This window comes from Lactuca sativa, chromosome 4 (assembly GCF_002870075.4).
Source record: "Lactuca sativa cultivar Salinas chromosome 4, Lsat_Salinas_v11, whole genome shotgun sequence".
In the NCBI taxonomy this organism is placed as follows: domain Eukaryota; kingdom Viridiplantae; phylum Streptophyta; class Magnoliopsida; order Asterales; family Asteraceae; genus Lactuca; species Lactuca sativa.
The window spans coordinates 191,239,277-191,309,747 of record NC_056626.2 but is presented as its reverse complement, the minus strand read 5'-3'; the positions used below and the strand labels follow the sequence as shown (position 1 = coordinate 191,309,747).

General features: G+C 36.3%; 5 protein-coding genes and 1 non-coding gene across 7 annotated transcripts; 5 read left to right on the top strand and 1 right to left on the bottom strand.

The window, feature by feature from the left end:
- Positions 1-22,249: 22,249 nt before the first annotated feature.
- Positions 22,250-28,549, top strand: LOC111882107 (transportin MOS14). Its single transcript, XM_023878473.3, has 27 exons — positions 22,250-22,629; positions 23,151-23,228; positions 23,370-23,432; positions 23,525-23,572; positions 23,663-23,809; positions 23,907-24,038; positions 24,163-24,203; positions 24,294-24,385; positions 24,487-24,614; positions 24,720-24,795; positions 24,873-24,993; positions 25,070-25,169; positions 25,254-25,335; positions 25,505-25,587; positions 25,690-25,809; positions 25,881-25,932; positions 26,007-26,162; positions 26,249-26,372; positions 26,450-26,531; positions 26,625-26,713; positions 26,794-26,868; positions 27,001-27,055; positions 27,154-27,273; positions 27,356-27,448; positions 27,543-27,688; positions 27,770-27,947; positions 28,027-28,549. Exons 1-27 carry the CDS (start codon positions 22,507-22,509, stop codon positions 28,306-28,308), a joined length of 2,886 nt encoding a protein of 961 aa, XP_023734241.1. The 5' UTR covers positions 22,250-22,506; the 3' UTR covers positions 28,309-28,549.
- A 5,977-nt stretch (positions 28,550-34,526) lies between these two features.
- LOC111882108 (uncharacterized) lies at positions 34,527-43,850 on the top strand. Of its 2 annotated transcripts, none has more exons than XM_023878475.3 (19): positions 34,527-34,908; positions 35,440-35,824; positions 35,900-36,016; positions 36,093-36,175; positions 36,242-36,388; positions 36,518-36,666; positions 36,752-36,882; positions 36,964-37,086; positions 37,158-37,231; positions 37,320-37,904; positions 37,979-38,090; positions 38,196-38,333; positions 38,419-38,730; positions 38,836-39,106; positions 39,207-41,731; positions 41,817-42,008; positions 42,091-42,329; positions 42,401-43,281; positions 43,435-43,850. In XM_023878475.3, the coding sequence occupies exons 1-19, from the start codon at positions 34,781-34,783 to the stop codon at positions 43,437-43,439; spliced, it is 6,597 nt and encodes a 2,198-aa protein (XP_023734243.1). In that variant the 5' UTR covers positions 34,527-34,780; the 3' UTR covers positions 43,440-43,850. The 2 variants fall into 2 exon arrangements, with proteins under 2 accessions (XP_023734243.1, XP_023734242.1); XM_023878474.3 differs by having other exon boundaries at positions 34,529-34,908; positions 39,204-41,731.
- A 4,238-nt stretch (positions 43,851-48,088) lies between these two features.
- On the top strand, positions 48,089-49,217 carry LOC111882127 (auxin-responsive protein SAUR63). Its single transcript, XM_023878491.3, has one exon. It carries the CDS (start codon positions 48,302-48,304, stop codon positions 48,995-48,997), a length of 696 nt encoding a protein of 231 aa, XP_023734259.1. The 5' UTR covers positions 48,089-48,301; the 3' UTR covers positions 48,998-49,217.
- An 8,423-nt stretch (positions 49,218-57,640) lies between these two features.
- LOC111882149 (uncharacterized) lies at positions 57,641-58,282 on the top strand. Its single transcript, XM_023878510.3, has one exon. The coding sequence runs from the start codon at positions 57,757-57,759 to the stop codon at positions 58,219-58,221; it is 465 nt and encodes a 154-aa protein (XP_023734278.1). The 5' UTR covers positions 57,641-57,756; the 3' UTR covers positions 58,222-58,282.
- A 608-nt stretch (positions 58,283-58,890) lies between these two features.
- On the bottom strand, positions 58,891-61,655 carry LOC111882118 (transcription termination factor MTERF4, chloroplastic). Its single transcript, XM_023878484.3, has 6 exons — positions 60,923-61,655; positions 60,669-60,806; positions 60,338-60,583; positions 60,147-60,260; positions 59,652-60,052; positions 58,891-59,576 (listed from the first exon to the last, which is right to left on the bottom strand). Exons 1-6 carry the CDS (start codon positions 61,565-61,567, stop codon positions 59,261-59,263), a joined length of 1,860 nt encoding a protein of 619 aa, XP_023734252.1. The 5' UTR covers positions 61,568-61,655; the 3' UTR covers positions 58,891-59,260.
- Positions 61,656-62,341: 686 nt separating this feature from the next.
- On the top strand, positions 62,342-62,444 carry LOC111882163 (U6 spliceosomal RNA). Its single transcript, XR_002847069.1, has one exon. It is a non-coding gene; the product is annotated as a U6 spliceosomal RNA (small nuclear RNA).
- Positions 62,445-70,471: the final 8,027 nt, after the last annotated feature.

Here is a 70,471-nt window from a genome sequence, read left to right as displayed (position 1 = left end):
AGAGTTAAGATTGTGAAATTGAGTGACAAGTCTTAAGAAGGTTTATAACATTCATCAAATGTGGAAAGTTGTGATTTCTTAGGTAAGACAAAGACCAACTAGGACCAATTTTGTGTAATGTTTAGTCTTGATAAAAGCTACACTAACTATTGAATATTTATTTGTCGAGAAATGTTTATTGACAAGAGAATCTTATATGTCAAGGAGTCAGTGGGAGTCTTAATGGTCTTGAAAAGTTTCAAGAACTAATCAAGAATAAACCTTATCGATCATCACTAGCACACGACTTGAGGTTTACAACCTATCGTGTTGACACTATCTTGTTTCTGTGTCGTTCCAATTGAGTTAATTATGCATGTGAGTTCTATGAGTTCTCATTTGATCGCATAAAAAGGCAAGCACTTTGATCAATGAAAAGTACATTGATAGGAAAGGGTGAGCTGCTTAACTACTTGGAAGACATGGTGGGCAGCCGTGTTACCATAAGGCAAGAAATCAAGATTGAGAAGGTTCGGTCCATATGAGTTTGGGTTTGTCGCAAACTTTGGTTTTAACAAATTCGCATGGATAGGAACACATACACCATTAAAATCTAAGTGTCATAAGATTCCCTCCTTCATGAAAATGATTGTAAGGAAATGCTTTCACTAAGAGAGATTTTAAGAAGATATTGATTGTGAAAATTGTATTCTCGAATTTGATTATGGTTACGGTATACCTTTCCATAATTAGAATTGTGAGATTTGGCAATTAGTCTGAATTTTTTAAGACACACATATGAGCTATCTAAGGCAAAGGTGTATAAATTAAGAATCTTTGATAAAAGATTATCAAAGCATTAGGTAATAGAAATATAAACTTAAGAATTTCAATAGGTATTGTTTTCTGGAAGTTTAGTTGTTTTCTGAATATATGTCAAAGCTAGTGGGAGCATAAGTGTTATGCTTATATGATAATAATCATCATAATAGTGGGAGCATAAATGTTGTGCTTGTATGATTATTAAGGCAAGTATTTCAAGTTAGCAATATTAATTATAGAAAACAAGAGTTATACTTTGCAAAGTCGTAAGCGTTAAATAGTTGTTTTGCTATAATTAAGGGAGAGAATACTATGCTTCATTTCAAATCTAAAGGCTTAGGTTGTGGAATGTTAATAAATTTAGTCAAGGATACATAGTGTGTTCTCAAATTTCGACTATGATTATGGCATAGTTCGAATTGTGAGAACATGGAACATAAAATATTATGACCGAAGATTGATAAAGTATCAGATCTTTATGTAAGACATTATGCATCATGTCCCATACGCTTCGGGTATAGGATCGATTGCAAATGCTATAATATTTGACCATTCTAAAATTTTCCAAATGTCTAGCGCATTTTGAGGGAAAAATGACAACATCGGTTTTGACTAAAATAATTAAACAACTATCAAAGGACGATCCAAAGCTCGTTGAGGATTGGTTGTTTGTGAGTAGTTGAAAGTATGGTATTGGATACACCATATCGACATTATTATGAATAGATAAGATTCTATTAATAATAAGTTGTCATATGGAAAAATATGGAAATGTTTCCATATTAGGAGTTGGATATTGAGAATCTATATCTAGATTAGAAACTATTATGCAAGAAGGATGTTCAAATGAATGTACATTGAGTGAGAGACATCATATCTATAGAATTGTTTCTAATAGAGATTAGCCAAGTCTTGATGATTTTGAGCTATGACTTCACGAAAGAATCATTGCATAAAATGTTAGAATCTAGCATAAGTAACAAGAATTTGATATTCTTATACTTATGATAAGGATTGGGAGTTGTGAAATGAGTATGATTGGAAATGTGTTCATTTGATCTATTTCACAAAGTAAGGACCGTAGATAAACATTGTGTGCATGTTGAGAGCATGGGACAAGTGTAGTAATAATTCAAGTAAGAAGTTGATTACCCGAAACAACAAATAATGAGTAATCAATATGGTAATTAAATAAAATGTTTTATGTATACCAAGAGTTTGGGGCCATAAGGGATTAGTATTATTCTTGTGTTTCACTTTGCATGTTTTGACTTCCTGAATAATTAAATTGGTTCAGAACAATCAAATTATTCAAACGGACCACAGTCGTTCATATGTTGGAAGTAGGTATGAATGAAGTCTGTCGTGAATTGGTGTGTGGACTGTCTAAAGTGTATTAGACATAAGCAAATGTTTGCTGCAACGGTCATGAGTGCTTATGAATATGAGTTTGAGCATTGGATTAAACCCACACTCACTTGGATCACTTCATGGATTTTATCACGAGTGATTGGTGAGACGCTAATATCTTATATTCTTGAAACCGAGATGTGTGAGTTGTATCTTGCGAGTCGGTTACACATTGATAATATGTAAACGCACCAATAACTTGGTGTCATAAAACATATTGTTGTGTGTGATTCGGTGAGTGAGTGCAAGCAAGCATTGAATCAAAGTTTATCCGTTCCTTTTATCCAAAGTATGATGAAAGTGATATCTGTGGGCCCCTCGATGATTTAGCGATGGCACCTAAGTGTTTAGCCAAGCCGAGACTAATTTGATGTGTTCAAATTGTAACGTCCCAAAAATACCGGTTAAAAATTTCATTTTTAATTTAGGTTAATACATAGAAACATCATTACAAAACATTTATAACAATAATCCATGTCTGAAAACCGGTAATATCATAGTAATAATTCCGAGTACATCCCAGAAATCCATAGTGCGGAAAACAAGCGTGTGTGTGTGACATGCCGCTACCGTGCCGACTCCTTTCCCCTAGTTGAAGAGGTACCTGAAATAACAACTAAAAACGTAAGCACAAAGCTTAGTGAGTTCCCCATCGTACCACATACCATACAAACACATAACATACATACTGCCAGGCTATTCTGGGGTGCCTGACTACCCAGTACGGCCATTCTGGGGTACCGACTACTCGTGCGACCATTCTGGGGTGCCGTCTACTCGTGTCAAGCTATTCTGGGGTGCTGACTACCCATCGGTCCTGACAACCGATCCTCGGGGACTATTTCACCCCCTACTGCTACTTACACATATATCATAACATAACAAATTATCAGACATATTTGGGGTGTCTGAACTACCCTTCGGTCCTAACAACCGAACACATCATGCTAGCATATAACATATAGTGTAGTAGCAAACCTAGATGATATCACAAAGACATTCATCTAACGTACAACTCCTACTGGTGGGCCGGCATTATGGCCGTAGACCCACCGCTACTGGAAGCTAACTCACCTCAAAGTAGTTGCTGATCTGATCGGGAACTGACTGTCTACTGCTGCTGCTGCTGCTCCGGACGTCCTCCGGCTATAATTCCCACAAAACGATCAGTCAAACACTGCTAGATGTACTTAGGGTAAAATGACCCTTTTACCCTTGACCAAGTCGAAATCCAAGTCAAAGTCAACTTCCAGTTGACTGGACTCGCCGAGTCCTTCCCTTACTAATCCGGTCCTACTCGCCAAGTCCCTCTCCCCACTCACTAAGTCACCCTTGACTCACCACTCGGGACTATGGGGCCGACTCGAGTCCCGACTCGCCGAGTCCGCGAGCAACTCACTGAGTTCCTCGAGTGGATCCCCTACTCGCTTCCAATCCACACCAGAACACCCCATACGAGGGTTTGGGGTTTTGGGACTACATTACACGGTTAATTCCGCATGCAGGTACGAAGTGTTGAACCTTCAACGCTAAAACCCCTCTTGCTCTGTGAAAGTTCATATGACTCGCCGAGTTTGAAGAACAACTCGGCGAGCTCCAGAAAATCTTCATAGGACTCGCCGAGTTGTTCATCCAACTCGCCGAGTCTAGGACCATCTTCATAGAACTCGCCGAGTTCCCCTTTGGGACTCACCGAGTCCCTCGACCCATTCCCGAGTAGGCCAGATCTGAGACATGCAACGCTTCAAAACCATAGATCTATGGTCCTAGGGCATGTTTACCACCTAAAGTTGCAAACTTTACGTGCATGCATGGCCCTATAAGCTCAAACATGCAATTCCAAGCTCTTTAAGAGGTCCTACACTCAATAGGGACATCAATCACCTCAACCACAAAGACTTTATGCTACTAGGATGTCCAAAAGGTCCAAATCTGAAGTCCTTGCAGAACATTAACGATAAACACATAGAGATTTAGGTTCTTAGGGCTTAAAACCACTTTTTAGGGACAAAAAGGGGATTTAATGAACTAAAGATCAAGGTAGGAACTTTTCTACCTGAATAGAAGCCCTTCACAGAGTAGATTCTGGATCTTCTTCCCTTCTTGCATTCTTCAACCTTCTCCTTCTTCTCCCAAGCTCCAAACGACCTTCACAAAGCTAAAAATCACCCACAAGGACACAAAGGGGGCTAGGGTTTCGTTCTACTGATCTCTGGGAGTGCTAGGGGAAATGGAGGCTGGGTTAGATCGTTTAAATAGGGTGCAAACACCCGGGTTAGGGTTTTAGTCCAGACAGGGTCTACTCGTCGAGTCCCACGAGCCTACTCGCCGAGTAGACAGAGTAGATCCCGCGTCTAGTCCCGCTTCTACTCGGCGAGTTAATCCTTCAACTCGCCGAGTCCAAGGTTAAAATGCAATATATAGGGAGAGTTAATAACCAAGAATACATACCAGGAACCAGGTGCTACAAATCTCCCCCCACTTATTTTAGACTTCGTCCTCGAAGTCTGTTGCTTGATCCAAAAATAGCTCGGGGTAATGCTCCATCATCTCTTCCACCGGCTCCCAAGTCCACTCTGATCCCTTCCGGTGCTGCCATTGCACCTTCACGAGTTCCACTCGCTTGTTCCTCAAATCCTTTGACTTCCGGTCGATGATTGCTACTGGTCTCTCAACATAATTCAGGCCGCCATCGACCTGAATGTCCTCTAACGGAACCACTGCAGAGTCGTCTACCATGCACTTCCGCAGCTAAGAAACATGGAAAGTGTTGTGTATCTGACTGAGTTCGGCTGGCAAATCTAGCCTATACGCCACCTTGCCCACCCGGGCTACAACCCTGAACGGCCCAATATACCTCGGGCCCAACTTGCCCCGCTTCCTGAATCGAATGACGCCCTTCCAAGGCGACACCTTCAGAAGAACCATATCCCCAACCTGGAACTCCAGGTCGGATCGGCGCTTGTCGACGTAGCTTTTTTGTCGACTCTGCGCGGTCTGAAGCCTGCTCCGAACCTGCTGAATCCTCTCGGTAGTCTTGAGCACCACTTCGGTGCTCCCTATGACCCTCTGACCAACCTCTCCCTAGCATATCGGGGTCCTGCACCTCCGTCCGTACAACATCTCAAATGGAGGGCGGTCGATACTCGCGTGGTAGCTGTTGTTGTACGAGAACTCAGCCAAGGGAAGATAAGTATCCCAGCTACCACTGAAGTCTAGCACGCACGCCCACAACATATCCTCCAGAGTCTGGATGGTCCATTCGCTCTAACCATCTGTCTGCGGGTGAAAGGCGGTGCTAAAATGCAAACGAGTGCCCAACTCGTCATGAAACCTCTTCCAAAACCTGGAAGTAAAACGCACATCCCTGTCCGAGATAACCGATACCGGCACCCCATGCCTCGCCACAATCTCCCTAATATAGATGTCGGCCAATTTCTTGGCCGATATGCTCTCCTGAATCGGAATAAAATGAGCACTCTTGGTAAATCGATCCATAATGACCCAAATCGAATCTACTCCACGCGCGGTCGTGGGAAGCTTCGTGATAAAATCCATCATGATATCTTCCCATTTCCACAACCGGATGTCCAACAGCTGCATCTTGCCATGCGGTCTCTGATGTTCTGCCTTGACCTTCCTGCAGGTTAAGCACCGCTCGACGTACCAAGCCACATCCCGCTTCATGCAGGGCCACCAATAATCTAGACGAAGATCCCTATACATCTTCGTAGCCCTGGATGAATAGAGAATTGGGATTTATGCGCCTCCTCCATCAAGATTTGGTGCACGCCTCCATGATACGGCACCCACACCCTACGGTGTAGTGTCAATAGTCATCGGCTATCATAATCGAAGGAGGAAACCTGACCCACCACACGCTCGCTCTTCTGATGCTCCTCCTTGATAGCCTCCTGTTGAGCCTCCCAGATTTGCTCCAACAGGGGAGTCACTACGGTCATCCTCATGCAAATATCCCTGATCGGCGCCGCCTTGCGGCTAAGCGCATCGGCCACCACATTGGCCTTCCCCGGGTGGTAGAGGATCTCGCAATCATAATCCTTCACCACGTCCAACCACCGACACTGCCTCATGTTCAGATTCGGCTGATCCATGAGGTACCTCAAACTCTTGTGGTCCGTGTAGATGGTACATCGAACCCCGTAGAGGTAATGCCGCCAAATCTTGAGGGCAAAAACCACCGCCCCCAACTCCAAATCATGTGTCGGGTAGTTCGCCTCGTAGGGCTTGAGCTGCCTCGAAGCGTAGGCAATGACATGGCCCCTCTGCATCAGTACCGTGCCCAACCCTGAAATGGACGCATCACAGTAAACCAAAAAATCCTCTACGCCCTCTGGCAGGGCTAAGATTGGCGCCTCGCACAATCTCTGTCTCAGCGTCTCAAACGCAGCCTGCTGCTCGGGTCCCCACCGAAAGACTACGACTTTCTTCGTCAGCCGCGTCAGGGGTACGACTATCTTGGAGAAATCCTGAATGAATCTCCGATAGTAGCCTGCTAATCCCAGGAAGCTCCGAATCTCGGATGGAGACTTAGGAACCTCCCATCTCATCACGGCCTCGACCTTGGCCGGGTCGACTAGAATCCCGTTCTGGTTGACAAGGTGTCCGAGAAATTGCACCTCACGCAACCAAAACTCGCACTTGGAGAACTTGGCATACAAGCTCTCCCTCCTCAGGGTCTCCAAAACCTCTCTCAGATGCTCCTCATGCTCCTCCCGTGTCTTGGAATAAACCAAGATGTCGTCAATGAAAACTATCACAGACCGATCCAGTATCGGTTTGCATACGCGGTTCATGAGGTCCATGAACGCGGCAGGAGCATTGGTGAGCCCAAACGGCATCACCACGAACTCATAATGGCCATAGCGCGTCCGAAACGCGGTCTTCTGCGCATCCTCCTCTCTGACCCTCATCTGATGATAACCCGAACGCAAATCGATCTTGGAAAACCGAGACGCTCCCTGAAGCTGGTCAAAGAGATCATCAATCCTCGGGAGTGGGTAACGGTTCTTCACCGTTACCTTCTTTAGCTCCCGGTAATCTATACACATCCGATGCGACCTGTCCTTCTTTCTCACGAATAGAATCGGGGCTCCCCAGGGTGAACTGCTCGGTCGAATGAATCCCTTGTCTAACAGCTCCTGCAGCTGTGTAGACAACTCCTGCATCTCTGGAGGAGCCAACCGATACGGTGCCTTGGCTATCGGAGCCGCACCAGGAACGAGGTCAATCCTGAACTCCACCTGTCGCTCCAGAGGTATCCCAGGAAGCTCCTCTAGAAAAACATCTGGAAAATCCCGCACCACCGGAACCTCGCTCACCGTCGCCTTACCTGCCTCCCGGGTATCCATCACGTACGCGACATAACCTGTGCATCCCTGCTGAAGGTATCGTCTAGCCCTCACTGCTAAACAGACTGTGGGTCCACACTGTGGCCTCTCTCCATGAATCACTAACTCTCCCCCACCTGGGGTCCTAAATCGCACTAGCTGCTGCGCACAATCTATCACCGCCCCATTAGGGCTCAACCAATCCATGCCTATAATCACCTTGTTCCCACGCAACGGAATGGGAACCAAGTCTACCAGGTAGCGCTCCTCAAACAAATGCAATACGCAATCCCGAAACACCATCGATGCTCGCACCGATTGATCATCAGCAATTTTTACCTCTAAAGGGCAATCTAACACGCCCGAAGACTCAGGAAACTTCTTGCTAAGCGCAAGGGAAACAAATGATCGGGAGGCACCCGAGTCGAACAACACCTGAACTGGGATGTCGTTCACATGGAACGATCTTAATGCATACACATACACACATAGCACATATCAATATCATAACATCATAAAAATAAAATAGAGGGAAAGAATCATACCCATCACCACATCGGGTACGACGCGTGCCTCCTCGGTAGTCAGCTGAAATGCCCGACTCCTCACCACTGGAGCCTCTGCCTTGCCCTGCTGGCCATCAGTAATCCGCAGGGTCGTTGGTGTTGGCGCCTTCACTGACGTTGTAGCTGTCAACTGGGGACAATTTGATGGGTTTTGGTCCTAAGAACATCCTATGTGCTCATACAAACCCTAATGCTTGGATCTAGGTTTCTCTATTGTACATGCAAGTTATCCAAGACTATAAACACTAATTCTAGCATTCAAGTAATCATATTAACATGAGAATAGGTTTAAGATGTTACCTTGATTGTTATGTAGCAATAACAATCCCAAATCTCCTTGTATTGACTTTGGAAGGCTTAGAGTCATAAGTGTCACTCCTCTAATGGTTCACAAACACCATAAGCAAGAGGATGAAGAGGAGAGAGGATGGAGGCTGCCCTAAAACGTGTGAAACCCTAGGAGAAGTCTTGTCCACGTTTTTGAGGCATAAGGGATCTATATATAGTGAGGCTATTAGGGTTATCTAACAAGGAAACCCTAATTTGGATGCTTAAGCCCTAAGCAACCCATGGAGCCCTTTCCTTAAGGCCTTGGACGATTTCATATGGGCTTCCCCCATAGAATTCGTCCACCTTATAATAAAAGGCAATCCATGGCCCAAATTGCAATTATCTTATAATTACAATTCCAGTCCTTTAAGTTTAATTAATCTCTTTTAGTCACAAAACTAATTACCAATTAATTATTGACTAATATTAATTAAACAATATGATTTCTCCTTTAATATATTATTCTCATAATATATTAATAAATCATATTTAATCCTTTCTCTCCATAAATCATCCTATCAAGTTGCTTTGGTGAAGGCAACTCAAAAGGACCATGCACCATCGGGTCAAGTACATACCAAAATAGTTATGGACTTAGACACTAATCCAACAGTCTCCCACTTGGATAAGTCTAATAACTATTTTGCGTATGACTTCAGATCCTGATATGCAATCGTAGCTTTCCAAAGCCGCTGTCAACTCTGATCCTATCAGATGCACGTATCCTTAGATAAGGGATCATATATTCCTCCATTCTAGATATCTTATGAGATATGATTTCAAATCATTCTCTTTGTACTATTTCTCGACTTCCGATTCATGATGACTGACTAATTGAACAAATCAAATTAGCCCTAGCCCGGCCGAGCATTTACGTTTGTCATCACTAAATCATCGAGAGGCCCAAAGATATCACTTTTATCCTACTTTGGATAAAAGGAACGGATAAACTTTGATACAATGCTCGCTTGCACTTACTAACCGAATCACACACAATAATATGTTTTAAAACACCAAGTTACTAGTGCGTTTACATATTATCAATGTGCAACCGATTCGCAAGATACAACTCACACATCTCGGTTTCAAGAATATAAGATGTTATCGTCTCACTAATCACTCGTGATACAATTTGTGGAGCGATCCAAGTGAGCGTGGGTTTAATCCAATGCTCAAATCATATTCATAAGCACTCAAGAACATTGCAGCAAACATTTGATTATGTCTAATACTCCTCTAGACAATCCACACACTAATTCACGACAGTCTTCATTCATATCTACTTCCAACATATGAACGACTGTGGCCCGTTTGAATAATTCGATTATTCTTAATAAACTCATTTATTCTGGAAGTCAAAACATGCAAAGTGAAACACAAGAATAATACTAATCCCATATGGCCTCAAACATTTGAGTATAAATAAAACTCCTTTTATTTATCACCATACCGATTACTCATTATTTGTCGTTTCGGGTAATCAACTTCTTACTTGAATTATTACACTTGTCCCATGCTCTTAGCATGCACACAATGTTTACCTATGGTTCTTACTTTTGTGAAATAGATCAAATTGAACACATTTCCAACCATTCTCATTTCACAACTCCAAATCCTTTTTCATAAGTGTAAGAATATCAAATACTTGCCACTTATAGAATATGCTAGATTCTAACACTTTATGCAATGATCCTTTTTGTAATGTCACTGCACCAACGTCACAAAGACTATTGCCAATGATATTAAAAAGTTCTCTATCAGAGATTGTTACAAGACAATTCCTTAGATATTATGTCTCTCACTCAAAGTACATTCCTTTGAACAACCTTTTGCATAAAAGTTTCTAAACTAGACATAGATTTTTCAATATTCAATTCCCAATATGGATACACTTCCATATTTTCCATATGACAACTTATTCTTAATAGAATCTTATCTATTCGTAATAATGTCGATATTGTCCATCCAATATGGAAACATTTCCATATTTTCCATATGACAACTTATTCTTAATAGAATCTTTTCTATTCATAATAATGTCGATATGGTCCATCCAATATCATGCTTCCAACTACTCACAAGCGACCAATCCTCGTCGAACTTTGGATTTTCCTTTGATAGTTGTTTAATTATTTTAGTCAAAACCGATTCTAGTCCCTTTTCCCTCTAAATGCGCTAGACATTTGGAAAATTTTAGAATGGTCAAACATTAAAGCATTTGCAATCGATCCTATACCCGAAGCGTATGGGACACGACGCATAATGTTTTATTTGCTATGTTCTCAAAATTCGAATTGTGAAGAGGAATGTCGTAATCATAATCGAAATTTTAAGAACACACTATGTACCCTTGACTAAATTTATTAACATTTCTCAACCTAATCCTTTAGATTTGAAATGAAGCATAATATTCTCTCCCTTAATTATAGCAAAACAACTTTACAACCCTTACGACTTTGCAAGGTATAACTCTTGTTTTCTATAATTAATATTGCCAACTTGCAATACGTGCCTTAATAATCATACAATCATAACATTTATGCTCCCACTATCATGATGATTATTATAAACATAACACTTATGCTCCCACTAGCTTCGACATGTATTCATCAACATCTTAACTTTCAGAAAAACAATACCTATTGAATTTCTTAAGTCCATGTTTCTAATACTTAATGCTTTGATAACCTTTTATCAAGGCTTTTTGAACATATACACCTTTGCCTTAGATAGTTCATATGTGTGTCTAAACAATTAAGACTAATTGCCAAACCTCACAATTCAAATCATGGAAAGGGATACCGTAACCATAATCGAATTCGAGAATGCAATTTTACAATCATTATCTTCTTAAAATCTTTCTTAGTGAAAGCATTTCCTCACACTCATTTTCATGAAGGAGGAAATCTTATGACACTTAGATTTAAACGGTGTATGTGTTTCTATCCATGTGAATTTGTCAAAACCAAAGTTCACGACAAATTCAAACTCATATGGATCGAACTTTCTTAATCTCGATTTCTTGCCTTATGGTAGCACAACTGCCCACCACGTCTTCCAAGTAGTTAAGCAGCTTCACCTTTTCTTATCAATGTACTTTTCATTGATTAAGGTCCTTGCATTTTATGCATTCAATTGAGAACTCATAGGACTCACATGCATAATTAACTCAATTGGAATGGCACAGAAACAAAATAATGTCAACACAATTGGTTGTAAACCTCAACTCGTGTGCTAGTGATGATCGATAAGATTTATTTGATTTGTTCTTGAAACTTTTCAATACCATTAAGACTCCCACTGACTCTTTGACATATAAGATTCTTTTGTCAATAAACATTTCTTGACATCCAAATATTCAAGAGTTAGTGTAGCTTTTATCAAAACACTTCATAAATTGGTCCTAGTTGGTCTTTGTCTTATTCAAGACATCACAACTTTCCACATTTGATGAATGTTATAAACCTTCTTAATACTTATCACTCAAGTTCACAATCTTAACTCTAAGACTTGTTTTTGGAACGAAGTATGATTGACTTCTTGATTTAACCATTTCTTCAATTCTTGATTCCTCTTATTAGACATACAGTTGTACTAAGACTCACTTAGAGGATCAATTGAGATATGGTTCTTAATCATTAAGACCTGTCATAAAGCATAAAAGGTACTCTCCATTCTTCTTAGAATGGAGAAACTTTTATCTTTCTGCCTACTTGATTCTTCTTATTCGTTTTGCTATTGATTTAAACCTTTTAAATCAATTCCGACTTACACTTAATCTTATAAGTATAATCATATTTACTAAACCTTTAGTAAATCATTACGAATATCATTGTTACTCTTATGGTGGACTTGATCAACACGCAACTTTGTGTACTCGATCTCCTAGTCCTTCACTTGACACTTTGTCAATGAATTTGTCTAATTTCCAAATATGAAATTTCTCATTCATCGTGCAACCAAGTTGCATGATTCCAAGTTTCTGTCCAATTGAAACTTGGGTGATGAGAAACTCTCTCTATTTGGTAAATTCTCGACTTTCCATAAATAACATAATAAGAACCAAATCCATTATTGCTAATAATAGAAACATTCAAACATCAATTTTTCATATACGCCATTGCAAGGATAAATAAATAATATAAAATCAAAATTTATTTTAGTGCTGAAAAATTTGTCCTTACAATGCAATTCATTGAAAAACTATGCTAATACATTTTTCTTAGCAATCTAATTCTAACTCTAAGTAGTAGCTCAAAAATCTAATCTTCGAGAAATGCGATCGAAATCCATTCCTTCACGGTTAGATTCTGCTCACTTCTTCCCTTAAGCTTCCTTTCTTTTCTTCGATCCTACAAAACATCAATTGTAATCTTATCACATTATGTATTAAGAATCTAGAATGGGAGCTTAAAAGAGTTAGTCAATGGATTTTACCTATATTAGAGCCATACGTTTCGACTTTCCCATCTCTTAGATCTCTTAGGTAAATGGGGCAGCTTCGTCTCCAATGCCCTTTCTCTTGGCAATAAAATCAAATTGACTCTTTTGGAACATGACATGGAACTACTTCAGACATTGCCTTTCTCTTATGATCAAACTTTTCGATCATAGCATGTCTTTCGTTGCCATTGTCTATATCCATAGAGGTCTTGAAGGCAGATTCACCAATCAACTTTGCTTTTCTATTGCGCCAAACCATTGCTGATTCAGCTACAATAAGCATATAGGTGAGATCTATAAGGGTCACGTCGCGGTTCATCATATAGTACTCTCTTACAAACTCACTATTTGAGTTAGGAAGTGACTGAAGAACCCAATCAATAGCCATTTCCTCACAGACAACGGATCCCAACATTCTTAACCTATCAATGTGTGACTTCATCCCTAGGACGTGTGCACACACCGACTTTCCTTCTTTATGTTTACTTGCCAAAAGGGCTTGAGTGATCTTGAACTTTTCAAGCCTTTGAACTTGTGGGTTAGGGAGAATAATTGGAGGAGGTGGAGGAAGTGAAGCATGATCTCTTGTTCCTCGATCGAATCGTGGAATATCATCTTCATGTGGAAAGCTTGTTCCACGGGATTTGGGAGGACCATAGTTGTCGAACTTTGACATCTATAAAACGGGAGAAAACGAATTCAAGTTAGTTGATTGATTGAGTCCTTAGTAAATCACCCAAATGAGATACTAAGGCTAGGACCCAACACACTATTCTACAACTCGGGAGAGGGATGCCGTAACCCAAATTGTAGAACATTTGAAGGTAAGTGAATGACGATTCACTAATTTCCACCATGAAAAACGGAAAAGAAATTTAAGTTTTAAATCTATGAAAACTCTTAGATCCTATGAGATTCATTGAACATTTCAATGGCATGTTTAAATCTCGATATGCTCCTCTTGTTTGTGACTGGGATGCCGAGGATCACAAAGCGGGTGTGAATAACCATGCAAACTTACATGATGCCCTCACATGTTACAGTCACCTATTCGATGTGCCGGTAAACCACACACGCTCCACCGAACTATGACAAACATTGAGTCACCCTTTGCTACCTTCGCTTAGACCCATTTAGTGTGCCGGTAAACCACACACGCTCCACTAACGTCTTCGCAAGGGCACAAAGTGTAATTTCATGGAATTGCATCAATTCACTTTGCCTAAGTAACGGAGATTGGGAATTTGAAAAACATTTAGTTACTTTAGTAATTCATTATACTTATAATGGAAGGTTTCGTCCTATCCTACCCGTTCGGCTAACGACCCTCCACTAGTCAAGAGTGCGGTGGGTAAGAGTGGATACCCATTCAATCGCCATTTTATAGGCAATTTCCTTAAACACCCCTTATAGACTAGCTTCGTGAATGAGGCCTACTAACGGTAAGACTGACTTTTACTCATACATATATATAATGTTAGACTTTTAATGTTATATATAGTATAGGATGTATTTTACACTTTTAAAATATTAGGTGGTCAAATTTAACAATTATACTTTTAATTCAATTAAATTTTAAACCAAAAACTTTATGGATTTATTAAACCTCTTTTAATTATACACCTTAATTAATTAATAAAACCATAAGGGTGTGATTTGAACTTTTTCAAAACAATACTAGGGTTTTAGAATTTAACAATCCTAATTAAACTTTTAATCAACTTTTAAATTCAAAACTTGAGGGCAAGTTTTGAAACATTTCAAAACATTAAGGTTTAGAATTTAAATATACATCAAAATTAAACAATTAATCAAAATTTAAATTCCAAAACTTGAGGGCAAGTTTTGAAACCTTTTTCAAAACATTAGGGTTTAACTATTTAAATTTCAAAACAACAAAACTTTTGGGTTAAAATTTAAACTATAAAACCTAAAGGGGAAAATATGAAACTTTTCAAAGCACAAGTATCAAATAACAAATAATCTAAATTAACATTTAATCACATAATTATCCATATTTGATTTATTTAATGATTTCTTGCAAAACAATTTATCAATTTAATCAAAATAATTAATCAATTATCACATAAGGAAACAAATATTTTATTAATTGATAAATATCTTCAATTAGATCATGAATATAGTCAAATATATCACAAAATCGAATTTATATTGATCTAATATGATAAGGTAACTATCCATAAGCAAAAACAGCAAGAAATCGTGAAATATGCTCCATCTGACGAGTTGACTCGTCGAGTCAAGCTTAGACTCGTCGAGTCTGCATGGACTCGGTGAGTTCAGCTATGGACTCGGCGAGTCTAGCCTCCAGAAACCAAAAAATCAAAATTTTCAAACATATCAAGCATCAATACAATAGAAACCAATCTAGGCTTTGATACCACTGATGGGTTTTGGTCCTAAGAACATCCTATGTGCTCATACAAACCCTAATGCTTGGATCTAGGTTTCTCTATTGTACATGCAAGTTATCCAAGACTATAAACACTAATTCTAGCATTCAAGTAATCATATTAACATGAGAATAGGTTTAAGATGTTACCTTGATTGTTATGTAGCAATAACAATCCCAAATCTCCTTGTATTGACTTTGGAAGGCTTAGAGACACAAGCGTCACTCCTCTAATGGTTCACAAACACCATAAGCAAGAGGATGAAGAGGAGAGAGGATGGAGGCTGCCCTAAAACGTGTGAAACCCTAGGAGAAGTCTTGTCCACGTTTTTGAGGCATAAGGGATCTATATATAGTGAGGCTATTAGGGTTATCTAACAAGGAAACCCTAATTTGGATGCTTAAGCCCTAAGCAACCCATGGAGCCCTTTCCTTAAGGCCTTGGACGATTTCATATGGGCTTCCCCCATAGAATTCGTCCACCTTATAATAAAAGGCAATCCATGGCCCAAATTACAATTATCTTATAATTACAATTCCAGTCCCTTAAGTTTAATTAATCTCTTTTAGTCACAAAACTAATTACCAATTAATTATTGACTAATATTAATTAAACAATATGATTTCTCCTTTAATATATTATTCCCATAATATATTAATAAATCATATTTAATCCTTTTTCTCCATAATTCATCCTATCAAGTTGCTTTGGTGAAGGCAACCTACAAGGACCATGCACCATCGGGTCAAGTACATACCAAAATATTTATGGACTTAGACACTAATCTAACACAATTGGCCTTCTTGTGGCCTCTCTGGTTGCAGTGGAAACACATCAACTCCGATGTCTGTAACACAGGTGCAGGGGCGGTACAATCCCTGCTAAAATGCCTCGTCTTGCCGCACTTATAGCAGCCTGACGATCCTAGTCTACATGCCCCCTCATGAGGCCTGCTGCATTTCCTGCAGCGACCCGATCCTGACTGGCCTTTCGACCTACCATCTGATCCCTTGGGCTTCTTCCCCGAAGCCCCTCCCGTCTGTCCCTCCTCTGACTTCCGTTTCCGGATATGCTCCAAATCTATCTCCCTCTCCCTCGCCTTGGAAATCATAGAGTCCAAGGTGGGGCAAGTTGAAAAACTAACGTGCTCCCGAATGTCAGCTCGGAGCATGTCATGATAGCGGGTCCTCCTCATGTCCTCATCACCCGCATACTGGGGCACCAACAGTGCCCTCTCCCGTAACTTGGGGGTGATCTCCGCCACAGTCTCCGTCGTCTGTCTCATATCCAAAAACTCCCTGGCCAGCTGCTGAAGCTTGACAGCCAGCGCAAACTCCGCCCTGAATTTGATCACAAAGTCCGACCAGGTCATAGTCTCGACCGCTGAGGCTCCCAACGAGTCACCGACTGACTCCCACCAATCTCATGCTCGATCTCGTAAACACCCTGCTGCATACCTCACCTTCGACCCCTCGGGGCAGAAGCTGTCAACTGTGCAGACTCGATGTCTGCAATCCATCGCCTGGCAGCAATGGGGTCTTTCACCCCGTGGAAATCTGGCGCACCACTACCCCTGAAGTCCTTGAAGGACAGCGTGCGAGATCCCGACTGGCCAGATGCCATGTCGCTCCTGAACGCCCTGAGGCGATCCTCCATCAGCTCAACTATCCCTTCCTTGATTGACCCGAAGATGATGGGGGTCGACTCAAGGATACCCCTGGTGATCTCTGACGCGATGAACTCGCGTAGTCCCTCATCTACCGGCTTGGAACCTGATCCCGAACCTGACCTCTCTCCTGAACCGCCATTTATCGGCCTCGATCGAAGTACCACCATTCTGCAATACATAAATAACAATTATTAGTGATACTGCTACTTCTTGAGGGATCACAATTACTACAAGTTCCCCGGTCTTATCTCAGCCTTCCTTAGTTCGGGTACGGATACTCTGATTTCAGTAGTACGGGCCCATACTACATTCCACATCTATCCGTACCTTCTTCAAGGACTGCCTTGACTCCACCGGACCCCTTTCACTATTGTTGTTCACTGCTATACTCATCCTAGGCTCGCCCTAGGGAAATCTCTGACTCTACTCTACCTAGTCCTCAGCTGCTGCAGGCCTCCTTGTAATGCCAATTAGCCATCACCTAAATGCCATCACATGTGATGAAGCTCAGATAATCCTTCGAGTAACAGACTCGTCCCTACCACAGTTGGACTCAAACAAGAGCTGTGCAATAGGATCAAATCCAACACTCTAAGATTATTCAACCCTGATCACATGTGACGTGACGTATTCACCTAATGGCTAACTCCCATTATTCAGAGTCCCACAAAGCACGAAGCAAGTAGCATTCAGACAAGGGTAACAATCTCAATCAACTCTATCTGCTTACAGGAACTGTACTAGCATACAATGCTAAGTTCATACTATCAGGCATAACCTAATCAGACTATCCTACTTGCTGTCCACTCAATACTAGCATGCAATTCTCATACAACTGAAACATATAAAGCAGGCACATAAGGCATCACTCCTAGATCCTTAGTCATATTCTAGCATGCTGTTCTACAAAAGCTGATAAACATAACATAAACTTGTATGGGTACTTTGGGAAATACTTACTTGAGCTCGGCTGGTCGCACTCATCACACACTTTGTTCTTTCTCAAAACTCTTTTCTCAATTTTTAGAAAATATTTTCTTTTTGGAAAATCTTTTAATCCCTCGATTTGAGTTCAAACACCCCCGAAGGTGTGTCCAAATCCCTCAAACCAGGGCTCTGATACCAACTTGTAACGTCCCAAAAATACCGGTTAAAAATTTCATTTTTAATTTAGGTTAATACATAGAAACATCATTACAAAACATTCATAACAATAATCCATGTCTGAAAACCGGTAATATCATAGTAATAATTCAGAGTGCATCCCAGAAATCCATAGTGCGGAAAACAAGAGTGTGTGTGTGACATGCCGCTACCGTGCCGGCTCCTTTCCCCTAGTTGAAGAGGTACCTGAAACAACAACTAAAAACGTAAGCACAAAGCTTAGTGAGTTCCCCCATCGTACCACATACCATACAAACACATAACATACATACTGTCAGGCTATTCTGGGGTGCCTGACTACCCGGTACGGGCATTCTGGGGTGCCGACTACCCGTGCGACCATTCTGGGGTGCCGTCTACCCGTGTCAAGCTATTCTGGGGTGCTGACTACCCATCAGTCCTGACAACCGATCCTCGGGGACTATTTCACCCCCTACTGCTACTCACACATATATCATAACATAACAAATTATCAGACATATCTGGGGTGTCTGAACTACCCTTCGGTCCTAACAACCGAACACATCATGCTAGCATATAACATATAGTGTAGTAGCAAACCTAGATGATATCACAAAGACATTCATCTAACGTACAACTCCTACTGGTGGGCCGACATTGTGGCCGTAGACCCACCGCTACTAGAAGCTAACTGACCTCAAAGTAGCTGCTGATCTGATCGGGAACTGACTGTCTACTGCTGCTGCTGCTGCTCCGGACGTTCCCCGGCTATAATTCCCACAAAACGATCAGTCAAACACTGCTAGATGTACTTAGGGTAAAATGACCCTTTTACCCTTGACCAAGTCGAAATCCAAGTCAAAGTCAACTTCCAGTTGACTGGACTCGCCGAGTCCGCGAGCAACTCGCCGAGTCCTTCACTTACTAATCCGGTCCTACTCGCCAAGTCCCTCTCCCCACTCACTAAGTCACCCTTGACTCACCACTCGGGACTATGGGGCCGACTCGAGTCCCGACTCGCCGAGTCCGCGAGCAACTCGCCGAGTTCCTCGAGCGGATCCCCTACCCGCTTCCAATCCACACCAGAACACCCTATACGAGGGTTTGGGGTTTTGGGACTACGTTACACAGTTAATTCCGCGTGCAGGTACGAAGGGTTGAACCTTCAACGCTAAAACCCCTCTTGCTCTGTGAAAGTTCATATGACTCGCCGAGTTTGAAGAACAACTCGGTGAGCTCCAGGCAATCTTTATAGGACTCGCCGAGTTGTTCATCCAACCTGTCGAGTCTAGGACCATCTTCATAGAACTCGCTGAGTCCCTCGACCCATTTCCCGAGTAGGCCAGATCTGAGACATGCAACGCTTCAAAACCATAGATCTATGGTCCTAGGGCATGTTTACCATGTAAAGTTGCAAACTTTACGTGCATGCATGGCCCTATGAGCTCAAACATGCAATTCCAAGCTCTTTAAGAGGTCCTACACTCAATAGGGACCTCAATCACCTCAACCACAGAGACTTTATGCTACTAGGATGTCCAAAAGGTCCAAATCCAAAGTCCTTGCAGAATATTAACCATAAACACATAGAGATTTAGGTTCTCAGGGCTTAAAACCACTTTTTAGGGACAAAAGGGGATTTAATGAACTAAAGATCAAGGTAGGAACTTTTCTACCTGAATAGAAGCCCTTCACAGAGTAGATTTCGGATCTTCTTCCCTTCTTGCACTCTTCAACCTTCTCCTTCTTCTCCCAAGCTCCAAACCACCTTCACAAAGCTAAAAATCACCCACAAGGACAAAAAGGGGGCTAGGGTTTCGTTCTACTGATCTCTGGGAGTGCTAGGGGAAATGGAGGCTGGGTTAGATCATTTAAATAGGGTGCAAACACCCGGGTTAGGGTTTTAGTCCAGATAGGGTCTACTCGCCGAGTAGACAGAGTAGATCCCGCGTCTAGTCCCGCTTCTACTCGGCGAGTTAATCCTTCAACTCGTCGAGTCCAAGGTCAAAATGCAATATATAGGGAGAGTTAATAACTAAGAATACATACCAGGAACCAGGTGCTACACAAATGTAGTCTATTGTCAGTCGTCATAAATCGGAAACCGAGAAACAACACATAGACAGAGAGAATGATTTAAATCCATGTCTCAGTCTATACGATATCTAGAATGGAGGAATATATGATCCCTTATCTAAAGGACGCAGATCTGATAAGATCAGAGTTGACAGCGGCTTTTGAAAGCTACGATTGCAGATCAGGATCTGAAGTCATACGCAAAATAGTTATTAGACTTAAGTGGGAGACTGTTGGATTAGTGTCTAAGTCCATAACTATTTTTGGTATGTACTTGACCCGATGGTGCATGGTCCTTTTGGGTTGCCTTCACCAAAACAACTTGATGGGATGAATTATGGAGAGAGAAGATTAATTATGATTTATTAATATATTATGAGAATAATATATTAAAGGAGAAATCATATTGTTTATTTAATATTAGTCAAGAATTAATTGATAATTAATTTTGTGACTAAAAGAGATTAATTAAACTTAAGTGGCTGGAACTGTAATTATAAGATAATTGCATTTGGGCTATGGATCACCTTGGGATAATAGGTTGGATGAATTCTATGGGGAAACCCATTAGAAATCGTCCAAGGGATATTCTAAAAGGGTCCATGGGCTGCTTAGGGCTTAAGCAGTCAAATTAGGGTTTCCTAGTTGAAAACCCTAATAGCCTACATGCATATATAGTACCCTTAAGCCCCAAAAACATAGCTAAGGGTTCCACTAGGGTTTCCACACGTTTTGGGCAGCCTTCTCTCTCCTTATTCTTCATCCTTTTGCTCTTGGTGTTTGTGAACCATTAGAGGAGTGACAATTGTGACTCTAAGCTTTCTAAAGTCATTACAAGGAGGATTTGAGATTGTTATTGCTGCATAACAATCAAGGTACGATCTAACAACCCTTTCACATGTTAATATGATTAATTGTATGCTAGAACTAGGGTTTAAAGTCTTGGATGAATTGCATGTAAAATAGAGAAACCTAGATCCAAACATTAGGGTTGCATGAGCACATAAGATGTTCTTATGGCTAAAACCCATCAACCTCACATAGTGATCGATAAATCTCAACCTTGGAATCCTAACCCCCCCCCCCCTCAATTGGAATTGCATGATATGGTTTGGAGTGTAAAAGCTATACATGACCTCGTACCTTCACATCCAATGAATGCTTCAAATAATGATACATAAATTTGCATTTGATGATAGTATTTTTGAATCTTATATCAACAAAACACTTTATAAAAAACAAGAAATAGTTAAATATTTGATTTTGAAAAGATGGAATGAATCCTTTTTAGTTTATATATATATGTGCTAAAAAATAATAAATATATATCATGATATACCAAAGCACAATCGGAATTATGGCTCATTTGGTTTACTATATACGAAAGACGTAATTGTTGGAAATAGATGTGGTCGTGTTGACGATGTAGGTGACAGAAAAGTTGGTCCTAATGATAGTGAAGGATGACGAGTAGTACATTAGGGTTTTGGGGTAAATTAAAGAGGATGTGAGAAATAGATCGATGGGACTAGGGCTTATAAGACTTATTTCTATTTTTTCAAAAATCATCCCTAAAAGATAGAATAGTCATAATACCTGATAACAAGGGTATTTTTGTCATTTTACAAATGTTTAACAAAAAATGATTGACAATAATAACTCCAAAAACAACGTGTGAAATTTTGGAAACCATAAAGATAAATCATGTTAAAAATTAAAAAGTTATATTAAAAGTGCATATATGTAAATCCTAGGACTAACTTTATAGTTTACTCTATTAAAAACTAAAACACAATTTTTTTTTTTAAAAAAATTAATGCAAGTTAAAAACTATAGAATCCAAATCTATAATTATTTGTATTTACTGCAAATTAAAAGGGATACATCATAACATTAATTTACAAAGACCATAACTCAAAGTCATAAAAAATCAATTTACATTTATTTAAGGATTTGGGTTAGTTTTAAGGTTGGTTTTTTTTTTTTTCCAAATTCTTATGGAAAGGGAAGGACCGGAAGTGTAAGAAAATTTGAACTTGACGATTGACCGATTGTCAAAGACGGAATGAAAGAAACACAGAGATGATGAGATCTATCAGACGGCTGATAATTACTCATTTCTTCCAATACGAACCACCCCAAATCGCAAGAACCCTTGAAAGCTCGACCCACGGGCGCCAAAAACCTCCAAAACATCATCACAAAAATATACATTACACACGCATACACATCTCCAAATCATTACTATTAAGATACACAAATAAAACCCTGCATCTGGATTTCAATTTCTTGGAACGCCCACACCCTCGATTTCGCGATTCATGGCCCTCGAAAATATTGTCAAAGAAGCATTGAACGCACTCTATCATCACCCAGATGATGCCGTTCGCTCTCAAGCCGATCAATGGCTTCAAGAGTTCCAACGGACAATCGATGCTTGGCAGGTTCGTTATTTAACTACTGATTGAGTTCAAATCATTTTACTTCAATCCGTACTCATATAGTCCGCGTAATCAGTTCGATATTTGAACTCCCTAAATCGGTAGTAAATTGTATTGGGTAATCAGTTTTTGCTCTTTCTAAATAATCATGTAGGTTTTGTTCATCCATCGGAGTGAAAGTGTAGTTAATTTGCAAGTTTCTCGATTTAATTGTGAATAGGTTTTGATTCGCCTAGGATTCTAGACAAATCATCCAGCATAACCAAATATGGGTGCTAGAACTTGGCAATTCCTTATCTTTATGGAATTCAACCCATATAAAGGAGAATCTGTAACTTGCAAGCTTTATGCTGTTGCTAAAAAAAATTATGTCTATGGAATCAGCTATCTCATACTATCAATAAATGAGGATTGATTAGCGTACATCACCCACTTGGGCTGTTATCAAAATTTGTTTTTATCTGATTCTAATGTATTTATTAAAGATCAATTAAATAAGTTAACATATGTTAAATTTTCTCTAGGTGTCTGATAATTTGCTTCACGATGCTAGTAGCAATGTGGAGACTCTAATTTTCTGCTCGCAAACTCTCAGAAGCAAGGTAATTTCATTCATCCTTCTTTACCTTTCAATCAAGCAAGGTATTCTTTAAACTTTGTGCTTCACAACATATCAGTTTCAGTTAACTTAACAATAACATCATATGACATAGTTATTTACTTTAATCCATATCATGTAACAGGTGCAAAGAGATTTTGAAGAGTTGCCTTCTGAAGCATTTCGTTCACTACGCGATTCTTTAAATGTGAGTGAATATCATCAAACACTTGTACTCTTTTATATCTATCGAATCTGGTGTTTGAGTTTGACAGCTGGAGTTTTAACTTTTAACTGCAGAACTTGTTGAAAACATTTCACAAGGGCCCACCAAAAGTTAGAACTCAGGTACTATTTAAAACTTGTTTGATAAACAGATGTGTTTAAGTTGTAAACAAATGGATTTTGTGAATATGAAAAGGATTTTGTTATATATAGATTAGTCTTGCTGTTGCTGCATTGGCTGTTCAAGTTCCTGCTGAAGATTGGGGAGATGGTGGCATAATGAATTGGCTTAGAGATGAGATGAATTCAAATCCTGATATTGTTCCAAGTTTCCTAGAGCTACTCAGAGTCTTACCTGAGGTTTTAAAATTCACCATTATTGTTATTATTATTATTATTAAATTGGTATTTGGAGTTGTTAATGTGTATATAAATAATCTATTATGCTCCAAAACAGGAAGTTTTTAATTACAAAATAGCTGCACGTCCTGAAAGGCGAAGAAAATTTGAAAATGAACTTGCCTCTACCATGGATGTTGCTCTTGGGATTTTGACTGCATGTTTAAATATTCCAGAATTAAAAGAACAGGTGAGTTTTTTTCTTTTTCTTTTTCTTTTTCTTTTTAGCAATAACAAATTAATTCTGTTTTGTTGTAAGATATAAAGTTTTCTTCTCAATATTCCACTTTCTTCTATGACTTTCCAACATTCAGGCTCTTGAGGCTTTTGCATCTTGGCTTCGACTAAGACATAGGTATATTTCCTTATCTATTTTCTTTTTTCTTTTTTTAAATCTTTGGTGCTATTGAATGAATTACTACATGATATTTTTTGTTGCTTATAGGATACCTGCATCTGTTCTTGCTACACATCCATTGGTGTTAACAGCTCTCTCTAGCTTAACTTCTGATGTGCTTTCAGAGGCAGCTGTAAATGGTAATATACTAATATATATTATATATTATTTATTGTGAATTGTGATCAGTTATTAATTTAGTATGTAATAAATATCATTGTTCACTGTTGCCTATATGCAGTGATTTCTGAATTGATACATTACACATCTGCAAGAAACATAGAGGGGTTTTCTGTTCATATGCCCTTAATTCAAGTTATTGTGCCACAAGTTATGAATCTGAAGCCACAACTTAGAGATTCTTCAAAGGTAATTTTTTCCAAACCCTTTTCAGTTTCAATTTAAGACACAAGTTGATGGATCTTTTCAAAAGCTTCCTGCTTTTATAATCAAAAGAGATACATCTGATTTCAGGATGAGGAAGATGTTAAGGCCATTGCTCGATTATTTGCTGATATGGGTGATTCCTATGTTGAATTAATAGCAACTGGTATGCAAATTCACAGTTTTTTTGTTGCAAAAAATATTAAATAATTTTCTACTTCTAAACTATTAGTTTTTCTACAGGTTCTGATGAATCAATGATGATTGTTCATGCATTACTTGAAGTTGCTGCACATCCAGAATATGATATTGCTTCCATGACATTTAACTTTTGGCACAATCTTCAAATTTGCTTGATAGAGAGGTGAGTGTTTTAGTTCTTTTAGTTTATATTTTATAAAAACCAATTATTTGATACAATAATTGTTATTATTTTGCAGAGAATCCTATTTATCACTTGGCAATGAATCATTAATTGAAGCAGAGAGAAATAGACGTGTGCAGGTTTTTCGTTCATCATATGAATCACTTGTATCCATGGTGAGTTATTGGAGTGAAATCTTTGTTTTTGATGCATTTACACAACCAAGGACATAAATGTCATTTATATTTTGTTGCTCACAGGTTAGTTGCAAAGTTCAGTATCCTCAGGATTATTCTCAGCTTTCAAAAGAAGACCAAAAGGATTTCAAACAGACAAGATATGGTATTTAGTTTCCTTCTAATTATTTGTTCTTTCTTTCCATATCATCATTTATAATACACTCTAACTTATTATAATACTTTTGCCTTTTTAGAAAAAAAAGAACTTTTGAAGAATACCCTTTTAAATTTTTGTTATTGTAATGTGCTGACATACTATATTATATTTCTAGCTGTTGCGGATGTCTTAATTGATGCAGCATTAGTTTTAGGAGGTGAAGCCACACTTAGAATTCTATACATGAAGCTTGTTGAGGTACATAATTACTTCATTTTATCAACTTTATCATGTTATATTATTTATAAACATAAGTTATATTAAATCATTAAATCTGTCATTTCATTTCACAAATTTCAGGCTCTAAGTGGACACCAAAATGGTGATATGATGGATTGGAGGCCTTCAGAGGCTGCATTATATTGCATCAGAGCCATATCAGATCTTGTCCCCTTCATTGAAGCAGAAGTTATGCCTCAGGTATAAGTTACAGCTTCTTTGACCTTCCGTTGACTTTGACTTTGACCTTTTAATTTTATTGGTTTAAACAGATTATGTCATTGCTTCCGAAACTTCCTCATCAATCACTATTACTTCAAACAGGTTATATACATTTTCTTTTTTCATAAATTAATATTTCATTATTTTTAAAAATAAAACAACCCTTTGTTTTCCAGTATGTTTGACAGTTGGAGCTTATTCTAAGTGGATTGATGCTTCACCAAATGGATTGTCTTTTTTGCCCTCAGTCATTGATATTCTTGTCAGTGGCATGAGTATGTCTGAAGAGTCTGCAGCAGCTGCTGCATTGGCTTTCAGACACATATGTGATGGTATTGTAAATTTGTAATCTTTCTTCATTTTATAGGAATGTTGTTTTAAATTAAAGATTTAAAAGATTCATATCATTATTTTTTAGATTGTGGGAAAAAGCTGTGTGGATCTTTAGATGGTCTTTTCCAGATATACCAAAGGGCAATGACTGGTGAAGGATCTTTTAAAGTTGCAGCTCAAGATTCATTGCATTTGGTTGAAGCCTTAAGGTCTCACTACAATACAAAATCTTAATTAATTTAAATGGAAAAGAAAAAAAAAAATTCTCATAAATCTTTAATTGCAGTATAGTTATTACAGAGCTTCCTCCTGATCAGGCTAAGAAAGCCCTTGAGGCTCTTTGCATACCTGCAGTTGCATCTTTACAGGTTTGACTAGTCAATGGCTAATTAATGAACATAAAAAGAAAAGAAAGATAATTACGATTATGCCATTACTGAATTATTTTCTATGATGAGTAGGAAGTGATCAATCAGGGTCCTCTGGTTTTGGGTCAAAAACCTGCTCGTGAAATCACTGTTCATATTGATCGGCTTGCAAATATATTTAGGTATCAAAAACAATTTTTTTTATTCCTTTTATGATTAAAGTTCATCTTTTTTTTTTTTTAAATAATGAATTTCTGTGCAGATATGTAAATAATCCGGAAGCTGTTGCGGATGCAATTCAAAGACTTTGGCCACTTTTCAAAGCCATCTTTGATATGTAAGTGTAAAGAAAATTTCATTGCTATAAATTTATAATTTAGTAAATTTTTTAAAGTATACCAATAAATAAATAAATAAAAGTAGGTTGCTATTTCTGCATCTAAGTCTTTTTATCTGAAATATAATGCAGTCGTGCTTGGGATATGAGGACAATGGAATCACTCTGCAGGGCATGTAAACATGCTGTAAGCTCAAAGCCTATATGTTTTTTTTATAAATTATATATACTTTTGTTGTGTTGCTAATTAATTATTTGCAAAATTAAATGTTTGTTTTTTTTAAGGTGAGAACATCCAAGAGGTTTATGGGAGTGACAATTGGAGCAATGCTTGAGGAAATACAAGGGCTATACAAACAACACCACCAACCCTGTTTCTTATATCTCTCTAGTGAAGTTATAAAGGTCAAAAAAAAAAGTTTCAACCTTTATCAATCAATGAAAAGAACAAATTATTTGAGATTCATTCATATTATTTATGATGCAGATATTTGGATCTGATCCTTCTTGTGCGGATTACTTAAAAGTTTTGATTGAATCTCTGTTTAGCAATACAGCTTGTTTGCTTACAAAAATTCAGGTTCGGTTTCTCCTCTTCTAAAATTAAATCTTTAATTTCCTTTTCATTAAATATTTGTTTTTACTTTGTAATAACAAGTATTGAATCTGTGTAGGATTTCACATCCAGACCAGATATAGCCGATGATTGTTTCTTGTTGGCTTCAAGATGCATTCGCTATTGCCCTCATTTGCTGTTTCCATCTCCTGTATTCCCATCATTGGTGGAATGCTCCATGATCGGAATCACAGTTCAACACAGGTTAAATACAAAAAACACCAACCACCTTTCATTTCCTTCTATTACAACTTTAAACTTTCAATATTTACAATATTTTTTCAGGGAGGCATCAAATTCTATACTAAGCTTCTTATCGGACATATTTGACCTTGGAAAATCAAGTCAAGGGCAACAATTTGTTCCCATGAGGGACAATGTGATTGTCCCACGAGGTGCCAGCATTACAAGAATCTTGGTTGCTGCTGCAACCGGGGCCCTCCCAAGTTCAAGATTGGAAACTGTAAGACACTATTTATTTTGATTAACCCTTCAAGGGATATTAATATTACCATTAATGCCCTTGGTTTGGTTTGTGACAGGTGGCATATGCTCTGCTGGCGTTATCGAGGGCATATGGGTCAAAAGCTTTGGAGTGGGCTAAAGAGAGTGTGTGTTTGATTCCGGTTTCTGCTGCAACAGATATGGAAAAGTCAAGATTTGTGCAGGCTTTGTCTGATGCTGCATCGGGTGTTGACATCAAGGGATTGACGATTCCGATTGAAGAGTTGTCTGAGGTTTGCAGACGGAATCGCACAGTGCAAGAGATTGTTCAAGAAGCTTTGAGGCCACTTGAGTTGAATCTGGCTTATGTGTCATCATAGGATACAGATATCATGGGAATTGGGAAAAAGGTCATTTTTTGTGCCTAAATTTTATGGGTTATAGGGATTGGATTGGGGGTGTGATGTATAATTGTTGTAAGTTGTGATTAAGATATGCAGGAAAAAAGGTTTGTTGGAATTGTTTTCCCTGAAATTTTGGTTGAGGTGTTATCGCTTGCAATTTTCTTTGTATGAAAAATCAATCCATATATCTTTTGAGAATGTCATGGAAATTTGAATCGTTTTGGTGTTTATTTCAATGTTTTTGTTCTTAAAGTTATGTCAATAGTTGTTGAGATTATGCTTCAAGGCATTCTTTTGTATGATTTATCATCATTGATGATGAAACTTGTCGCTATGACTCAAAGGTTTTATAGGTGGAAAGTGCAAGAATATTGTTGGTATTGGTAAAAAAAATATATTACCTTTTTAGTTTGGGTTTGGACTAAGGGCAAAAGCCATGAAAGCCCTAAGTTTGCAATTTCTTGTTGGTTTTACCGTAGGTTGTTTTATATGTCCATTAATGCCTTACATTTGCACTGACTTTTTCATTTAAACCTTTATCCGATTTTGCTTTATTTAGTTGGTTATCATGTAACGCCCGTTTTACTGATTCGATCGATTAAAAACTTAAGGATTCCAAAGATAAGGTTTTGGGAAAAACATTATGCCACGATGTGGCAGGTTGTTGGCCACGGCATAACCATGTCACTTAAATGAGAATTGTGTCTGGTTGGTGACTATTACGTGGTGAAGAAGTAACCATGGCGTGGTGGTTGTTGTAGCCCAAGCTTATGAAGTTTAGGGTTTCTTCTATATTTAAAGGCATTAAATCCAAGTTTAGATCATTCTCTTCAGCCTCCATCCATGGTTGTGAGCTTGTTTGCTTAGTTTTGGAGCTTATTCTTTGGCATTGGTGAACCTTGAGGAAGTAGGGACTCCACATTGGTCCAGGTTTAGGTCATTCTCTTCGGCGGCCTCCATCCATGGTTGTGAGATTGTTTGCTTAGATTTAGAGCTTATTCTTTGGATTTGGTGAACCTTGAGGAATAAGGGACTCCACATTGGTGCGTGGAAGCAATGAGCTAGCTTAGATCCATCATCTCCTTCAGATTTATGTGTCTTTTGAGTTATAAAGCTTGTACATTGACCTTTGTTCTTTTTAGATCCAAGTGTATGCTCTTTTGGTTGGTTTTGGACCCTTTCATGGATGATCTTGGAGTTTGAGGAACTCTAGAGCTTAATGTGACACTTTTGTGGTCAATGGACTTCTAAGTGATAAAAAGATCCATGCTTTGGTGTTCTTGATCCCATGCATAAATACTTATCCTTTAGAGAGCTTTTTGGACTTAGGGTTTAAGATATTGCTTTGTAGTGATGTCTTATTGGATAAAGTTGGAAACTTTATCCATTAAGTCATTAAGAACAACTAGATCTGAAGTTATGATCTTTGATATATAAGGATTAAGCTCTTAATAAAGAAGATGACTTGTGATCGAAACCACGACGCGACCAAGGAATGGTGATGCCCTGCAACATGATTGTTTTGGATGGACTTGGTCACGACGTGGCCAAGGACTCGCCATGACGTGGTGACCGTTAGGGATGAAAGTGGGTTCAAACCTGACCCGTTTGGACTCGGACCTAGAAAACCCGAAAACCGAAATTGACGAATTATAAGACCCGATAACCACACCAGTATAATAAACCGGTTCAGGTTCGGCTCTGGGTATCAAACTGTTTAAAGTGGGTATGAAACCGGTTGGAACCAGAAATTGATAATTGGAACCGGTTTCAGGTTTTAGACCCAGATGGACCCGAAAACCCGAGAATATAAAACATTCTATTTTATTGAGCATGGAACAAGAATGCAAGACATTCAAGTATAAACATGCATTTGGTTATGGAAATCTTTGTATCTATAGTTATTGCATGATTAATATATTGAGAGAAAACTTTGAAGTCTTAATTTGCTAGTGTTTTAGATATTATTGTTTTTCATATCCATATATATAGTCATTATAAAGAACACAAACCACTTTCATTATGTGCATCTGAGGAAACAAAATTAAAAGCTATGATTGGATAGCGATATTTTTTAATTAGCGAGCCTTCTTGCTTAAAATGATATGTACGCAAACAAAAAAAGTGTCGACTGGTGTAAATAATTTAAGTTCAAGAATTATTGTCTTAGTTTTTCAAGTGTTTAATGATGTCAGTTGGTAACAAATGGGAAAAACGAAAAAAATGATTATGAGCATGTCGACGTCGATCACAAAGAGAAAAGAAAAGTTTTTTTTAGTAGCTCTGTTAGTTGATGGGAGATGAGGTTTTTTTATTGAGTAGTCGATGGGAAATGAGGTTCTAAAACCCAGAATACCCTGACCCCTTGGACCTATACCCGAAATATTCGAAACCCAGATAAGGCTATTTTCTATACCCAAACATGTACCGGTTTAACATATTCCAGTTATACTAGTTCTAGTTCATGTACGGTTTTCCGGTTTTAAATCTCATCTCTGGTGGTCGTTGACCTGGTTGATTGTTCACTTTTGTTGACCGTTGAATTTTGACCAGTTTGACCTTGGGTCAAACTTGAAGGATTTGGGTTGTTGAATTTGGTTTGGTCTTTACTTGGTGATAGTCGGTTCGCAGGTTTGATTAGTGCGAGGAATTGAGAGTGTAGTTATGTTTCTACGATTTTGCGATTCAGACAAGTTTTCTCACTATGCCATGTATGACATTATATATCCTTTGTATGTTAGGATAATGGTATTGTTAGAGTACGTGTATGCTAGTTGGTTAGGATAACTCCTTGTCATGTATGTGCAACATAGGACACTAGGTGTCATGCTATGATAAGTTGGTAGGGTCTTGTTTGTTGAGTGTATGATATTGTTAGGTGTCATGAATGGTTAAGGTAATGATAGTATTGGTTGATCATTAAGTGGATACCTTAGGGGTGGTATGTAGTTTAAATTAGATAACTTGAGAATTCTTGGTCTAAAGCCTTATTTCATGGTTCCTGTTTGATTTATTGCTCTCGGGTAGGATCATCTGTTCGAATGTCTATCTGACCCTCGACTACATATGACTATGTATTTGTTGGCGTATATCACCGGAAGAAACGTCAAAGGATAACGGAGTTGTCAACTCAGTAACGACCCAACAAAAGCTCATTACTTGATAAGAGCCGGGAGCGGGCCATAGTCCATAAGCCTCTGCGTATTAGCGTTGGTAATCTGGCCTCGAGATTGGCCTCCTTCTAGGAGAGAAACTCCCATTCCAAATAAGACAAAGGAGTACAATTACTCCAGAGTCGCAGGTGTATTGCTCCTTGATATGTCAACTGCCCGTTCTGCACCAATAACAGACATCAACCCGCGGGGCACGATCTACCAATCAAATGCCGCCTCGTCCAACCATGCCTGATGTAACGACCCAAAAATACGACCCAAAAATTTCATTTTTTTAATATAACCAAAACCATAATCTGAGTGTCATATCATAAAAACCATAAGTGATGTATCCCAAACATAATAAAAACAACACTGCGCGGAAACTGTATCATATCCATGCCATATAAAAATCAAAAACTAAATCAACTCCCAGGCTAAAAGCTGAAGCTGTGGTGTGTGCGATGCCATCATCCCGAGCTCTTCCCTCTGCTAGCGGAAGTACCTGAAACCAAAACTAAAATTGTAAGCACGAAGCTTAGTGAGCTCCCCCAAACTACCACATACCATACAATACACATAAGCACATACTGGGCCTTGCCCACTGCATCAGACCGAAGTCTGGAACTAGCTGCATCGGACCGAAGTCCGGAACTGACTGGGACCTTGTCCCCTGCATCGGACCAGAGTCCGGAACTGACTGCATCGGACCGAAGTCCGGAACTAACTGCATCGAACCAAAGTCCGGAACTAACTGCATCGGACCGAAGTCCGGAACTAACTGCATCGGACCGAAGTCCGGAACTAACTGCATCGAACCAAAGTCCGGAACTAACTGCATCGGACCGAAGTCCGGAACTGACTGATCATGGCATAGCATAAAACATAACAACTATTATAAACACATAAACTGCATACTGCATCGGAACATAGTCCGGAACACATAACACAAACATGCTTGAATCACAAAGACATCAAGCACTATAGCTACTGTATCAGACCCAAAGTCCGGGACTACTGATAATTAAACGGGCCGGCATTGCGGCCGTAGACCCGTTCCTACTGAAGGGAAACTCACCTGAACTGCTGAGCCCTGCTGATAAACCTCTGGCTGCTACTCGACAATCCCCTGAACCGCTGCTCCTCTAGCTCTCTGAGCTATCAATATACATATGACACTTAGTCTGACAGTCAATTAAGTCAACTCTGGTCAAAGTCAACCTTCCAGGTCAACCCTACTCGCCGAGTCTTCCTAAAGACTCGCCGAGTTCATAAGCTCAGGGACTTTCTTATTCGCGACCCGACTCGCCGAGTCAGTCCATGACTCGCCGAGTCCAACTAGTTCCAAGTCCTGTCCTGCCCAACTCGCTGAGTCACCACCCGACTCACTGATTCGAGTCTCAACTCAAAAGGGTTTAGGGTTTCGCGATCTGACTTGTCGAGTCCAAGAACAGACTCGCCGAGTCCAAGACAATCTTCAACCAACTCGTCGAGTTGTTCATCCAACTCGCCGAGTCCATGCCTAACTTCAACCGACTCGACGAGCTGTTCATCCTACTCGTCGAGTTCCTCCTCATCTTCAAGCTACTCGCCGAGTCCACTCGAAGGACTCGCCGAGTCTATCCAGTCCTCAATCCATGCAGTGGCTTTTCGAGCCAAACAGAACTTCCAACTCATAGATCCATACTTCTAGGGCCTATTCCCCACGTAAAGTGGCAAACTTTACGTGTAGATTGAGAGATCTATGCTCAAAACACACTAAACTAGGGTTTATGGCAAACATGCTTCCTCAACATACCAAGGGCTGATACTTTAGGGGATTCAAGACCAAAACCAACATGGATCTGAGGTAGCAACCCCAGATCTGAACCTCCAACCCGAATTGGTTACAAAACATACCAATAATGACCAAAACTCACACATAAGAATAGATCTAGATGCAAAGGGAGTCCAATCAACAGCTTATTACCTCCAAATGATCTGAAATGTCTTCTCACTCTCGGATCTATAGTCCCTTCTTGCTCTTCCAAGGCTTTTCTTCCTTCTCCACGCTTATAGTGCTCTCTTTGATGCAAGATCTAGCTCAAAAACGGATATGGCGGCTAGGGTTGATGTTCTGGGGGGTAAAGAGGCACTAAAGGAACCCTAAGAAAGAGAATGAGACGCTTAAATAGGCTCCAAGTCCCGGATTTAGGGTTTTCCTCGTTCAGACCCAACTCGCCGAGTCTCCTTGGCCGACTCGCCGAGTCGGTCGCTAACACCTCAACCCGGATCCCGCTCGGACTCGCCGAGTCCCTCCTTGGACTCGCCGAGTCTCTCCTTAAAATTGAGGTCTTCTTTCTTTTCTTGACTTTCCAAACTTTGGGTTGTTACACCTGAAAAAGTAGAAGATACTGTCGGGGATCTGTTACCCTGACTACGAGTATAAAAAGGTCGCTTCTCCCCTAAGAGAAGGGATTGACTCTTGAATCCCAATCTCTTTCTTTCCATCATAGACTTCACCTCAAAGGAACTCGCTAACTTGACCGTTGGAGCCTCGTTCTGGGATCACCTCCCGGACGACGTCTAATGATCTCGTTTTCTTTGTTGTGATCCTCAAACTTATCTTTTTTAACCCTCAAGGAAACTTATCTTTGAGATTCAACTCAAGTCTTAAAACACTCAAACATATCTTGTTTATTCCATACGGGCAAATGCCCTATTTATAGGCTCAAGAGAGCCGTTTACATAATTGAATTGCTATCATATGATTGCAAGACGACAAACATATTTACAATATAGCCCTCTATACTATTGAAAGTTACATATTTTATATTACATCTTACAAGCTTTACGTCATATTCTAGATATCTAATGAGGATCATTGATAATAATACAAAATATATACAATAAGGAGGGAGGGGTCCTCAGGCCCACTACCTTAATGGGCTAAATACTAAATAGGAATTTTTTTTTTTGTAAAAACATTTTTTCTTTCAAAATTAAGAAAAAGTCACTACCTCCTCATGGAACCCGCGGTTCGACCGGGAAAGAGATTGGCTGGTTCGACACTCCAAAGCAGTAAACCGGTCTACGCTTGTTTAGGGAATGTTGAGCGGAAAACGAAGATATATAAACAACCTCCGACTTCGTATTTGCCTTCTTGGCCACTTCTGCTCTTCCAGGGTTTTGGCCTCTTCCCCTTGGGTTCCACAGACCACAGGGCTCGCTAGTTTTGTTTCATTTCTCATAACATAATACATTGAACTAGGGTTAAATGCTTGTAGATTAGTACTCTTAATTATTACACTTGAAAAATGACGAAGAAAATTGTCACGAGAAGAGAGCTTTTGGACCGATGGAGGACCATTGAAGAAGAAGACGATGAAGAAAACGTATTCGATCACTCAAAACAACGTCACATCCAACATCTCAAAGAAATATGGTGCTTTCTTCTAAAATAAATTACCGCCAATAGTTTTATTCTATTGCGATTTTAATACTCACATATAGTCTCCAATCTATCAAATTTGTTGACTATTCTGTTTTTGTGTTCTTGATCACTCTATAGCAGGCAAGCAATTGCCCCCTTCCAATATGCTTGATAGGCTGATTACTTGTTAATGATCAATACGAATAAGGATATGTCCATGTACAATCAATATAAGGGTTACTGATAAATAAACTGTTTGGGGCTGGCTTTTGAGTTTTGACATTTACCAGCTTTTGCATCATCATTGCAATAACATTACCTTACTCCTCTGTACATTTCCATCATATCTCATTTCTATACGTAGTTTGTAAAAATGATCAATGTTTTTCTTAATGGAAGAACAGATAATGAAATTGTTTATATGCTGCTGCTTTAATGTTCCTTTTAATTGCTTCAATCCATCTTTTGAACGCTAATTAAGTACTTACTATCTACAGATTTACTTATGAAGAACGCAATATCTTTTTGTTGCTCTATATTCAGGTTCTCGGATGCATTCAACTTCTTGATATATCTTTCTAAAGACAATCATATTTGGTGTGGCAACTGGGATATAATGGGGCCACTTCTAGAAACATTCTACAATTACTTTAAAGATGATCGGCAGGATTCTCCTCTCAAGCTTCTGTGGAAAAGAATTTCTGAAGAATTACAAGATTGCATGCAATGCATCTGTCAGCATCATCAAGCCAAGGACACGTATGCCATGGAGTATGAGTTGAGCTCAATTGGGCCTCTTCTTGATGTTCTATGCAGGCTTGATGAAGAAAGGGTGACTAATCAATTGAAAGAGATGAACACAAGAATAGGAAGCGGGAAATATGATGCTGTGAAAGACAGTGCAAAAGTTATCACTGTCATGTATGAGGTAACCTAATCAAATGTGTCTATCAAATATCAGCAGCAGTTTATATTAATATTAATATTTATTATTGTGTTATAGGTGTTGATGTTTCCTGTCTTGTTGGATGATCAATCTTTGGTCAATGAGTTTCAAACATTCATTGAAGCAGTTGATGATTCTCATGAACTTACTTTGGCTGGTCATCAACAATACCCGGTAGACCTTCAACAATATACAGTTTCTTACTTACCCTTTTTGACTCATAACAGTTGCTTTTCAATGATTTATGTAGGGAGTTTATGCCTTACTTTTCCTCAAAACTAGGAGGTGTCGCTCTATAGGTTTTCGTTTAGCTGGATACATGGGCAAATTGAGGTATCATTTCTTTTTTGCTTCTTGTTAGATTCACAAAGTTTGTTTAAATCTTATATTTTCTCACAGGAATGCAGCAGATTTGGAACCTCTGCAGCCTTTACTCAAGAAATGCATCTCATTTCTAGAAACAGAAGCCATTCCTGTTAACTCTGAGAGCTCAAGGCCAAGGATGCAGCTGGATCGAATAACTGTATGGCTTGGAATCAAGGCACTGTAGGGAGGGGTTTTTACCTATTTTTGAAACTATCCCCTTCTCCTTTTGTTAATAACATTCTTGATGCGAATGTATTTCTATGACTATGTCTTAACTCTTAAGTCTTAACTCATTTGCTTGTTATGAAGGCTTGGGTTTTTGGACCCTCACGCATTTGAAGAAGGGATTTTGGAGCGTCATCCGAGCTTTCTGAATATTGTGCTTAACCATATCTGTGATGATTCCCTTGAATTTTCTTATGCAATCAATTGCCTTAGACTACTTTTCGATATGCTTGGTATGTTTTCCTTGTTTTTTTATTGCCTATTTGCATGCTCATTTGCTAGTTAATGTCTTCTAAAGTAGTGTTTTTGTGTTTCAAGGATGTAAACTTTGGTTAAGGGCAACATTGTCACCAAGTGTAATGCGTGACACACTACTTGGTCAGTGTTTTCATACTAAAGATGAAAAGAGCCACAAGGAAATATTTGATCTTTTCCCACCTTTTCTTCAGGCATGCTTTTCTGTTTTTGTACATTATTTACTTTGAAAATTATATGATGATACTTTATGATCTTATAGCCTGTTTATGCAGTCTCTTGAAGCTTTGCAAGATGAAGAACACAAAAAACAACGCAGACATTTTCTCTACTTTCTTCTACATCAAGTCACTGTTAGTAGCAACTTCAGCAATCTAATGAGAAAAAAAGCCTGCCAGGTGTCTTATTTGAACACTCTATAATTGATAACTCTCATGTGTGATCTTTGATTCCAAAATTTTGTTCACAGATAGCTCTTCTCATTATCCACCGAGGCTACAAGATGAATCCTTCTTGTCCACCTTTTGAATGTGCACACATGTGGTATGGAATTCTCTGTCTTATTTCTTCACACAGTAATTGTAAAACTAAAATCATTACTACTTTGTATTTGATAATGTTTATGGGACAGGGGTCCTTCTCTATTGGCATCTCTCAAGGATTCATCACTCTACAGTTCTCTAAGGCAACCTGCTTTGGATTTGATCCAAACTATCATAGTCTCTGATGCATCTGCATTAGTGTCTTCAATTCTACACTGTCAAATACACAAAACTGTTGATAGGAATATCATTGACTTCAAAGATGAAGATGAGAATGAAGGGTTATTTGCAGATGATACTGAAGAAAAGGACACCAGTTGTTGGAATGGATTTAGTCAACAGAGTCAAACTACATCATCAGAATACGGGGGATGGATGTGCATTCCAATGCTATGGTTTGATGTTTTAGTCGAAATTGATCCCATGATTCTACCAATATCATTTTCTAAAGCAGTTTTATGGGGTTTATCTCGTTTTTCAATGGTTGAACCTGAAACTATTGCTGACATGGCACTTCCAGTTGGAAATTGGTTAACTACACGTGCACCTGAAGTATCATGTCTATTTGGGTGGAAAGCACCATCTGGTTCTGATGATGGTGGGGATGGAAAAGAGTCAAAAAATTCAGTCAAAGTCTCAACAATGTGCATCCCATTAATCAGAACATTCAGAAGGTTACTTTTTTTGCATTTCCTAAATCTTTGTTTAAATACTGTATTATAATGAAATGTTGGATAATGTTAATCAGGTTTACATCCTATTTTATTACAAGAATGGAGCAAGGTGAGCTTCAAAAGCAATGGAGTTGGGAACCAAGGATGGCTGAAAGCTTAATCCTTTTGCTTGTTGATCCTGATGATGTAAATACTAAATACTAAATACTAAATACTTCCCTTCAAAGTCATTAATTATGTAATATTATTATATGAATTGGTTTTGAGAATTTTATCATTTTCTTTTTGCAGAATGCAAGACAAGTTGGTAGGCGTATTCTTGAACAGGTTTCAAACACACGTGGCCTTCTTTCCTGTTTGCAGTTTTTGTGTTCATGTTCAGCTTCAATATCAGCTGTATTTCTAGGGCTCAGACATGCTCGCGAATTGGTATTGTTCTTTCTATTAGTCATTTAATTATTTGAACATGTCACTCAAATTTGTGAATTGTCTTTTGTTTTGGTGTTCTTTTCAGCTTCTGTTGGATTCGGTGCTACAAAGATTTCAAAGTCTGCATCATTTCTTTTTTGTACTATGCAAGATACTTACAGAAGGGGTACAATCTGGCAAAAGTGATGGTAATAGTAATTTAAAGTTTTCATCTCAAGGGGGGTTTTTACAGCAGCCTACATTTGAATCCATGGATGCTAGTATTGATGGAAACCTGTCAAAGTTCAATTCTGAACATTGGAAAAAGTTTGGTTGCTTATTATCAGAAGTTGCTTGGCCATCTTTTTGCATATGTTTGTCTGAAGGGAAGACATTCATTGACTACAAGATCTCCCAGGTATGATTAAGCTATCTTTCTGAATTCCTTCAGTAATTTCATTTGTATTCATAGCATGAGTGCATGACCAATGGAGTTCAACATTTTTTTTTACTGTTGTTTCAGATGACATGTGTCAGAATACTTGAATGCTTACCTGTCATTCTCCAAAGGCTCCAGCAATCTATGAACAGAATACCTGGAGATCCAGACATTTTGGTATCAAAATCAGTTGGATATAAATGGCTTCATGATTTGATGTATTGGGGAAAGTCTACACTTGCTGTTGTAATTCGGTATTGGAAACAAGCAGTGCTTTCTTTACTTGATCTACTTAAGGAGTCATGTAATGATAAAACATCTGATATCATGGCCATTGAGAAACTTATTCAATCTGGTATGTTTCCATTGATATATTCTTTTCTAATTTTTATGTTTTGCTATTAGTTTTTGCGTTAACAAATTCAAGTTCATGTTTTACATTTTGCTTGCAGAAGACATTCCGGTTGATGAATTAACCAGTCAGATATCATGCCTTTCCGTTTCATTGAAGAATGCATATGGGGAAACAAACTTCAATTCCACATTGTTGAATAGAAGGAATTCATCCTCTGAAAAAGTCGAAGCTTTAGATCTGGAGATTTTGGATTCAGATTTTAGTGCCAAAACAGAGAGAGAAAGTGTGATAATTCTTTCAGATGACGAGATCGATGTAAAAGATTCCATCGACACTGTGAGTGTTTCAAGTCATTCATCATTAGATGTAGAAGAAGCTATGGGCTCAAAAACTGCTGAAAAAGCTTCACAACTTAATGCAGCTAAGAATATTTCTTTTAAGGTTCCAACTTCAACAACACAGGTGGAGGCTGAGAATAATGTGGATGTGGAAAGAGTAAGATCATCTTCTATTTCTATAGAGAAGTCTGTACAAGGCACAAGTAAAGGAAAATCATCTGATGTGCAGAAAAAACCTTGTTTGACAAAATCATCTTCAGAAAATCTTACTTCTAAAATGGAAAATTCAGTTCCATATCAGCGTGCATCAAGTTTGAAGAATGTATCTGATGAAACAAGGGTTAACCAAGGTATCAAAAAGATTCCACCAAAAAGTGACAATAGAGCAATCAAGGAGTTGGTATTTGATGCTAAAGATGATCCATGGGAATTTGCATTAAAATCCGCAAGGCATCATCAATCACACCTTGCAAAATTAAGTGGCCCAAAACGCCAGGTCATCCAACTAAACATGCCATTTGAAAACCGAGCTTCCCAAAATAGAATGCGTGTTGGACAACAGAGGTTTAAACCTCTAAGACTAGACGATTGGTTCAGACCTATATTAGAGATGGATTATTTTGCTACAGTAGGGTTAGTTTCGTCAACTGTAGAAAAGAATCAAACAGGGAAACTAAAAGAGGTTCCTGTTTCTTTCCAATCTCCAGATGATTACGTGGCAGTTTTCCGTCCTTTGGTGTTGGAAGAGTTAAAAGCACAGCTACACAGTTCGTTCACGGAGTTGACTTCTTCAGATGAGATGTCATGTGGAAGTCTCTCCGTGATGTCTGTTGAAAGAGTCGATGACTTTCATGTTGTTCGTTGTGTCCATGATGACAAAGATCTAGAAGGTTCTAGAAGCTGTGTCGAAAACGACCTTGTATTGTTTACCAGACATCCTTTTCAAAAATCCTCTAATGATGTCCACATGGTTGGAAAGGTGGAAAGATGCGAGAAAGATTATAAAAGAAGATCAAGCATTTTAATGATCAAATTCTATCTTCAAACCGGATCTTCGCGTCTAAATCGTGCTAAAAAGCTCTTAATGGAAAGAAGCAAGTGGTACATTCATCGCATCATGAGTATCACTTCACAACTTAGAGAATTTCAAGCACTTTCATCAATACACAGTATTCCTCTCATTTCCACCATCTTAAACCCTAACAACCAGCCTAATGTCGTTAAATCAAGAACAAATTTGAGCAAGCTCTCCCCACCTTTACAGAAAGTTCTAGAATCATCATTTAACGACTCTCAACTTCAAGCCATAAGCAGTGTCACAAGATCTGTAGGGTTGAAAAGTGATGATGTTCATGATCTATCTCTTATACAAGGTCCTCCAGGTACTGGAAAAACACGTACAATTGTAGCCATTGTCAGTGCTTTGCTTTCGTTGACCAAAGTCAACAACACTGGAACAAGAACTGAAAGTGGTGTAAATGTTTCAAGACCTAAAGGGCAAATGAGTCAATCTGTTGCGATTGCACGGGCCTGGCAGGATGCAGCCTTGGCCAAACAACTGAAGGATGTAGAGGATAAAAACTCCAGACCTACTAATGGTGGAGGAGGTAGAGTTCTGATTTGTGCACAATCAAATGCTGCTGTTGATGAACTCGTGTCAAGAATTTCATGTCATGGATTATACGCAAGTGATGGAACAATGTACAAGCCGTATCTTGTTAGGGTTGGGAACTCAAAAACAGTTCATCAAAATTCTCTTCCTTTCTTCATCGACACCCTCGTTGACCAACGTTTGACTGAGGAGAGTAATGCTGGAGGTGATGTGAAAAGTGATGATGCGGATTCTCATTCTTCTAATGCTCTTCGTTTGAAGCTAGAAAAGTTGGTTGATCGGATTAAGTTTCTTGAAGCCAAACGGGCTAACTTAAGCAATGGAAACCCCGACTCAAAACAAGTTCTTGAAGGAGATGATGACGTGGACGTGAAGGAAATGTCTGATGTGGAAATTGGGGTGAAATTAAGATCACTATACAGTGAAAAGAAATCAGTCTACATCGATCTCGCTGCTGCTCAGTCACGTGAGAAGAAATCTTACGAAAAAACAAAAGCTTTAAAACTTAAATTGCGTAAATCGATACTAAAAGAAGCTGAAATTGTGATAACAACATTGAGTGGATGTGGTGGAGATCTTTATTCGGTGTGCTCTGAATCCATGTCAACTCATAAGTTCAGCACTTCATCTGAATCTTCATTGTTTGATGCTGTTGTAATCGATGAAGCCGCTCAAGTACGTTCCTATTTTGATTTTCTTTCCTTTTTTTATTTTGTTTGACCTGGTTTGACTTGACTCAAGATTATATTGTTCTTGTCAGGCTTTGGAACCTGCTACTTTGATTCCACTTCAGCTGTTGAAATCAAAGGGTAGCAAGAGTATTATGGTTGGTGATCCAAAGCAACTACCTGCAACTGTTCTCTCTGATGTTGCAAGTAAATATCGGTATCAATGTAGTATGTTTGAACGCTTACAAAAAGCTGGACACCCTGTTACTATGCTTACAAAGCAGGTAGACTTGTATATATATAAACTTTGCTTCCACTGTAAGTTTTTTTTAGAATTTACTAATTATTAGTTTTTACTTGTTACAGTATAGGATGCATCCGGAGATATGTCGGTTTCCTTCTTTGCATTTTTACGATGGCAACTTACTGAATGGAGATGAAATGTCCACCAAAGAAAAACCATTTCACAAAACAAAAGGTCTCGGGCCTTATTTATTCTTTGATGTTGTAGATGGACAAGAGCTTCATGGTAAAAACTCTGGGTCTCTTTACAATGAGTGTGAAGCTGATGCTGCAGTTGAACTTTTAAGGTTTTTCAGGAGAAGGTATATTTTTCTTTGGGTAAATTTTGCTCTTCATCAATAAATAGTTTTAAAGTTTTTGTTGGTTTTGACAGTTATCCATTGGAGTTTGTTGGAGGAAGGATTGGGATCATAACACCTTATAGATCTCAGCTTTCACTTTTACGCACACGTTTTTTGAATGCATTTGGGTCTGAAATAATGGAAGAAATGGAACTCAACACTGTTGATGGTTTTCAAGGGCGTGAGGTGGACATACTTGTAGTATCAACAGTTAGGGCAGCAGGCCCACCTTCCGGAACAAAGGAAACAAACTCGAAAAGCATCGGGTTTGTTGCTGATGTCAGACGAATGAATGTAGCTTTGACTAGGGCAAAACACTCGTTATGGATTTTGGGAAACGTGAGAACGTTACAGACAAATAAAAACTGGGGTGCACTTGTTAACGATGCTCATGAGAGAAATTTGGTTTTATCAGTTAAAAAACCGTATGTTTCTGTGTTTAACTCACTAAAGAGTAGTAGCAATTATGTTCCAGATAGTAAACATGATGTTTCGAGACAGGTTACTAAAAATGGGAAGAAGGCTAACAGACATGATGAACAGAGGAAAAGGTTTAGTAATGATGGTAATTTCAGTTTAGGTGTAGATAAAGAAAAGAAAAAAGCAAAAAAACAATATGATTCATCATCATCAGCAGAAAAGAAACGCAATGATGAAGATGGAGTGACACGTGAAAAAGGTGGAAATATGGGTGTGGATAAAAAAAGTAGAGGAGGGTGTAGTGAAGTAGAAAAAAAGCGTGTTAGTGTTGAGGCTGTTTCTAAAAGGAAACACCAAAGGGAAGCTGTAGAAGCTCTTCTTCCATCAGGCTTCATATCCACCACCACAAAGAAGCCCAAGCCCATGAAAACGGTCCCCCAATCAGATAGAAGGTCTACTCCACCTGTCATTAAACCCACCAAGACAAGAAAAGGTCTTGTTCTCTTTTCTTAAATTACGAATTTGGTCCCTGTCGTTTTATGTTTTTTTGCATCAAGTCCACTTTTTATTACCATTATATTTTGAATTTAGGGTAAATGTTGAAAATACTGACAGTGTGCCGCTGGTTTATGTTGTTCTTGTTTAGGTTAAAGTTAAAGAAAGCAGGTTTCGTTTGGAATTATGTAATTAGGGTGGATCCCAATTTTGTAAAGGTAATCCTTTTTTTGGCATGTTATATATTTTGGAATTTTGACTTTTGGGAAAGAAAGTTTGTTCCAAAGAAAGAGGCAAAAGCTGTTGACAGTTAGTTGTGGTTGTTTTGGGAGATTTATTATGTGGATTGATGGCGATGGATTAGCAAATCTGTTTTTATCAATGATTGGAGGGGTGTGGAGAGGGAGGCCCACTAGCCTTCACCACTATCTTGTTTGTTTATTCTTTTCGTTCTGTCTTGAGCAAGTCAATTTGCATTCAAACATGTTTATTTTGTAAAGAGTGAGTAGTCTACTAAGATTTATGATAGATGAATCATTGATTACGTAATGGGCAGAAAGTTTGTCATTTTTATGGTTTCCACTTGCATTGGCTACACTTGTAATAAACAAAACAAAGTGGTGTCAGAAAGCAGACTATTTAATCGTTATTTGTTAAATGTTAATTATAACTAAGAACTGGGAAATTTGGGCCACCGACACGTGCATGGTGATGGTGGTTAACCAGAAAGTTGACAGGTGAATTATGGAAGAGTTATGGTAGTAGAGATCTAAAAAAAAGAATAATGATGTTAAAAACAAATAAAACCAGCTGAAAAATGGATATCTTATGCCAATTTGGAAAAAAAAAAATCCCACAATCTTTTCCGTTAACTTGCTGAGGCATGCCTTCGGCAAGTTGAATATTCAAATTCACATGTCCAATTTTTGTCCATGTCCAATAATGCATAACTTTAAGAACTAATTGTTGTTGGCTATAGAACTAGTAACCTTTTTCAAGATTTTCCCATTTATGACTTCTAAAATCGAACTCTTGTAAACTTTTAAAGTCCATGTAGTCAGCTCCATACAGCCAATGATTACTGTTACCATTGAAGGAAACAATACACACAATGGCGACTATTGTTACTGTTTAAGGGAAATAATGCCTACACAATGATATGAATATTATAATAGCTTTTATGAATATGAATATAGACCTACAAATCTACATATGAGGGCTTGGACCTATTTACAAATGGCATTAAATTTACAACATACAAACTAATCCATAAAATGGATGGGAATAACTGCCCACCTTTAGCCGGGAAGTTGAGTATTTAGTAGGTAAAAGGCTCCACATAGTTATATGTTGTTGACATTTGACAAAGGGGAACATTTTAACAAACATCGATGCATTTTATTATATCTTCCAGTTTAATACTTATAAGATTATTTACACGAGTTTCTAGCCAACCACGTGAAACAAGAGAGTTATGGATCATCCAAAAACCGACCCAAAGTTACCCCATATGATAAAATGAGGTGTCTTTTTAGCCAACCCCATATTCAAATATATATACAAAAGAAAGGGTTGTTGCATCCCTTTTATTGTTCGGAGCAAATATTTTTTCATACCACAATGCATGGATCATAAAGCGTGATTTTAAATAGGCTACTGCCTACGAGGCGTCTATCACGCTTTAGTTTGATTCATAATTTTTGGTGTCATGTACGTAGGCCCTTATCGACAACGGATCCATCCTAAATAAAAATAAAGTAAAATGATTGATTGCTAAAAAAATTAAATATTTCTTAAACAAAATACCTTCTTTACTTATTTTTCTACGTCCCCCTCGTGATCCTCTTTACTCTCTTCTTTCTCATTCAATCCACCTTGTATGCCAATATAATAAAATTATTAATTATTTAAGGGTTTTCTTTTGGCATCTTCATAAATCACAACCTTTTTATATGCATTCTCATACATGACACCTCTTCTTATTTATTTATTTATTTATTTTTTTCATATTCCTTATTCATCCTAGGTGGATGCCAAAAAACTAACATCATAAAGTGACTTATAACAATATAATAAAGAGTTATACATTTAATATATTGTCTCCTCGACTGATCAACAAATGTATCACCATCAACATTCAACAAATATATCGGGATAATTATTATCACCCATTGAATATCATCCTTGGTCTTACTCTCATAAAAGCCAATTCATATCTAATATACACGAAATCGTCCAGCATATCTTTTACGACGAGACTTGAACCTCAACCTTCAGGAAGACCAAATACCGCTGGGCTAGAAGCACTTTGGTATTATAAAAAAAAGTTAGTTAAATTATATCGAAAGTATCTCATATGTATGAACGATGACAAATGTGACTCACAATTAATACGGACCACCCTATGCTGCCATAGGACCTATAGGATGACCTCTTTATGCAATCCAACAAACTCAACAAGTATGCTGCAAAACGTCTCCCATATCCAAATAAATAAAGTTATATAATGACAAACATTGACCAACCGATCAACATTTTAATGAACCCCTAATATAAGTTTGTTTACCTTGAAAACATAATCTAATCCATGGAAAATACGACTAAAATAGATTGAGGCCTGTTTACCTTGAAACCATAAACTAGTTCATGGACATTGTACACTATCACACCTTTCTTTTTTCTTTTTGGCTTGCTTGGTCTTTAGTTTATCTTTAGGCTTCTCTAAACTAGCAACCGTCCTACATATCTATTATATATAAACATATAAACAAGACCGGTCCTGAGGGAGTGAAGGGTGTGCGACTACACATGGTCTAGGAAAAAATTGGGTCCGATTTTAAGCGAAATTAACTAATTAATATATAATTATATACTAATGTTTTCAAATAAATTCATCAGAGCTGTGTAGTTTAGTTGGTTAAAGTGCCATTTTAACTGCCAACCGGACCGTGTTCGAATCATGCCATTTATATTTTAATTTAAAATCACAAATATTCTACTACAATTGTTAGATGTGTTAAAATATTCTATTATCTATTAGAATTGTTATAATATTTTAATATTATATTAAAATTGTTTGAATATTTATATTTTAATAGAATATTTGAATATTCTAAACAGTTTTGTTTTAATATTTATAATCTAATAATCTATTAGAATATTTCATGTATATTAAAAAAAACGGCATTTTTTTTAATTTTTTGATAAATTAAATGACAAAAATAATATTTAAAAAAAATTTCAAAAAATTTCATTTATTTTGCATTTTAAAAATATTTTTTTTAATCTTTAAAATAAGTGACTAGGTCGAGTCCTTACATCTCATATGGTCTCAAATTAACCTATCTCTCTCTCTCTCTATCTATCTATCTATCTATATATATATATATATATATATATATATATATATATATATATATATATATATATATATATATATATATATATATATATATAAAAGAGAATATACATTACTGCCCCACCTAAGCTTAGGTACTAAACCTCTTGAAAATACAATTTTTTACTATATAAAAATTACAGTTAATGGATACATGATTAATACTTCAAGATGTAAATTTAAGATCGACATTATATATATATATATATATATATATATATATATATATATATATATATATATATATATATATATATATATATATATATATATATATATATATATATATATATATATATATCAATGCATTATCCTGTTTACTAATAGTCGATCTTTATTGCAATAAGTCAGAAAGCCTTATCAATTTGTTTTTTTTAAGCGGCTACTGACATTTTCTAATCTAAAACTAAGTAACAATTTAAACCTTCAACCATTTAATTTGGGCCGAAAGTCACTTTCTCAACATCGGATGCCACTAGGCTATAAACCCGAATAATGCCCGATCAATTTGTTAATATCTTACCTTTATATATTTGTAATTAGCCGGTGAATTAAACTAAACTGCAGACATAGACTTAATTAGTTACTGAAGCCACATGCATTTCTTGGAACTTAAACCCCTTGTCACATTACCATTAAATGCCCTTCATAATATTATGCAACATTATGCAACTTGTCTCATCATTTGCTTACTATTTCCACTTTTTTCATACCCTAAGCAATCCTTAGATCACATGTTCCATTTCATTTTTTCAAATCCGATCCTAATTCCTAAGCAACTCCTTTGAGATTTACGACATTAAAACTAGATTTATGCGTCTTTAATTGTTGGCATTTCGTACATGCTTTTTGACTTTTTAACAAGAACGATCGATTGACTTATTTATTTGTATACCCTTTTTTGTCCTTATAACAAAGTATTACAAATAAGAATATTTATCATTAAGGCATTGATTAGTTGTACGTTAAATACGGGGTACCCATTTGACCAACCATGTGTTTGTGTGCAGAACATTTGCTTCTAAATAAAGTAAACAAACCCATCAATAAATATTGCTTAATTCAACATTTTTTTTCATTTTTTTTTTTTTAATTTACAAGGATTTAATTTTATTAATTTAATTAAATAAATACATATAGATCGGTTAGATATCGAGGGCAGTTGAATTCCACCACTCATTAGCCAATCAATGCATCCATGATTGAACCCTACCCTCCCCACCCTCTTCAACCCTAATCATCATTCTCGTTTGTTTACAATATTAACATAAACCCAATTAAAAACACTTTATTAATCAACCTGTACCTTTTCGTATTTATTTTATTATTTATAAATATTTTATAACATCGATAGAGATATTAGTTACTAATATAAATAGCCGCGAGCACCTACTTACAGGTTATACATGACAACCACCTTTCCAATTCCAAATCTCCATTTCACACACATATATACGTATACATATACATTTACATGTATATATAGATCACATCTTCCATCTTTTTCACTCACAAGACGTATTACGTACACATAACATCTCTTTCTCTCTGGGTATATATATAGCTGGAGATCGAAGAATTTAAGGGAGGCATAATCATTAATTAACATATAGAAGAAATCATGGCCGAGTCCTCGCATCTACCACCCCCACTACCACCAAAGAAGTCTAACAAAATTCGAGACATTGTTAGGCTTCAGCAGATGCTTAAGAAATGGAAGAAGACTGCAACCTCCAAGAACAACAACAACGACGACAATGGTGGTGTACCCATTAAGACGACAACAACGAAAGGTCTTAACAAGTTCCTCAAGAAAACCCTATCTTTTTCAGATATCAGCAGCAGTAGTACAGGTCAAGAAGATGTGGTGCGAAAAGGATACTTAGCTGTTTGGGTGGGGAGAGATGAAGATGCCATGAAGAAGTTTGTAATCCCTACAGATTACTTAACACATCAAGCTTTCAGTCTACTCTTAAGAGATGCAGAAGAAGAGTTTGGATTTCAGCAAGAGGGTATCCTCAAGATCCCCTGCGATGTTCCTCTCTTTGAGAATATCTTGAAGACGATGACAGACAACAAGAAAAACCATCAACAGCAGCAAAGATCTACCCTCAAATCTTCATCTTCAACATCTTCATTCTTCTTGTATGATGATGATCAGCAAGAGCAACAACAAACGGAACAGCTTAACTGCTGCACCTCTTCTGCTACTCCGCCACCTCATCATCAACGTCATCGGAGCTCCACTTTTGATTCCCAGCTGCTAAAGACACCTCCAACCACTCCAACTCACAACCTTCCATTATACTGTCGATGAATTCATTATAATTAATCTATCTATTCATCATCTGTCTTTTTGGTCGTTTTATTACTATTATTGTTCCATCTTTTCTTTTGTTCTCATGATATTTAAGAGATGAACACTTTTGTTAACTTCTTGTTCTTGCTGTAGCTACTTAATTACTGATTAAGAACGCATGGCCTTGATTAAGATAATAAGATTATTGCAATATTTATGTATCTTCGGATTTGATCTCCTTTAGCTTCCATGATCAGTTTTCCTGCTTTAATCATATATAAGCGTTCACATTCTTTAATTATTAGCTAGCTAGCCAGCTATGTAATCATAAGCTATACGATGATCGATAAACATTTTTATATAGATTTGTAGGTACTTTGTTGCAAACTAATTTTGATACAAGACAAAAGAACCCACTAAATTCTGCTAGACTGAGTCGTCGTTTTACACAAATTCCAATGGTTTGCAACCAAACTAGAGGCGTGATAGTTAAAATTAAAATATCTGTCATAGGGTATTGTACATGTTCCTTTCCTTTTTTTGTACATTTGAGATATGCAATTAATATGAAGGTTGTTTTGGAAGAAAAACTTTATTATTAAATTAAAGGAGAAGAAGACCCCTTTTACATTGGAGATGGTATATTTTAGTATTTATATGAAATAAAAGGTTGTGACAATTAATTGTTTGGAGTATTAATTAATTAGGATGCATGCAACAAAGTGGAATATATTATAAGGGGGGTGGAAAGGACAGATTACATGTACGAACTAACCAAGTGGTTTTAGTAAAAACCTCTATATACGTACAGCTTCCCAAGTCCTACGGTGGAATTCACATGCCGATCCAATTCCTTCTCTTCATCCATGTGGCCTCCCATGTGATTGCAACTTCTACATCTTTCTCTTCTGCATTCCTTTTATTTAATACCAAAAGATTTCTCAACTTGTGAATGTGTCATCTCATATTTATATGTAACTAATTTATTATGTATATATGTATGTATGTATTTATTTTAATGGTATTAAAATAAATTGGCGCGTTCCCTGTAATGTAAATAAGTCTGTAAATAGCAATTATAATGGGCCTTCAGTTATAACTTAAGCTATATATACGAGAACAAGCAAAGAAAATAAATAAGTTTTTGACTCAAGACATGTTTACCAGCAATTAATGGCAAAACTAAGTCCAAAATATAATGTTCCAAATAGTATTTGCTGGTCGCGAATGATACAAAGTTATTACTAAGAATAACGATGCCAGACAAAATAATTGTAGAATTAAAGGATTGACCATGAGTACAATTATGGAAGTTTAAAGAGTATTTTTCATTATTCCCATAAACATTGTACAACTAATCGTTAATGAATAACAACTTAACATGGGCTATGCAAGTTGACTTTGACAAAGCATTTGATTCAATAAATTGAGAATATCTTGTCTCGTTGCTCATGCAAATGGGGTACGGCGATAGATGGAGGGGATGAATACAAGGGGGTTTTAAATCAGCTAGAGCTTCGGTTCTTATAAATGGATCCCCCACCGAAGAGCTTGAAACGGGAAGGGGGTTCGTCAAGGTGATCCACTATCGCCATATCTCTTTATTATAGCTATGGAGGGACTCAAAATTGCAATGAAAACAACATGTAAGAAAGGCATATTCTCGGGTATCAAGATTCCACACGATGACTTATCTATATCTCACATCTTCTACATGGACGATGTGCTCTTCCAGGGGGAATGGAGCAAGGAGAATCAAACAGTTATAACTATAAAAACTGAAACCCGAATCGAAAAAAAAACTAAATCCAATTAAGAAAAGAAAACAGAAAAACCACGAGAGACTAAACTAAGCTTAAACAAGACCGGTCCGAAATAAGATCGATAAAGAAAAAAGAAAAACAAAGATCAATCTGAAAAATGAACTGAACTGTTCTAAAACCGATCCAAAGAAATTGGACCATACCCACTCGAGATCCGAGAGAATGTGCCCCTCAAACTCAAAGCATGTATATTGTTCTTGTTGTAAATAATTGGATGACAACATTTTCTACCCTAATGTCAAATGTGTAAGAGTTATTTTCAACTCTTATAACAAATATGTCAAATATGTGTAAGAACTCATTGATTATGTATAGTGTTTTAATTAGTATAAATAGCACCCTTGTATATGTGGGAGATACACCAATTTGAATACTTTATATAAGTTATCAAATTCTCTCCAAATCTCCATTCTTCTTTCTTAAGGTCATTAGTTTAGTTGTATTAATATTGCTTTAATTACCTCAAATTTTATAACACGTTATCAGCACGAAAGCTCTAATCAAGATTATTTAGAAGTGGAAATCACATCTATCTTAATCAAGGTATGTACTTAATAAAAACATTATTAATTATAAAAGCCTCCGTCATATTAAAATTATAATAATACCAAAGAATTAATAAAACTTCTATATTATGGACATTATGGACTACTAACGATTTTTATTTCTTATAGTAACATTTCTTTATGTATTCTAATTTTTATACATACTAACTTTTATTTATGCATATTAACATTTAAATTATGCAACTAATTTTTATTTATATATACTAACATTTATTTATACATGTCAATGTTTATTCATATTTTAGATACTCTTCATAATTTTATTTAAAAATTTACTAATATTTATTTATGTTTTCTAATTAGTAAAATTATACCAAGTAAAGTTATGTATTAGTCATAAATCTTATTAAATGATTTATAAATATACACAATGGATATATATATATATATATATATATATATATATATATATATATATATATATATATATATATACAACGGTTATAAACAGCAAAAACAACGACTATATTTTTTATTATAAATAAACATCTTTACCCTGCTTATTTTACCCACAACAAATATTTCTTTCTTTTATCGAACAAATCAATTTCAAGAAATCAAGCTTCAAAATGATTCATCCGTTTGTGATAATCATGACTATAATAGTCATCTTACTTTTCATCCCAATTCTTAATATCGAAGATAATATGGAGTTTCATCTACTTTTAGGCTTGTATGCAATGTTAGCTTTACCGATTCTTCTTTGTGTAATATTTATTGAAATAAATGGATTTTAATTTTAATTTTTATTTGTTTAAAGTTTATAGTTACAATATGTCCAACATTGCAAAACTCGAGTTTGCAGCTCTTGAAGTTAGTGGGAAAAACTATGTGACATGGATAATAGATGTAAAAATGCATCTTGAGTCCATGGGAATCTCAAATGCTATAAATGAATTTAATAATTGCTTGGCACAAGACAAAGCAAAAGCACAAGTTTTCCTTCGTAAGCATATTGATGAAATGTTGAGATTTGAATATCTTGATGTTACTGATCCAAGTATTCTCTGGAATCTTTTGAAAGAAAGATTTGTCATCAAAAGGAAGTTATACTTCCAATTTCAAGAGATGAATGGAGAAGACTGAGGTTTCAAGACTTCAAGAAATTAAATGAATACAACTCAGCTTTGTTCATAATATGTTCACAACTCAAGTATTGTGGACAAGAAGTTACTGATGAAGATATGTTGGAGAAAACTTACTCCACATTTCATGCAACAAACATTACCTTGATGCGAAAATATCGGATGCAAAAGTTCATAAGATATTCTAAACTGAATGCATGTCTACTTGTTGTAGAGCAAAACAATGAGCTCTTGATGAAAAACCATGAATCTCGTCCAACGGGATCAATAGCACTTCCTGAAGCAAATGCTATAAATACTGATGGTCATCGAAACAATACACGTGGATGAGGGCGTGGTCAAGGACGAGGCCGTGACTATTTTAATCGAAACCAAAGTCATAATCAGAACCCTAATTTTGGTTGTGGAAAGGTAATAATCGTGGTCGTTGCCAGAAAAGGAATAATTACCAATCTTCACAAAGAAACAATGTCCACACACACGATAAGGCCAAAGTAGCAAGGCATGATACTGGGACATCACAAAAATCTGATGGTTCATGTTACAGATGTGGTAGCACAGGCCATTGGTCAAGGACATGTCGCACACCTACACATCTTTGTTAACTTTATCAAGAGCCCATTAAAGGAAAAGAAAAAGAAGCAAACCTCATTGATAATGTTGAATTCACTCCGCTAACTTTTGATGATTTCTGCAATGACATGGAAGACATAAACTAAAATTTTCTATTATTTTTCTAATAAACTTGTTTTTCCTTTATTTTTTTTTCTTGTAATGTCTTTCCTACAATAAATGAACTTTCTTTATAATAATTATTATGAATATGTTTATTCGCTTATTATTTCTATCATATGTGAAGTTTAATATGAGTCCAACTAGAGCACAACACCAAGAAAAGGTTGGAGATCTTTGTATAACAGATAGTGGTAGTACGCATACTATTTTGAAATCAAAGAAATATTTTTCAAAATTAGTACCAACAAAAACGGACATACATACAATATCAGGTCTTGTAGACTTGATAGAGGGAACTGAGAAAACCCATTTTATATTACCAAATGGTACAAGCCTTTGTGTAGAAAATGCCTTATTTTCTCTAAAGTCTAATAGAAACTTACTGAGTTTCAATGACATATATTTCAAAGGATATGACACAAAAACTATGACCATTGAAAATAAGAAATATATGTATATTATAGACAAAAACCATGTGCTTGAAAAACTACCAACACTTGATTCTGGTATGCATTATACATATACACATATGATTGAATCAAATATGGTAATCAAAGGAAAACATTGTGATCTTGGGACATTCAATTTATGGCATGATAGGTTGGGCCACCCAGGGTTAACCATGATGCGAATGATAATTGAAAATACGCATGGACATCCATTGAAGGACCAAAAGTTCCCTCAATCCAAAAGCATAAAACCATGTGCATCTTGTTCCCTTGGAAAGTTAATTATAAAACATTCTTCAATGAAAGTTGAAAGGGAGTCACCCAAATTTCTAGAAAGAATTCAAGGTGATATATATGGATCGATTCACCCACCATCTGGACGACTGGACCATTTAGATACTTTAAGGTCTTAATAGATGCATCTAGTAAATGGTCTCATGTTTGCTTATTGTCAACTCGTAATATGGCATTTGCAAAGTTTCTTGCAAATGAGTGATAGGGCACATTTCCCTGATTATACTATCAAAAGAGTGAGACTTGGTAATGCTGGTGAATTTACTTCACAAGCATTTAATGACTATTGTATGTCTGTAGGAATTGTTGTTGAGCATCCAGTTGCTCATTTACATACACAAAATGGTTTAGCTGAATCGTTGATTAAACGTCTCCAACTAGTAGCTAGACCATTGATAATGAGGACAAAACTTCTTGTATATGTTTGGGGTCATGCAATCTTACATGCTGGATCATTGATACGCATGAGACCGATTTCATATCATGTATATTCTCCACTGCAACTTGCTTTTGGTCAAGAACCAAATATATCCATTTGAGAATTTTTGGATGTGCAGTATATGTCCCTATTGCACCACCTCAACGGACAAAATTGGGTCCTCAAAGAAGGTTGGGAATATATGTTGGTTATGAATCAATCTCTATTATAAGATATCTTGAACCATTAATAGGTGATGTTTTTTCAGCACGCCTAACAGATTGCCAATTTGATGAGGAAATTTTCCCATCATTAGGGAGAGAAAAGAAGATTCTGGAAAAGGTTGTGTCATGGAATAAGCCTTCTTTATCATATCTTGACCCTCACACAAAACAATGTGACATGGAAGTTCAAAAGATAATGCATTTCCAAGAAATGGCAAATCAATTGCCTGATGCATTTACTAACACAAAAAGGGTGACTAAATCATATATACCAACTGTCAATGTTCCAGCTCGAATTGAAATTCCACATGGACAATCTGATGATAAAGTCACTCAAGAGTCTAAAACACGCCTGAAGCGTGGAAGCCCATTTGGTTCTAAGGATAAGAACCCAAGAAAAAGAAGAGGATCAGAAAATGCACTTGATCATGAGGAAAGTGTTCCTGTAGAGACACAAATTATTCAAATTCCCCCAAGAAAGGAGGATGATGCACAGAATCATGGTCAAACAAATAGAATACGTGACCAAAATGAAACTGAAAATATATGTGTAATATTTTCTTATTCAGTCGCATGTGATATAATGAATGATGATCCCGAACCACAATCTGTCATTGAATGTCAACAAAGAAATGATTGGGCTAAATGGAAGGAAGCTATGCAAGTTAGGTTAAATTCTCTTAACAAGAGAAATTTTTTTGGGACCATTATCCTCACACTTGGAGTTATTAAACCATTAGGGTATAGATGGATCTTCGTACGATAAAGAAATGAGAAAGACGAAATTGTAAGATACAAGGCTAGACTTGTTGCTCAAGGATTCTCTCAAAGTCCTGTAATTGATTATGAGGAAACTTATTCACCAGTAATGGATGCAACCACTTTTAGATGTTTAATCAGCTTGGCAGTCTCTAAAAATTTAGAGATGCGTCTTATGGATGTTGTTACAGCTTACTTGTATGGATCACTTGATAGTGATATCTATATGAAAATTCCTGAAGGATTTAAAATGCCTGGAGCATTAAGTGCAAAACCCAAAGAAATGTACTCTATAAAATTACAAAGATCTTTGTATGGTTTAAAGCAATATGGACGAATGTGGTACAATCGTTAACGATTATTTGACAAGCAAAGGTTATAAAAATAACACTATTTGTCCATGTGTATTTATTAAGAAAACAACATCTGGATATGTGATCATGTCAGTCTATGTTGATGATCTAAAGATCATTGGAACGAATAAAGAAATCCTTGAAGTGATTGAACTTTTGAAGAAAGAATTTCAAATGAAAGATCTTGGAAAAACCAAATATTGTCTTGGTTTACAGATTGAGCATATGCCTAATGGAATACTTGTGCATCAATCAAATTACACAGAGTCTTTAGACATTTCAATATAGACAATGCCAACCGTTTAAGCACTCCAATGGTTGTTAGATAATTAAATATTGACAAGGATCCATTTCGTCCATGCGAAGAAATTGAAGAAGTCCTTGGTCCAGAAGTACCATACCTTAATGCAATTGGAGCTCTTATGTATCTTACCAATTGTACTAGACCTGACATTTCTTTCGCTGTAAACTTGCTAGCAAGATTTAGTTCAGCCCCAACAAAAAGACATTGGAATGGAATCAAACATATTTTTCGATACCTTCGAGGAACTAGTGATTTAGAGTTATTTTATCCTAACAATTCAAAAGAAGGCTTGATTGGTTATGCAGATGCAGGTTATTTGTCTGATCCTCATAAAGTTAGATCTCAAACTGGATACGTATTCATGAATGGAGGTATTGCAATTTCCTGGCGTTCTCAAAAGCAAACACTTGTTGCTACATCCTCAAATCATGCTGAAGTAATTGCACTAAATGAAGCTAGTAGAGAATGTACATGGTTGAGATCGATGACACAACTAGTTTTAACTTCATGTGGACTTGAAAAAGATATAGGTCTAACTTTAATATATAAAGATAACTCAGCATGTGTCACTCAAATGAAAGAAGGATATATCAAGAGCGACAGAACAAAACATATACCTCCAAAGTTTTTTGAGTACACTCAAGAGCTTATAAAGAACCATCAAGTTGAAATCAAATATGTTCAATCCAGCAACAATGCAGCAAACCTTTTTACGAAGACACTTCCTACTGCAATCTTCAGGAAACATGTTCATGGCATCGGAATGCGACATGTGCATAGAATATAATGTGACAGATGTCTAAATAAGGGGGAGCCAACTATACACTGCACTCTTTTTCCATTCGCTAAAGTTTTTTCCCACTGATTTTTCTTTAGCAAGGTTTTTAATGAGACAGTATGTCAAAGTTGAATTCTGATATGAAATGATGTCTATCCAAGGGGGAGTGTTGTAAATAATTGGATGACAACATTTTCTACCCTAATGTCAAATATGTAAGAGTTATTTTTAACTCTTATAACAAATATGTCAAATATGTGTAAGAACTCATTGATTATGTATAGTGGTTTAATTAGTATAAATAGCACCTTTGTATTCGTGGGAGATACACCAATTTGAATCTACTATAATAAACGAAGGTTTTTTTTGCCACATGTCCTCTTTTCATTCATTTAGACACATGACATTTTCTAGAATTTTTAAATTTTCTATTTTCCACTTGTCATTTTATTGTATTTTTCATTTTATTAAATTAAAATTCAACATTTAATATGTAATGTAATATATATGTAAAGTATTTATTAGAAATGGTTTATATATATAATGTATTCAATACATTAAAGCTTCATTAATTTTAATAATTCAAAATTTTTCTTATTTTTCTTATAAATTCAAAATTTTTTAAATTGTTAAAATTTTATATTTAATTTTTTTTTAAATAAACCCATCTAATACATAGATCTCACACCTAGTACTTTATATAAGTTATGAAATTCTCTCCAAATCTCCATTCTTCTTTCTTAAGGTCATTAGTTTAGTTTTATTAATCTTGCTTTAATACGTCAAATTTTATAACAGTACTTTTTTTTTTTAAATGAAAATAAGCCCAATCAAATATTGCCGGCACCAAGTGGCCCAACTAGGGTTCCTTTTCATGATGATAACAATAAACCTTGCAAACCCCTTATCGTCTTCTCAATTCTCAAATCTCAACGACAGCAAGTAAAAAAAGTAGGGTTTATTGTCTACACTTGAAATTACTATCGATTATGATGCAAGGAACCGGAGTATCAAAGTCCATCGGTGCTTCGTCTACTGCCGCTCCTCCTCCTCCGCCTCCGATAAGGGGAGTAGGATTGGGACCAAGAGCAACAATGGCGGACGAAAAGGAAAACGCACGCAAAGGATTAGCGAAGAAGAAGCTACCAACCGCAAAGGAGATGGTGGCACATTACGAGTCCCAAGGGATGCAACCTCAGGAAGCCTCTCTCAAAGTCATCGACGATCTGCAAAATCTTCTCCTGAGAGTCGTCAACACCAGCAAGAAAAATAATATGGACGCCATCAACAACCGCCTCCTAAGGCTTGAATCGAAGTTGGATTCCAAGCCTGGATTCCCCCAAACCCTAGCCATCGGTGTATTATCTGGAACAGTCGTTCATGTCTTCCCTCAAGTGGTTTCTTCCGTCGCTCATATCTGGAATTCTGTTCGATCATCTACTTCTTCTACATGATGATGTACTTGTATATGTTTGATTTCAGTTTTAATTTTATTGGCTGATTTATGGGGTACAATTTTCTACCCAATTGTCTAAACTCAAAAAAAAAAATTAGGTTCGAGAAAATCCACTGTAGAACTTGTAGATATGCAACTGCAATCCCTTCCAGCAATACCACGAAGCTAAAGTACCCATTTTACTTGAGCTATTACTTTTAAGAGTTTCCATAACACCATTAATCTCTTTGTATATGTTTCTAAACCCACTCCGGGTTTACCCATATTCATTTGATTTATACACGAACAAATTAAATTAATCATAATTATCTTACATTATAATTAAAATAAAATAATGATATTAACTTTGAGAAAATGATACCAAAATAAATATATACCTTGAGTTTAGAAATAAACAAATTATACAATGTAAGATATCATATAGACATTAGACTAATGATTCATTTGGTTGAAATGCATTTCAATTATGCAATGAAACACCACAAAAAAATAATAACAATAATAAAATAAAAATATGAAATTATTTGCCAAGCTCAATTAAAATATGAGTTACTTAAATATAGCAAATTCAAAATTATTGGTTGTCATTTTATAATATTATCCTTATTAAAAAAATAAGTTGACTCATCAACATGTTACATGTAGATATCTTATGTGAATAACATCATTGCATAAAAAAACATATTAACTTGTATCAAGTCATAGTTCAAAATCAGTACCCTTAGAATATATTTTTTATATAACAAGTAGCATGAAGATTTAAAGAAACAAGATGTGTTGGGAGTATAAGTTCCTTTTGTTTCAATATTCACATATGTCAGAAGGTCCTATTACCAACATAGCCTGCTTATGTTCCTTGGTTAGCTTCCAACCCAAGGGCAAACTCGTCATTAATCCTTGGTGCTACATTCCACTTCTGCTCAAGTGGAGAGGAAACACTTAGAATTTTTTCCATAAACTTTTGTAATTTCAGTGCCCGTTTTTGCCACATTTAGCAAAACTATAAACCATAATAAAGAAGGTGAAGCTTCTTGTATTCATGGAGGAGGGGGTAGATTAATGTAATCAGCTGCAAACTCTTCATCATTTTTACCCAACATATCTTGTAAGCTACACTCACAATTTAAACCCTTGATTACCCAAAACCTTGGCTTTATCTTCTTCTCCAATGAATAGCTAAAATATCTTGGATACTCAACCACCTCTTTTAATGGCTTTTGCATTGTTTTTACTAAAAACTCATATTTTGGCTTCAAAACCTCTTCGATACTATACCCTAACAATGGTGAAAACTTCCTCACCATAAATGCAATTTCCCTCTTCGATAGCCCAATCTTCAACAAATACATCATTCTGTAACAATCAAGTTAATATAATAATTATAAGTATAAACATGAAATGATAAAATTAAAAAAAAAAAAAGGTTACCTTGGATGTAGAGATTTGTTGACATCGCATACAAGAAGCTCTGGATATTTTCTGATTACACGAGGAAAATGATTCTTGGAAACACCAATTTCAGAAAGGAATTCAACTTTCTTCTTCAAAGTTTTATCAATATTTAACATGAAAATTTCTGGGCATCTTCCAAGAATTCTTCCAATGGTTTCTTCTTCAAGTCCCAAATCTTTTAAATAAGAAACCACCTTGTAAAATTCTTGGGGTTTTTGAATTAGTAGTTGAGGACTAGTGGCAATAACTTGGTGTAACATCTTATCTGTAATATCCAATTCATGGAATTGATCAATCATCAACTTCATTTTTCTAACTGAACAACCTAAAATAAGTGGCCAGCTCTTGATTGCTCGATGAATGCTAACTTCTGCCACCTGTCATGAAATTTTGTCACATGAATTGACAATTTACCATATAGCATGATAACTTAATCTGAAATTTCATTTAACAATCAGTTATTATACATACCTTCTCTGCATAAAGAAAAGCAAGGATTTCCTCATAATTTTTCTCAATGCTTGTGGAAAGAATCCATGGGTATTTCAGTAACATCTTACCAAACTCCTTATCCTCTCCATACACCTAAATATCAAGAAAAAAACTTACATTTTTTCACTTTACTGATAAAAAAACGGTATGTAGCGAATCAAGAATCATACCTTTGTAAAAAGCTGCATTCTTGGTTTGATTTCTTTCTTAATGTCATAGAAAAGTATTGGAGGATGCAACAGAAGAACGTTTCTTATACAACCTTTAGGGACTCCAATAGATTCAAGAAAATTTACCATTGGCTTTATAGTGGATTCTACAGAGAGCAAAAGAAGTCTGGGAAATGATTCTATCAGGTACCGAAAAGATCCATCTCCTGAACTTAACAAATCTAGACCTCCACGCCTTGCTTGAATCTATATCAATGGCAGAAATTAACACGCAAGGAGGTGGAGAAGCAAACCAATAAGATGGTGATTTACCAAAGTATAGGAATGTCACCTTCTCGAGAAATGATAAGGTCTGTTGCACATCTTCATCAACAGGTACTGATAAGTGCATCATCATTCTTCGACCACTCCTTCCAATTGGCACTTTTCCATCAACATCAGAGAATAATATTTGCTTCAGATACTTGACCTATAAGCAAATGCCAAATCATCATTAACTTTACCAGGTAACAGAAGATCATCGAATCGAATTAGGTATGTAAGTAAGCAAGAGAAGAAAGAAAAAGAAAATGAAGAATATAATACCTTGTGGAGGAGGTTAGGAGGGGTGTGCGAAGAGAGATAACGAGCAATATGCATAGCAGAAGGAAGAGGAAGACCCACCATGCTTTCCAGCACAGGAACCAAACCTTTATCCCCTTTCTGTTTTCCCATATCAAAAACCTTTTTCTTGTAACCAGAAATCGATGAACAGGTGGTGGTTGAGCTGCTTGTAGTTATAGTGGCCGATTGGAAGAGTTCATCCAAGTCACGAACGCTATCCATCAACATTTCTAGATACTTTGGCGATTTCATAGCGATTTCCATAGATTCCTCCTTTGAAACTCCATTTTCCTGTAGAATCTCAGATACAGCTTCTCTTGCTGCTTGTTTATGCTGTTCATCTTCATAACCCCCGTCAGAAGCAGTAGTAGAAGAAGTCGAAGAAGATGAAGACAGCGGGCGGCGTTGTGGTCGACGGGAATCGTCGTGAAAATAAGCAACAACGCATCTGTTGTGCAACAAAGGGCAAACAGGATCACTGTCTTGCAAATGAATTGGGGACGATGATAATAAGAATCGTCGACGAAGATGACGAGAATAATCACCAGGTAATAGCATCCAATTTCTTGGACCCTGAAACAGAGTTGAAGGTTGCATATCTGCTATTGCAACCATCAATGTCGACATCGGCCTAAAACCCTTCCAGCCCCGTCTGCAACAAAAACCCTCGGATGTGTTTCATTACCCACCCTTTCTCGTCAATAGAAACTAGAGAGGTTCAAATATGTTTTTTTGTTGGACTATTCCGTTTATATCAAACCATCAAAAAAAAAATAATGAAAAAATTACATGAAACTATTGGAAAAAAAATATGTTAATATTTAATAATAATAATAATAATAATAATAATAATAATAATAAAAAGTCATTCATGGATGTTTGGGATTTGCTTAATTAACGCATTAAAGATTGTTTGATAGAGGTGCTTATAATGAAATAGAGTTTAGATTAATTTGTATGGTTAATAAAAAGCTATTGATAAATTGCTTCTTTTAAATTGGATTAACTTATAGTTGGATCACTTTTTAAAAAGGGATAATCACTTAGGAGGGTAATAAGGTTTTCAGTTTGTCCGTCTTAGGTCACTAAGGTTTTTTTTGTGCGTATTAGACCAATATGGTTGTTATTACCATTTAGAAATAGTCCTTTTACCGGTTTTAACGGGTAAAAAGGATTATTTCTAAACGGTAATAACAACCATATTGGTCTAATACGTACAAAAAAACCTTAGTGACCTAATACGGACAAACTGGAAACCTTATTACCCTCCTAAGTCATTAACCCTAATTTTAAAGACATTGAGAATATATGACCATCAACAGTAAACTACTTCGTTTAGAACTCGCGTCATCCCATATAACATGCTACTCCTCTATATGACGAAGCTCTTCATCTATAGTCGTCCCTTTGGGGACATCCGATAAAATTGGAACGATACAAAGAAGATTAGCATGGCCCCTGCGCAAGGATGACACACACAAATCGAGAAATGGTCCAAAATTTTTTTTAACCCTTCGTCGTCTTCTCTGGAACCCTAATTCCCTTTTCAAATGCTAATAGAGTTCAATTGCAATTCTTACGTTTCAGTAGTTCATCTACTGAAGTCATGATCAGACAACATGTGGATTCTATGGTCAGATTGATCTTCTTGTTGATGTCTTCAACCATTTGTAGCAAGTAAGAGTGATATTTCTTTTTATAAAGTCTCCTTTAAGTTTTTTTTACTTTTCCTGTCATTAAGTTTCATGCTTTATAAACTTTCGTTTATGTGTTGTATATAGTATGTATGTATTTGTTTATGTGCTGATTTTTTTATTCATTTTGCAACTTCAGTTTCTTAGTTCATGTTGTGGTTTTGTTTTTTATAAAATAATTGATAATAGACATCCTCTGCAAGTCCATGTTGGTTTTACATTTCCATTCGTTATCAAATGTAGACATTGATGAGAGGTATCAAAGTGAGATTGTTTTTGTACATATGGATGTGTTCATGTAAACATTTAAATGACAAAAAAAAGTTATTGATAAAATGTTGCATATTTATGTAATGAAGATCATCAATCATATGAGTTTTTGGACTTAGAAGTTCTGGAAGGGTTGTGAGATAAGTTTAAATGGAAGCAACTATTTTCAGTCAAACAAATCAGTCACATTGATTAGTAAACATGTTTTCTAAATAATTAGGGTTAATGACTTAGGAGGATAATAAGGTTTCCAGTTTGTCCGTATTAGGTCACTAAGGTTTTTTTTGTGCGTATTAGACCAATATGGTTGTTATTACTGTTTTAGAATAGTCATTTTACCGATTTTAACCGGTAAAAGGACTATTCTAAAACAGTAATAACAACCATATTGGTCTAATACGCACAAAAAAACCTTAGTGACATAATACGGACAAACTGAAAACCTTATTACCCTCCTAAGTCATTATCCCTTTCAAAAATTAAGATGTAGACTTTTTATGAACTCTTTTTTTATGGTAATAAAACTTGTTTTCAAAAGTGTTTTTCTAATTCTTACTTTTTAAGCTTATTGATGTTTTGAATAAAAAAATATATTTAGAAGTGGTTATATGACAATAAAAATGAATAAAAAAAATATTTGGATTAATTTATGTGATTGATAAAAAACTATTAGTTGATAAGCTTATTACTTGATAAATCGTTAATAAAGAAACAAAAAGTAAAATATTAAATATTAAGAAAAATAGGTTAACTTATAGTCATTTTAGGTGAACATATCAATCACTTTTCAAAAGTTAAGAGTCTATGACTTTTTATTAACTTTTTTTTTATGGTAATAAAACTCTGTTTTCAAAAGCATTTATTTAATTCCCACTTTTTAAGTTTATTTACTTTTTGAAAAAACTAATAAGTAAATAAGCATTTTTTATACAAAATCTCAAACCCCCCTAAACTCATCATTATTGTAAAGGTTATTCTTGATCCTTCATCTCTGATGACATCGTTCGAGGATAAATAACTAATGGTATACTTTGATTTGTTATCGGTCATACCAATACTTGCTAAATCTTCGGCAACAAACACAAGAAATCCAATCGATCAACCCTGATTATTACCCACCTCAAGAGACCTAATCAACATTTAGAAACCTACTTCATTAGTGTTGTGGTTGCCATAAGGATGTTAGTGGTGATAATAATGTTTCTAGTCGAGAAGAATATGAAGTTTATCTCAACAAGATTTCCATTGGTATTGGTTGAAAACTCTAGTGCGAATTTGATAATCATGAATTTGACAATTTATTTGATCAAAATGACATTTTCTTCGGCTTCTCTTGTCCTCGCACATCCCAACAAAACTGTATGTCCGAACGTATGATCTTCACCATAAATAACATCATACGTAAATTTTTATTCCAAGCTCATATTGTTAGATCTATTTGCTCAATAATCATTATTGAGTGATATTGTTAATAATATATAATCATATATGGTCATACCTTAATCAGGTTAGTATTTATTGAATATTTATTAAGTATTTAATTATTAATAAATAAATTTAACTCTTGTATTTAATTAGAGAATAATTATTGTTTTATGAAAAGGATAATAAAAGAAATAACAAACCAGTCATTATATCATATGGTATCATATAATAAGTCATGTACAAAGTTTTGGAGACTTTAGTTAACCATGATTAAATTAATTAGTTACTCTATCATGGTTAAATAAGCTAGAAGACAAATTTTATCTCATCCTCTACTCATGACCGAAAGTTGTAAGAGTGTGTGAGGTTGCTTGCCAACCTCCCTTCTCTTGCTTCCCCATGCTTTATGATTTTAGAATACTTCATAGTATTTTATGAGGTTTAACTTTACTTAGCATGAAATACTTAATAGAGTGTCTTGCATGTGTTTGAGATAGTTTTTACCATTGAATTATCCCTTCTTTCTCACAAAAAGTTGTGGGTTCCTTAGCTCCATACACTCTCACTTTTAAAGTTTGATTCTTGGTCTTTTGGTGCTTCACTTTGTGTCTTTCTTTAGTGTTTATTCCTTTAAGCACTTAAAGCCTTAAAGAACAAAGTAATACAAGAAGAAACTAACATTTCTTTGTATCTTATTTTTGGTGGTGGATTACTTATAGAGAAGTTCAAGCTCTTTGTTCTTTTCAATGTTCATCAATACCCTAAATCCAAGAGGGTCCAAAGATTTCAAAGGTTGTCATTCTAAAACCTCACATGGTTGTTTTTAATATTATTCTAACATCTTTAAAAGGATCATTGATGGTTGGTTTTGTTATAAACTCGAAAATTACTAGAATTTTTAAAAACTTCCGTTGCCGGTTTTTGTGAAAAACTCTCTTATAGTTGTATCAAAACTCATCAGTGGTATCAGAGCCATCTTTTTATATGTTAGAATGATTTTCCATGTTTGATAATCTTTGGTTTTTGAAAAACAAGTATGAATTTCTTTTTGGCTAAAGAAATGTCTATATTTGTTTTCTTTGACAACTTGTTGTTTAAAAGTGTTTATATTTTATATAACCATGTTGCCATGTATTTTTGTTATATAACAGTTGTCTTAGAAAAAACAAAAAGTTGCTTATTGATATGTTTGTTGACTATAAGCAACCCGTTAGGACATTTGTGGTTGTTATTTATTTATATGATGATGTAATAGAAAAATTGGTATTATTTCATTTGTTTAATTTTATATGTAATCAATTAGTTTTTAGACTAGTTGTATTTTTTTTAATGTAACAAAGATGGAGCATGAAGACCTTATTAAGACATGGAGCTATTGAAGACCTTGAAGTGTCATAATAAGTCCTTTAGGAAATGACTTAATTTTTATTGTGATGACTCACAATAAATATTACTAGAAAATTGTTTTGTTTATACACTTTAAAATGCATGTTTGTGATGTTTATTCTTTGTTGTTATATTAAATTGTATGAATGTAAATGTGTTTTTCATGCTAAAAGAAGTTAGGGTTTAGAATTTTAAACAAAAGTTTCCAACATGAGATGCCAAAAATTGAGTTTTTGTTAAAAAATAGTTTTATTTATTTAGAACTCTTAAATAGCTAAAATTTTAAAGATTTAACAAGGTTTAAAATGTTTTTTAAACTTAATCTAAACTTCATAACTCTATAATAAAAGGATGATTTATTAAAAAGTTAAAAATGGTTCCAATCGTTATAACGTCGAATTAAAATTGAACATAAATTTTAACCGGTACAATTGTATATAAAATAAATTGAACTTTATAATTTTTGGGAACACTTTAAAATGTACTATAGAATATTTTATGCATGAAATATTCATGATACAAAATGTTTTAAAATGCTAGAATAATAAAACATTTATAAAAGTTTTTTTTTCCAAAACTTCAAATTTATGTAATCTACTTAAAAATCATTTAGCATTTTTTTTTTGTGTAATTCTTATGGATTTTGGGTCATCTTATCTATTTAGATTGTCAAAAAATGGTCAACGTGTTTTATATTTACTTATGAAATAAAAGTCACCTAACCATTTGTGAAATATTATGACAACCCGAAAGATTTGGATTAAGTAAGGTCTAAACTGTAACCCTATTACAATAAAAACCTTGAAAACCTAAAAGGGCATAACTGCATGTAAATGGATGTATACGCTTTGGAAATCATATATAAGATAACCCCTTGAAAGTAAACAAGTTTATCAAGGCAAAACTAGACAAATAAATTTGGAATAGGAATCATGGATTTAAAATATTGTTTATTAGTATTTAGCCTAGTATCACACCCAAATTAGAACATCGACGGTCATAAGAACAATGACTTAAGCTAACATATATGTATATAAATATGTGTTAATAAGCTTTGTGGAACCATGTTTAAATGCATTCTTGACAAGTCAACAAGATAGCACACCATAAGCATTTCCTTTATGAATTAGGGCCTAGAACTCCACCATGGCCGAAAACACCCTTGTAGGGACAAGATAGAACTGCAAACCCCTTTCCATGGAGGACCTTAAGACCGCAAACACCCTCAAAACTAAGCACTTTGGCCGAAGACACCCTAAAGGACCTTAGCTTGGCCGTAAACACCTTAATGGGCCATAACTTGGCCGCAAACACCCCCCTTAGATCCATTAGGACCGAAAACCTCATTTGTGAGGGGTTCTAAGGGTTTATGGTTATACCTAGGCCGTAAACCCCTTCTTGTGGCAGTAAACCTATAGAGTAAATTATGAAAAAGTAGTTTCCAAGGGATTTTTCTATTAGATTTGTTGTACGTCAGAGATTTCATTAGGAAAAAGGAGTCAGCTTGACACACTCTTACCCAGCAAACAACTCGGCAAACATTCCAATGTACATCAGAAATCAATGCCCATCCTTTTCCATATAAGTCACGTCCAGGGGAAAAACATTTCCACCATTTTCTAGTAACCATTCACTTCATTCCATTCCATTTACACACCCATTTTCGTGTGTTAACCTTCTTAGGGCGTTATAAGCTTCAAGGAGTTCATCAATAGCATCTTAGTGTCTAGGCTCACAATCTCTTCACAACACTTCAAATCCTATACAAAAACAACCAAGGTCAGTTCATACCCCTATATTTTCAAGTTTTTTTCCATGTTTTTAAGGGGGGGGGGGGGGGGGGGGGGGAGGAATACAAGTAAAACTTTGTTTATCCCACAAATAATTTCTTGTTTTTCATCCTTATGTTAAAGATAAAATATTATTTACATGCGTTAGAGCTTATTCTAGTTTTGGCATAAACATTTGTGATATACATTGTGTTAAAGTAAACTTAAACTAAGTTATAAAATCATTAAAAAAAAGTTATGATTTGTAAAACTACATGGCTTTTAGGGAACTTTTACTAAAAGACAGCTTTACTAACAAAAATGGTTACATTATGGCCATTCTTTTATCCTAGTAGGTTTTAACCCCAAAATATTATGTTTTGATTTCATATTTTCATGTTAGAATACGCAACTATATTTATATAAAAGATTATATAAATAGTTTCAACTAACGAGATAAACTATAATTGGTATAGTTTGGAGTCACAAACCACACCTTTTAAAAATACATATAATTATTTAAAGGTATAAATATCTTATTTTGCAAGTAAAAGGAGTCAGAGTTCACGTAAATCTGTTAATGCCCTTGTGTGGCTCTCCTTCACCGTACTTGCCTAGCGTACACCGTAAGTCTTGCGTTATAACCAGAGTCTCTTGGAGGGAGAGCGATACCATTTTGTATAGATCTATACGGGATTGACAACCCCACACCTTAGCTATTTGCTACAGTTAGACCGACAAGTCTAGGGTGACAAAGGTCCCCCCGACTCCGACGCTTGAAGATCGTCGTGTTCAGGCATATCAGTTATATTAGCATGGTTATAAGAACCCACATAGAGATTAACAAAACCATCTGGTTTACAGGAAGGTTTCACTTCATCGAATTTATATAATTATAAAACTGCATATCATTTTTTTAGTACACCGTCACGTATACTTTTGGTCTTAGGGTTTAAGACTACAGTTTTTCATACATCAGAAAATATTGGATTTTCTGGGAACACACTCTTTACAATTACAAACAAAGGAAAACAAAGGACATGCATGCGTTTATTCATGGTTTTGGAACAAGACTTACAAATCATTTTCATAGAAAATATCGGATTTTATGAAAGTACTATGAGAACTATTCTAAACAAGTAAAAAAAACCTTTTTATACAAAAATGCTTATGAATTCACCAAATTTTTAGTTGATGCTTTTCAAAATGACCTGTATTCTCAGGGAACCAGTAGACAGGTACTCAACTCTTCTTGAGGGTCGGCATCGTCGTCTCATATTCTCCCACTTTTCAATTATTTGTATTCAAATTTTGGAACAACTGTGTTTGTAAACAATGTAATACTTGAAATCTAAATGTATGAATGTTTGTGTTGCTATGTTTCATTACTATTCAATTGTTATGATATTGTACAGAAAGTCACTCCATCCGCCCCCAAACGTTTCCACCGTACTAGTTTGGGGTGTGACAGATTAATATCAGAGCATTGTTTATAGTGAACTAGTATATCAAACCATACAAGATATACAAATATAAATACAATGGGACTAAAACACTCTGACTAAAAGTATATCTTAAAGGTATAAGTATTTTATAAAAGTATACATATATACTAGGACAGTGTCATGATAAGAACCAAACCAAAGTATTTAGATATTGGACATTACAATTAAACCTAGATAGTTATGTAATCATATATGGGATAAATATAGCCTGATCAACTATATTTATTTGAGATATGACCAACATATGTTTGGGGGTGATAGTAGTGTTACAAAAAGTCTAAAACTTACCAACTTTACATGCAAAGGAATATTAGAATCAAACGTAAAGTTTGAAATACTATAGGAGTATTTTATGATACTAAGAAATAATAACAAGTCTAAGAACTTATCAACTTCGTATACTAGGAAACTCAAAAATCAAACGTATAATTAAAATACTATAGGAGTATTTTAGGATACCATATGACCCTCCACACTTAAATCTTCTACGTGTTTCTCATACCTCTATTCTCGCACAGATGACATGGTTGAATTTCATCACGAAGACCCCCATTACCCTACCATGGTAGCCGACGGATGGATTGAGGAGGAGCCAGAAGAGGTTCACAAGGAAAACCCAGAAAGTGGGTCACGAAGAGTACCAAGAGGAGGATTACAAGGAGGAGGATTCTGATGAAGAGCTAGATGGGACTGAAGGCGCTGGAGAGATCCTTAGCGAGCGTTACCCTTCAGGAGCAATACCGAACCAGCAAGCAGAGCACGAGGACCTTACCGATCGTCTACAATCCTTAGAGAAGGAAGTGGCCACCATAAGACAACAGCTCATTGCAGCTGAAGCTAGGGCAGCCTTAGCAGAACAGAGAGCGGAAGAGGCCACTCGTGAAATGAGTGAAATGGATGGGCACCTTGTGTGCTATTTCGGCATATGAGAGTCACTACACTACTCACACTATGTCCTAGGTTTATTATGTCTTTAATCGCAACTAGTAGTAGTAAATCAAGAGAGGTACGCCCTCTGTTGGGATTAGAGTGTTGCATCATATGTGCTTATTGTTAATATTTTGATTACCCGGTTTAGGCCTGTCCAACCGTGGTTTAAGCATTAGGGTTAGCTTATATAATATGCATGCATGTATAGTTTTAAGGTTAACGTTTTCATTGATAACTATTGCATTGTAACCCTTACCACACCTTTATAGTTGAAGTTCTTGATCGAGCTCTTCTGAGGTGTGAGATATTAATCATTCGACATCTTTTGATCCATTCTCTTGTTCTTTGCTTTATTATTCTTGTTAATCTGTTTAGAATCTATCGATCTAATAGCGCAATAATCTCATCAATTGGTATCAGAGCAGGAGACTGTGTAATTAATACACATCTCTTCTGTTTGAAGAATCTTTTAGGGTTTCCGCTTTTATCGAATATAGAGAAGCCGTCTTCTTTTGATTGACGGTGTATCTTGTGTTTGATAAAACCCTAAGT

What these genes read in the sequence shown, in the direction of transcription:
- LOC111882107 (XM_023878473.3), top strand. Translation starts at nt 22,507, where the DNA reads ATGGCCCTCGAAAATATTGTCAAAGAAGCATTGAACGCACTCTATCAT. An exon ending in TACTCAGAGTCTTACCTGAG is followed by an intron (nt 23,810 to 23,906) that starts GTTTTAAAATTC and finishes GCTCCAAAACAG; the next exon opens with GAAGTTTTTAATTACAAAAT. An exon ending in ATGAATCACTTGTATCCATG is followed by an intron (nt 25,170 to 25,253) that starts GTGAGTTATTGG and finishes TGTTGCTCACAG; the next exon opens with GTTAGTTGCAAAGTTCAGTA.
- LOC111882108 (XM_023878474.3), top strand. Translation starts at nt 34,781, where the DNA reads ATGACGAAGAAAATTGTCACGAGAAGAGAGCTTTTGGACCGATGGAGG. An exon ending in TGGCTTGGAATCAAGGCACT is followed by an intron (nt 36,389 to 36,517) that starts GTAGGGAGGGGT and finishes CTTGTTATGAAG; the next exon opens with GCTTGGGTTTTTGGACCCTC. An exon ending in TTAAGGTTTTTCAGGAGAAG is followed by an intron (nt 42,330 to 42,400) that starts GTATATTTTTCT and finishes TGGTTTTGACAG; the next exon opens with TTATCCATTGGAGTTTGTTG.
- LOC111882127 (XM_023878491.3), top strand. Translation starts at nt 48,302, where the DNA reads ATGGCCGAGTCCTCGCATCTACCACCCCCACTACCACCAAAGAAGTCT.
- LOC111882149 (XM_023878510.3), top strand. Translation starts at nt 57,757, where the DNA reads ATGATGCAAGGAACCGGAGTATCAAAGTCCATCGGTGCTTCGTCTACT.
- LOC111882118 (XM_023878484.3), bottom strand. Translation starts at nt 61,567, where the DNA reads ATGTCGACATTGATGGTTGCAATAGCAGATATGCAACCTTCAACTCTG. An exon ending in CCTTATCATTTCTCGAGAAG is followed by an intron (nt 60,584 to 60,668) that starts GTGACATTCCTA and finishes CCATTGATATAG; the next exon opens with ATTCAAGCAAGGCGTGGAGG. An exon ending in CTTTTCTTTATGCAGAGAAG is followed by an intron (nt 60,053 to 60,146) that starts GTATGTATAATA and finishes ATTTCATGACAG; the next exon opens with GTGGCAGAAGTTAGCATTCA.